Source organism: Gossypium hirsutum, chromosome D09 (genome assembly GCF_007990345.1).
Source record: "Gossypium hirsutum isolate 1008001.06 chromosome D09, Gossypium_hirsutum_v2.1, whole genome shotgun sequence".
In the NCBI taxonomy this organism is placed as follows: Eukaryota; Viridiplantae; Streptophyta; class Magnoliopsida; order Malvales; family Malvaceae; genus Gossypium; species Gossypium hirsutum.
Window position 1 is genome coordinate 27,177,271 of NC_053445.1, and position 60,948 is coordinate 27,238,218.

Consider the following 60,948-nt stretch of genomic DNA (forward strand, 5'->3'; position numbering starts at 1 on the left):
GGTTTAGTGTTTTTAAGAAAATTAATTAAATTAGGGTTTAGTTTTTTTTAAATTAATATTGTGTTTAGGTTTAGGGTTTAGGGAAAATTATATTGACAATAAGGATTTTGTTTTTTTCTACAGTAGTTCCTGAAAAAATAATTTTGAGAATACGGTTCTGAACAAATAGTGTGAAAAAGGCTTCAAGCAGGATCCACTGTCAGCAAAATTACTAAAAAAATCTTACACGTAGACGTTCTTTTTCTACAATAGTTCCTGAAAAAATAATTTTGAGAAAACGTTTCTAAAAAAATAGTGTCAAAAACGCTTCAAGCAAGATGCACTGTCAGCAAAATTACTGAAAAAAGCTCCCACGTGGACGCTCTTTTTCTACAGTAGTTCATGTTTGGCCTTAAGCTATAAATGAGCCAAATTTCATTCTCAGGTTGCATAAGTTACAACAAGAAAAATTAGAGACACTAAGCAGAATAGAAATTGAAGATGAGTGAACATATTAGTGTTGTTATTTACTATGATGGTGAGGTCCGTGACACTGAGAACGGCGTTGTTTTTTTATCAAAGAACACAACACGACTGGTTTTTAACCAGACTATAGATTTCATAGAATTTAGTAAAAGAATTAGGCACAAAATCTTCAGAATAACGCCAATGAAGGTTTTTTCTATTAAGTACCGATTTTTTGCTTTGATTAATCCCGTGACATATGACTCATTTGATATCAAAGGTGGTTGTAGCTTTGAGGCAATGGTGCAGACTCATCTCGCTAGTGGATCACCCTATCTTGAGTTATATGTACAATTTTCATCGCCAAATGAAACATTTGTGACTTCAACATCTACTGCTGTTCGAGAGGAATACACTACCCCTACCCCTACCCGACACTCCATTAGTGGGAGGTAGAACATGGAAGCGCCCGTATTTGGTGGCAGTATGGAAAACAAAACTCCTACACGACACTCGGTTAGTGGATGGGACATGCACATCGGTGGGTCGATGTTTGATGCTGGAAATACGTATTGAAGAATGACATCAACTTCTATTGGTTGGCAATCCACATCTGATTAGGGACGTGGATCCAACTCAAGAGTCTGGCCCTGATGGTGCAGAAGTTGCATTTTTTTTAAACCGATGCCTATTCTATCCAAACCTGAAGACGTTGAAGGGGGTTCAGATGAAGAAGAAGAAGAAGATTCGCGATTCAGGGCGTACTCGCCTCCAGCCTACATGCATAATGTTGATATATCGGCAGATGATACATTGGAGTTTCTAGATCTACCACACAGTAGGCGTGACCATACAAGTTTGTCATTGGATTCGGGTAAATTGGAAGTTGGTAAGGAGTTTTCCAGTAAGGATAGTTTTCTTGGTGCATTGAAACAACATAGCATCAATCATGGGGTTAACTATAATATGGTTAAATCCAAATCCGAGAGGTTCGAGACCAAGTGTACAGTGCAAAACAGTACATGTTCATGGAAAATCATGGCTTCTTTTAGGAAAAAGACAGGCTTGTGGGAGATAAAAAAAGTACAAACGTCTATATACCTGTGTTGCCAGTACAGTATCACTAAATGTTTAGGGTTTTTAAATAATAATGTTATTACTTAATGTTGCATTACTTAACGTACTTCGTTTATAGATGTTTCACAAGATCATCCCAAGATGGATTCAGGTATGATAGCTAGCTTAATACTACCGATGTTGAAGGCGGATCCCAAGACTTCTATGTCGGTCTTAATTGCCAAGATTTGTAGCCAATTGAGGCACATGCCCTCTTACCACAAGACTTGGATAGCTAAGCAGAAGGAGTTGAAAAAGATGCATTGTGGATGGGACGCATTATATAATGAGGTGTGGCAGTGGTGTCAGGTGCTGAAGAGGTACGTCCCAAGTTGCATAATAGACCTTGAAACGGTCCCTGCATACTACAACGACCAGTTACTCAGTGGATGCCAAGTGTTCAAGCGTCTGTTTTGGAGCTTTAAGTAATGTCAGGACGCATTTATGTAATGCAAGTCATTGGTACAAATTGATGGTACCTTTATATATGGTAGATATACTCATCGACTATTGCTAGTTGTGGCACAGGATGGCTGTGGGAGAATCATTCCAATTGCGATTGGAATAACATCGGGGGAGTCAAATGATGACTGGGATTTCTTTCTTTCTAGGTTAAGAAGGCATGTATGCCCCCAACCTGATATCTGTGTTATATAGGATCAGGGCACTAGAATACTAGCCACAATTGAGCGACAGGAAAGCCTATGGGATCGCACAAACCATCGGTATTATCTAAGGCACATTACATTCAACTACTACGGGTAATATCGGTCTACCACTGAATGACGAAAAGTGACCAACATGGGTATTTAATCTCTATTAATATAATTTCGTTGGTAATATTCAATTTATTCTGAATGGAATAGTGGTATGTAATTTTCGCTATCAACATATATTGGCAGGGTACGAGATCAATAAGGATCCTTTTCATAAGATGTTGGGGATTTTGTGTCCAGTTAATGATTAAGGCGCATACTCCCTCTGTAACATACCTTTCAACCAGTTGACACAAGCATACAACAACGGCCTAAGATATAGTCATATGATCACACACCTGGCTGAATGCATAAATTCTGTTTTAAAAGGAACACGTCATTTGCTGATAACCTCGGTTGTGCGATAGACATATTTTTATTTGGCGGCACTATTTCCAAAGCCAACAGCGAGTTATAAAAAGAAAATACAGGGAGACAATGTATGGTTCCCAAATGTATTTCAAGAAATTAAAAAGGCAAAGGCGCGGGCCAACACCATGCACATAGTGTTTCACGATTGCAACAACCTATGGTTTCGTGTAACGGAGTTTGACAGGCTGAACCTATGGTTTCGTGTGATGGAGTTTGACAGACTGAACCAATGTAATACTGGCGGGAAATATCGTGTACACCTGAGAAATAAGACTTGCAACTGTGGGACATTTGACGCACTTCGTTATCTATGCACTCATGCAATTGCAGCTTGTCAGAATCTCCGTTTGGATCCCACCATATGTCGACGAAGTGTACAAAATAGAATATATGTACAATGTGTGGAGACATGTATTCCTACCGGTCCCAGATGAATGTAAGTGGTCGTCTGTATCGCTTGCTCCATTTAAGTTATTACCGGATAGAGAATTACGTCGCAAACCAAAAGGTCGACCTTGCTCGAGTAGAATACGTAATAATATGGATATCCAGGACAGAACGAACCAACAGAAGTTGTGCAGATGGTGTAGGAACCTAGGTCATACCATTCTATCATGTCTAAATCGAAATAGTTGATAATTGTTGTAATGAAACTATGTTACATTATTTCTATTGCCTTATTCAAAAGAACTTCTATTTTATTAAAAATATAAAAATAATTTACTATTAAAATATTAAAAATAACTTTTATTTTATTAAATGAAAAAATATAAAAATAGTTTGTACAAATATATTAAAAAATCAATATATGTGCTGGTCAGAATCAGTGCCACATGGAGGTGGTCGACGATTACGCGTTGGATTCCTCTTTGGTTCAGCTTTCGGCGGGGATTATGGTTGCTCCGGTTGTGGATGTTGAAAGTATGACCCACCTTGATAGAATAAAGAATGTGGAGGTGTTTGCATCACCCATGGCAGAGGTGTTTGAATCCTATAAAGTGATGGGGATTGGTAATGAGATGGGCTCCTCGACAGTGCCTCGTGCGATCCCTCCGGTGACGATGGCCTATATATCTCCAGTTGAGTTAGAGTTATCGGGAAAGGATATGCAAAAGAACTTATATTTTATTAAAAATATAAAAATAATTTACTATTAAAATATTAAAAACAACTTTTATTTTATTAAATGAAACAATATAAAAATAGTTTGTACAAATATATTAAAAAAATCAATGTATATGTCGGTCAGAATCAGTGCCACATGGGGGTGGTCGATGATTACGCACTAAATTCCTCTTTGGTTCAGCTTTCGGCGGGTGTTGTGGTTGTTCCGGTTATAGGTGTTGAAAGGATGACCCATCTTGATAGAATAAAGAATGTTGAGGTGTTTGCATCACCCATGGTAGAGGTGTTTGAATCCCATAAGGTGATGGGGATTGGTAATGAGATAGCTCCCAGATGGTGTCTAGTGCGATCCCTCTGGCGACGATGGCCTATATATCATCGGTTGAGTCAGAATTATCGGGAAAGGAGATGCACCGGGCCATGCTTTCCAACCTGGAATAGGACTGGGAAAAGGAAACATATAAGGGTTAGGATATGCACCTGGCATAATCTGAAACGGCTATGGTGTGGGTGTCATCAGTTGAGGCATTGGGCCTGGTGATTGTATGGGCTCTGTTGATGGGTCCGTGCCGTCATCCCTTCTCCTTAGATTTAAAGGGCCCGTCGTTCCCTTTCGACATAGATTTTTTGACGCCTCTGCTCTTTCGACAGCAAATTTTTCTTGTCATGGATTCTAAACCATGGCATGTAATCTGGCACCCATGCTAACTCTGGAACGATGATCGGTTCACGATTAGGTATATGATCATACTAATTTTCTCAAATTTCGATATATTTCAAGCAAAATACCGACCAATTCGTATTCATTTTCTGTAAGTCAATTTTGTGCTCTTTATCGAGTACATCAGGTGCCTCGGGAATTGGTTGTTGGAATCCAAATTACCGTAACACTCTATCCATCTGGTGCATCTCGACAGTAGCATAGTTGACCAATGGGACCTTAACATGTCAAATGTTCAGATTTTGAAAGAACTCATCTGGAATTACTGCCCGAATTGTCGGATCCTCATATGGTGTACATTGAAATTATATGAACATTATAAAAATATTAGTTATATACATAATACTAAATATTAAATATGAAACGACTATTTTATGTACATATATATTTTATTTAATACTTACTTGCGCTTCCTACCGTTGGTCTAATAGAAGCCGTATATCTTCAAGAGTGGTAGGTATTCCAACATAACTCGTCGGATGGTTCCACCTAATTAAATAAATTTTTAGCATACAATTTTATTTTAAATCTATGTAATAATTGTAAAATCAAAAAAAAATTTACCTCGTTATGAGTGGAAATGTATATGGGTGGTTCACTCGAGGAAGTAAAAATGGAAAGCAAAATCGAGCCCATGATTGTAGTAGTGATAGGCAACCTCTGATTTTGGCTTTATTTGGTGGCGTCGCCCCGTACATCTCTCGGTACAATGTTGCCAACATGGCAGACCCCCAACTAATTATGCCAGTTGCTCTAAAATCAACTAGTTTCAGTAGCTACCTCATATGTACGAGGTTTCGTGACAAGTCCGACATTAAATAACGTCCAATCATCTCAAGGATGTATGCCCGAGCATATTGTATTCTTTCTACTTCAATCGAATCATTCCTTGGCTCCGGGAATGTGTCTTGTAACCAACCCATCTCGATTTGACCTTCGTAAATATTATCCAGCGTCGCACCCAAAAGATCGTAGCACATGGCTCCCCAATCAGTAGATTGAACAGACCTGGTGAGTGCGAACCCATCCACCGACAATCCTAATTGTAACTGCACGTCCTCCAAAGTGATAGTACACTCTCCGCATGGAAGATGGAATGTGTGCGTCTCAGGTCTCCACCTCTCTATTAATGCGCTGATGAGTTTCGGGTCCAACTTGCACCCTCGGCCTATAGTGGCCACGTGCCAAAAATTCGCTTCCCTCAAGTAATTTTCTATCATCGGCGATGGAGAATCAGACATATTACGAATATAACATTGTAACACCCGATCTACAGACTGTTATAAAAAATTATAAAATACAAATTAATTACAATTACATAAATGAAGAAAATATATAATAATATTCAAAAATTAAAATGAACCCTTACCATTTTCATTTGCTCGACAGAGATATGTTTATGATCAAGACGAATTAATTCCTCAGCCATTGCTAACATGACAAATATTTTTGAAATTATAAAAAAATAATACTAATTTAGAAAAAAATTAAAAGGAAAAAATTAATTAAAGAGAGCTTTGAGAAATTTAATGAGAAATTTGAGAGCTTTAAGAAATTTAGGGAGAAATTTGAGAGTTTTTTGCCAAATTTTGAAGAAATATTGTGTGAAATAATATGAGGGGGTTTTATACTCTCTCTTTTTACTGTTGGTCCCCCCAATGGTCAAAAGATAAAATAGTCGTTAGGGAAAAAAACACGGAGCAAAATGCGCTCCTAGGGGAACGATTTTGCCACGTCAACAAAGCACGTCCACGTCAGTGCATTTTCTGCTAACATGGCAAAATCGCTCCCCCAAGGACGCGTTTTACTGAAATTTAACCCTAAAACGCTCCTACATGGACGTGTTTTGGAAAATTCTGCCCTTTCCGATAAATAATACAGAAATTGGCCCATTTCCATAAATATACCTGGAAATGGGCCTTTGTAGGTAAATTAGTCCAATATGAGTGAGATTTTCTCAATTTCTCATATTTTTCATTTATTTCAATTTATTCACTCTACAATCCATTGGCTTTTAATCATTTTATACTTTTATCGCACTCGCTTGGCTTTTAACCTCACAATGCTTTTGTTCGCTCATTCATTTTCATTTTTAAGCACATACTTGTAAGGTTTTTATACTTATTATACTATATAGTTTCAATAACCTTGGCTTCAATTAATTGAGTTATAAAATTCAAACAACCTATAATTCAAACAAACATCTATGCCTACCTGTGTATACATTTATCATTCGGTATATTTAACTCATTTTCCCTATTCACGGTATAACAAATTGAACTAACTAGTCTAAATGCAAACAACCTAAAATCATTTATTCTTAGGCTAGATTTATATTTTAAACAAACAACCTATTCACATGCTCCTAACCAATCATTTGTATTTCTATAAGCTTAAGCACAAACAAGCACACAAGAAAACAAAAGAAAAATTCAGCTAAAAATTACAAATAAAAGAACAAATAATAATAACAAATTTTTAAAATTTTCTATGTCACCTCCCCCCCCACACACATTATTTGACACATTGTCCCTAATGTGCACTAAAAAAAATTAAGAGAAGAGACTACCCGTTTCGGTGTAACAACTCCACAATGTTTATTGGGTTCCTCCCCCTTGCTTGTTCAACTCCAAAATGTAGTGTCGTCCAAAGCGTGGAGTTCCTACACAAAAATAAGCAAATTTTTTTAATTAGCAATAATAAAAAAATCTAGCTAAAGCAAAATTAAGAAAAAAATCATCCAAGTTTTAAAATAACAATCCCAAAAATAAAAATAAAAAGAGTTCAAATTCAGTAGGAGTCTTGTTTTGACGTCTCGTCCTTTTCTTCTTCGAGATCTTCCTCCTCTTATAGGTCATCCTCATCAATTTTTATGTTGACTGGTCTCGAGTTGTATTTGAAAAATGGGAATTATGGCATTTGCAAGTCGTGTCTCCGTGCATAATCCTCGCAAATCATCCCTGTCTCTTGCATCCATCGAATTATCCATTATGAGTCAGGAATGTTACCTTCGTTTAGACTTTGTTGGGCTTCGAAATCCTTTTTTTTGTTTCTGAAGCTCTACAAATTGTCTTGCATTGAACTCTTTTATGGGATTCTTTGATGACTGCAAAAATAATCCTGACCTGCCCATAGGAACCTTCACCTATTTGCATAAGGCTGTCACAAGATGTGAGAAGAGTAACCCTACTTTCGTGTTACGAACACAACGGATCACACTTCGGTATATCCATGTTCCAATACAAATTATTTCCTTCTGTAATGTGGCATAAAGCATAGTGGCTACGAAAGTATTAATGTTAGACACATTTATCACATGATGTATTCGAGTGAAAATAAATTGTAACCACATCTTAGCCGTATAGGATAGTCTAATATGTGAATATGATATTGGAAAATCAGTTCTTAACTAATGTTTCCATTCACCTTTCCCTCCAATAAAGTAGTTTATGATGATGTCCATGTTTATGTTTTGGAAAAAAATTTAAATCAAATCTTTGTAGAAAATCATACATGTAGAATGGAACATCATAATATCTACAAATTTCTAGGGGTGATATTGATATTTCTATGCCCCTAACAGTGACGTGTGACCATTGCTTGCCCAATGGTCGCTTGGCCTCTGTTTCTTTTAATGATGCATAAAATTCTTGTAAAATGGGAATGTAAGCCAGTTTTTTCAAGTTTAACAGAAACTATCCCACCTATGGTACTGAACTAAATCCCTTATCTTGCTAACTAATGTCATTAAGGACTCGAATCCCCTTTCTTGAAGAGGTGTTTTTCTTTGAATTTCAGTAAGGTAGGTATCAACTTCCTTCTCTCTAAGTATTTTGAAATTATCCGCCCCTAATGACTCATTATCCGAGATTGTACTATTATGCACATATGATATTAATTGTACTTACAATAGTCTCAACATACTATAAGTTGAAAATTCAAATGTCTAATCAAAATTGTAACACCCCTCACCCGGTCCATCGCCGAACTCGAGCAATAAGATTCTACAACTAAATACCAAACAATTATAAACAAATTAAATTTTAAAATCTCAATTAAATATCAAAAAATCATAATTAATTAAATTAACATGTGTTTCAGTCAATTACGGGTTAATATCGAGCTTCCGGAAGGTTAAAACTAAGTAAGCAATCATTTTGGATCAATTTGAAACAAATTTAAAAAGATAGGAAATTTTTAAAAACAGGGGTCACACGGCCATGTGGCCAGGCCGTGTGAAGGAGATCAGCCCATGTGGCCTCAAGCAAGGTCGTGTGGCTACTCCACACTCATGTGTTCTCAAACCGTGTACAGTTCGAATATAGGGTCATATGGATGTGTCACCAGGCCTTGTAACTCCCTATAACCATGTGGACAAACCTGTACCAAAATTAAATACTCCACATGGTCATGTGGTAGACTGTGTGCACCTAAAATAACTTCAAATTCAAGCCATTTCACCTACCATTGCTTAAGTATCAAGCCACACCATTTGAATCTATAAATACTCATTTCAAAACACACCAAATCATGACAAAATATACCACATACCAGTCAACCTAGATGCCTAACCACTATGCCTACAATGGAACCTCAATTTATCAATTCAAACCTAGTTAAACATATATAAGAAAAACCATTCAAACATTTCACAATTGATCTTCTTATTAGCTTAATGACCTAGATGCAAAAATAATCAAAACATCCCAGTAAAGCATAGACATAGATATCAAACATACCAAAACATTTCTAAGACCTAGCCTAAACATACAAATCCCAAGCATCAACCAAAAGCATATTGCATAACATTCCATTTTTCTCAACTATAAGGATACTAAGATACAATTTAGGGTCTGTTTGTTTCACTAAAAATGACTTCCAGAAAATTATTTCTGGAAAAGTAAATATTTTCTGGTGTTTTGATGAATCTGTGTAAAATATTTTCTATTGTTTAACAGATTTCTTAAAAATATTTCATAAAAACTACTTTTAATGAAACAAACATACATTTGATATTTTCTTATCTTTTCATTGTTTAATTGAGTTTATTTTATATCTATAAATTTATATTTTACATTGTTTTTGTATATATTAAAAATATTTAGTTAAATTCAGGTTCATTACTATTTAGTTAAATTCAGGTTCATTACAACATCATTTTTTAATTACATGACTACCAAGTGAGTATTTTTTTATTTAAAAATGTGACATCAACAAAATTGACAAAAAAATTAATAATGTCAACAATTGGGCTTGATTTTCAAATCTGAAAAGTAAAGGGATTAAATTCTTAAAAATAAAAATACAGAGACTAAATTGTAAATTTGTGAAGAGTACATAGGCTTCTGACATATTTTAACCTTTATGCTACAAAATATTTATTATTAATATATTTATAATTGTAATAAATCTTTATTATTAAAATATTAATATTGAATATTTTCAATAATATGTGAAACATATTATTTAAAATTATTGTTTTAAAATTTTATTATTAAAATAAAATTAAAATATTAAATAATTTATTATATGACTAAATATAAATAATTAAATATTTATGTTTAATCTCCCAGCAAAACACTTCTACAAAAAATTGTGGAGCTTTAATCTCCCAGCAAAATAAAAAATTACAACTTGAAAAGTCTCTTGGAACTTTCTGCCTACCCTAGTTAATCTACATTACAGACGACTTAGGTCGAGTACAATCTGCCAAAGGTGTGGTGTAGGTGTGTAAACTACTGCACATGTATTTCGGGAATGCCCTGTTTCAACAGAAGTATGGACTCATTTAAATCTAGCATGGGTGATATCTAAACCCAATTTGGGGAATTGGGAGTGGCTCACCTAGGTCATTGAAGATGGGTCGAATAGCCAGTGTCAAATGTTCTGTTACACACTTTGGGTTATCTGGAACGAGAGAAACAAAAAAAAATACATGAGGGCCAAAAAAATTTTCGGAAGGAAGTGGCGGACAAAATCATCAGATATGTGCAGGAGAATGATGCTTTAATCAACAGGAGCCTTACCAAACACCTTTCTGCTCTTGAATAGAGACCCCCAGAGAACCAAATCGTTCGCATAAATTTTGATGCGGCTTTTAGCCAACGACATTTCAGATCTGCTTTGAGGTTGGTGGCTAGAAATGATAGGGGGAAAGTTTTAGTCTCCAAATCAATTTTAGAGAATCGGATAGCCTCTCCGTTTGCCGCGGAGGCTTGTGCATGTTCTCAAGCAGTTAGGTTGGGGATTGGCATGGGTGTGGATGAAGTTCAAATTGAAGGAGATGCGTTAACGATTATTAAAAAATGCCAGTCCAATGTTGAAGACAATTCAAAAATAGCAGCTTCTATTAGAGAGATATACACCATAACAAGAATTGACTTCCCAAGATTCGATTTAGGCATATTTCAAGACGGGCAAACCAAACGACCCACATAATCGCCACAAAAAGCTTAAAGAGGGAAGATGAGATTTGCCTGGAACGGGTTGTACCGCCTTACGCCGTTGTTTCATTGGGATCGGGAAGGCAACAGGAGCAGGAACCCAACTAAGAGATTTAGAGTATTTCAAGTAACTGGAGAAAATGCTAGATGGTGTTTCTGCGTAGCATCAATGATCTCCGGAGAACTCTAACCGACAGGAAAATAGTGTGTTTTTGGGAAGTGGTGGGTGGCAGTTCATTAATTTGACTGGACGAAGAAATGAAAAATATGCAACAAATAAGATAAGGATTTATAGTGGTTTGGCTCCAATTGCCTACTCCACCTTAGCTTAACACAACTAATGATTTTTTTAAATTTACTAATTTGGAAACCTTTGAGGACAAGGTTTAATCTTATAATCTCTCTTAAGATTTATGCTTCAAAATCTTAAGATACAGCTCCCTTAATGATTTTACCCAAACCTTAAAAATTAATCCTTTCTTAAAAAGAAACAAATAAGCAAACAAAGAAACAATCTTTACAAGATTAGGATGTTTTCCAATTAAGCACAAATACAAAGAAGAACACTTGAGCTAAATGAATACAATGAAAGCTCACAAGTATTTACAAGAAAAGGTATAAAAGAATAAATCTCTGGATTGTTTTGATTGATCTTTAAGCTTTGCACATGTTTCTTGTTATTGTTAAACCTTTGAAAGATTATATTTATACCCTCTACTTGATTTCCAACCATTTTGGTTGTTGTAGAAGCGAATGTAGCCGTTGGGGATAAAATATCAGGTCATTAACTTCACCTGCAATAACGAGTATCGATACCTGCAAAAAATGTATCAATATTTTTTGTAATTAATGTTGATTTCAATGACCGTTGTAGCAGCAATATCGATACCTTAGGAAATATATCAATACCTTAAGAAAAATATTTATACTGGATTAATACCTACCAAGGTTTGAAAATGGCAGAGTGTCAATTTGGTATTGATTATCAGAGGGGTGTCGATATCTTGTAAAATATCGATACTTAGACAAAAAGTATCAATACTTTTTACCCTGGAGCAATTCTAACTTTTTTGAAAATGATTAAAACATAATAGAAAATGTTTGACTCAATTGAAACCATTTCAACTTGATTTTTATGAAATTGCTCAACTTTATTTTTATTTAAAAAAATTTTAATTTGTTATATTAAAACATATTATCCAATAAAGCTTAATTTAACAGTTTTCTTTTTTTCATTTTTTTATTTATGTTGTTTCAATTCTACTTGGTAGGCCACGTTGCTGGGCTTTCCGGTTTTGAACTTGCCTTAGTTTTGTTTTTGGGCTATATTCACTATACCAGAATAGGTTTTTAGCGGCATTTTTTTAGGCCTTTAGCGGCGCTTTTTAACGCCACTAAAGGCATTTGCGACGCTTGAAGAAGCGCCACAAAAAATGCCGCTAACGACAACGTCGCTAACTTTTGCGGCGCTTATAGAAAAAAACGCCGCTAAAGATCATGTTCTTTAGCGGCACTAAGGAAATAAACGCCGCTAAAGATCATGTTCTTTAGCGGCGCTTATGAAAAAACGCCGCTACAGATCATGTTCTTTAGCGGCGCTTAGGAAAAAACGCTGCTAAAGATCATGTTCTTTAGCGGCGCTTAGGAAGAAAATGCTGCTAAAAGTAATGTTCTATAGCGGCGCTTGGTCAAAAACGCCGCTAACAGTAGTGTTCTTTAGCGGTGCTTATTTCACAAACGCCACTATTTGATATGACTTTTAGCGGCGCTTCTTTGAAAAACGCCACTAATTTTGGGATTTTTTTAAAATAAAATTTTCTGTTTTTTTCAGCCCTCCTGCAACAACAAATCAAAAGCAACCAGATCTAAACTAACCAAAAACAATAAATTTATATAATATTTCAAATTAAATGACTAAAATAATATTAATTGATATAAATAAAAGTGAATTCATACTTTTCTTTTCAAAAACGTTAAAAGTTAAAATGATAAAAATATTTATGCAATATACACTATGACGGCGAAAGTTGCGACTACTGAAACATCTTCATCATAATCTGAAGCTGTTGTTGAAGTTCGTCGTACTTTTTGCTCTGCTCTGCTTCTCTCGATGCCGCATCTTTTTGAAGTCGTAGCTGTAGTTCTTCATATTTCTTTTGAACCTCTGCTTCTATCGCTGCTTCTGTCGCTGCGGCCTCTGCTTCTCTCGCTGTAGCCTCTGCTTCCCTCGCTGCCGCCCCTACTTTAAGTTGTTGCTGAAGTTCTTCATATTTCCTTTGAACCTCAAATGTGGTCGCTTGCATCTGAGCCATCTGGTCTTTTAACCTCTGAACTTCAACTTGAGATTGACTCCCCGAAGCCATGTATTGGTGCGAGCTGGATCCAAAATATTGGGTTGGACTGATAAAAGATCCTTGAAATCAAACCCGACCATGTATCCGGTTATCAATGTCTTCAAGATGAATAGAACTATCACTAGAAGCAATCGCTTCGTACTCCGTCTTTTTTTCTTTTAGTTTTTCCTAATAAATAAATCACATAGTTAGGAACGAAATATATATTAAAAAAACAAATGCAATATAACAATAGTCGCATTACAAGCAATGAATTAAACCATTAGAAAATAAACACTATAAATAACTAAAACAAGTCAAATCGTATTAAGTAAACGTACCATAATTTCACCAGCTGCAGGAGTCATAGCAAATCCATCTTTCTTCTTATGTGTAATTTCAAAAAGTTGAAGGCGTCCAACTTTTTGACCGGGCGACCGTTCCTACAATATAGTAGTAAAGATATTATTTAATAGAAATTTATACATATTTGAGAATATTAAAAAATTAAAAATACCTCTGCCTCAGCTACACATGCAAAACTTCTCGACCCGGTTGTGTGAGTGAATTTTTGTTGCTGCCGGCTGCTTTTTCCAACTCGTTCACGATCCTACGTTATAAAATTTTTAGTACGTAAATAGTAAATACTATAAACCAAAATAATTACAATAGTTTGGAAGTACGTCGTACCTCGCCTTTCTGAGAATGCCAAAATCTAACCGCATCTTCCCATTGGTACCTCAACATACCCGGCGGGACATTTTGCAATTTCTCATCGAGGGTTGTTTTTGTCTTATAATAATTTTTCTTCAAAGTACTTTTATTGTCTCTCCATCTTTTTCCCAATGCCTTCTTTACATAAGCATCCAAGGCCTCTAAAGCAAACCTCGCCTACAAAAAACACAAGTTAATAAAGTAAATATAAATGAAACTATTTCTCAAGCATTACAGATGACATTAATAAAATTTGTTACCTTAATATTATCGAGGGCTTGGTTTTTGTTGCTATCGGGCATTTGACGCCATGACTCGTAGTTGATAGGCAACATATTCGCATTTCGTGCTAAAATGCCCATGTATCCTGCTAAAAGTCGAGCTTCTGATCCAACAGGCTGACCAAAACTGTTTCTGCATGCCTTGACACGCTTGACTGGATCTAACTCGTATAACTCTCTAAGTAGCGTACGTCCTTGACCTCTGCGCGTTCCACCATTTTCAGCTACAAATGGTATATTATAATATAAGAATTTGAAAAATAAATCAATTATAAGTCAACACGCATGTAAATTAAATGTAAAATTACTTTGAACTTCCGTAGGATCCTCAGGTGTAATCGGAACATTCGAAGATCCAATTGCTGTCCGTTGTTCAGTACTATTTGTTTCTGTCGAGTTTGGATCATTTTGAACAATGCTTTCCCTTATAATTTTTCTTCTAGGCATTTTATCTGCAATACACATAAAATGTAATTAAACTTAATAACTAATTACAACAATAACAACACATATAAAATAGTTGAAATATATAATAAGACCAAGATTTAATACTAATGTAAGTTACATATAATTAAACAATCGTAAAATCTTACTACATCATTATTCGTAAATATCTTCATCTGTATCCTGACGAACCCATTGAAATTGTGCACTAGTACTAGGGATATTATCGTTTAAGTTTTGTTTTGGAAATGGCAAAGTTTCTGATCTGTCGTCGATGTTATCTCTACTTCCACTACCCATGTCAAACAAGTCTCTAGGGATGTTACGGAGTACAATGTACCAACCCTCATCAGTTGGATCTTTTGAGTAAAAAACTTGTTTGACTTGAGATGAGAATACATACGGCTCATCTATCAGTTGTTGTCTTGTGTGAATCAATCGGTCAAAGTTCACCATTGTAAAACCAAATTGATCTTACTTGATTCCACGAGCTGTATTAACATCGGCCCAATCACCTCGAAATAAGATAACTTTCCATTTGCCGTAGTAATCCAACTCAATTATGTCAGTAAGATGTCTGAAATATTCAACATTTCCCGCGACAAGATTATTGTCCCTAGCACTAGCATAACTTGTAATTGCAGAATTAACAACTATTCTACAATTTTGCGTTCTCCTCAACCTCTCGCGATATTTTGTATGAAATCTGAATCCGTTGATGAGGAACGCACTATATCTTTTAACCACTCGATTTGGACCTTGGGAGAGCCATTTAACTTCGCCGTCTACGTTCTTCCCACTCCAAACCTACTGAATGGAAAGTAAACTGAGTAATTAAAAATGTTATGAGAAAACATTATTATTTGTAAGCGGAAGCTCCAATTGCATACCGTTTGGCTTAACCATTCATAAAAAGATTCTGTAAACAACTTATTGATATCTCGATGTTGTGTTCTTCGGGAGCGCGAACGATATCTCAATATTTATTTGTACTCACTGTGTTAAAAAATGTTCACTTTGTTAGAAGATAAACAATTATTAGTTTGATAAATATTTATCAAATTTGTAGAACTTACTTCTGTAAAGGTTCCAATGATTCGTGGTGAAAAAGAACATATCGATGTGCTTGTACCCACGATAAATGATCTAATTCTGCAATTTCAACTTTGCCGATTGGTTCTCCAAAACTTTGGAACAAATAAGTATCGGCTAAGTTATAGTCGGCGAGTCCAGCATTCCTATTTGGTCTGTTCAACCTTGTTTCAACATCTTCCAAATATCTTAAGCAGAAGGTCATACATTCATCTGCCAAGTAGCCTTCAGCAATCGATCCTTCTGGATATCGCTTGTTGCGGCAGTAAGACTTTAATTTGGATAGGAACCTAAACACAATATACAACATTATCAAAAGTTGTAACTAAAGGCATAGAGGTGAATGAAGGAAAATTTTAAAAATTTTAATTAACACCTTTCTATGGGATACATCCATCGATAGAAAACGGGTCCGTCAATAATTGCTTCGTGCAGGAGATGGATTATCAAGTGAACCATAATGGTGAAGAAGGAAGGTGGGAAGATTTTCTCCATGTTGCATAAAGTCAAAGCGGCTTGATCTTATACCTTCTGAAGTTCTTGAACATCCAAAACTTTGCCACAAATGGCTTTCATTATATTGGATAGTTCAATTATACAAGACGCCACCTTCTTGGACATACAAGATCGTAGAGCAACTAGTAGTAAATTTTGCATCAAGATGTGATAGTCATGTGATTTTAGCGAATATAATCTCCGATCTTTAACACTAACACATCGAGATATATTTGAAGCATACGCATCTGAAACCTTTATATCCTTCAACACCATGCAAAACAGTTCTTTCTCCGTCTTGGACATTGAGAAAATAGAAGGCAACAACCGATATTTCCCATTCGGAAGTGGATTGGGATGAAGATCAGACCGAATTCCCATTTGGACTAAATCAAGTCAACTCTGAAGATTGTCTTTTGATTTTCCGTCGATATTCAAAATTGTACCCACAATGTTCTCGCAAACATTTTTCTCAATGTGCATAACATCAAGATTGTGTTGTAAAAGGTGATGCTCCCAATAAGGCAACTCAAAAAAAATACTTCTTTTTTTCCACAAGTCCGCCTCATTAGGATCATCCTCTTCATCAGAGTCATCATCAGCTTCATCATTTGATCTTCTATTTCTTTGCGTGCTTGGCGGTTGGTTCATCTTCCCATAAATAAAATTCATATCTTCCAACATGAACAAGATTTCAGAGCCACTGGTCTGCGAAGGAGCTTCTCTGAACTCTTCAGTACCGTCAAATACGGAACTCTGAAATCTAAATCTATGATTTTTCGGTAACCACCAACGATGCCCCATATAAGATAACTTCTTCCCATTGTACAACCATTGCGAACATGTTTGTGCAGCACAACAAGGACACGCATAACGACCCTTGGTACTCCAACTAGATAAATTGGCATAAGCGGGAAAGTCATTAATGGTCCACATCAAAGCTGCACGTAAATTAAAGTTCTCCTTTCTCAGCATATCATATGTCTCGACACCAGCCCATAATTATTTTAACTCTTCAATAAGTGGCTGTAAATAAATGTCGATATCTTTCCCGGGCCCTTTCTCTCCAGGGATAATCATAGATAAGATAAGGTAAGATTGCTTCATGCAAATCCACGGAGGAAAATTGTAAGGAACAAGCACTACTGGCCAAGTACTGTACGCAGTGCTCATGATCTTGAAAGGATTAAATCCATCAGATGCTAGCCCAAGCCTCATACTCCTAGGATCGCTTGCAAAGCCTGGAAATTTATTGTCAAATGATTTCCAAGCTAAAGAATCTGACGGATGCCTTAGTAATCCATCATCGGTTCGTCCATCATGGTGTCACGTCATTGACTCCGCTGTCTTCGATGACATGAAAAGCCTTTGAAGCCTTGGTATCAGGGGAAAATACCGTAAAATCTTGACTGGCTTCTTTCTCCACTGTGCATCATTTTCATCGTCGTTCCCATCTTCTGTGTTTCTACTAATCCAACGGGATTGGCCGCATACATGACAGCACTGTTTGTTTTTTCGATCGCCCCAATACAACATGCAGTCATTTGGGCAACTATGGATTTTGTTGTACCCAAGGCCTAAATCTTTTATCATTTTCTTCATATCTTTGCATGATTGAGGGATTTTTGCAAACGGAAACATTTCTCTCAAAAACTCTGACAGCATTGTCAACGAGTTTCCGGTCCACCCTCCCAAACATTTTAACTGAAAAAGACGAACACAGAATGACATTTTTGAAAATTTTGATCCCTCCTACAGTTCTTCGTTCATGTCATTAAGTAGCGCGTAGAACTTCGCCGCTTCTCCACTCGGCTCTTCATGAGGTACACTACTGCCCGGTTCGGTAAATGTAATTCCACCAATATTACAATCATCAGATGCCACAAAATCCGCTGGGAACGACTGCACACCATGATTGTGCATATTAAATGCATCCCGCAACATACCTTCCATGTCATCCCCTTTTTCAGACTGATGGTAATTAGCAGTACCAGGATAAGATACATCCATCCTTGAAGAGGAAGTACTAGGCGGACATTCTTCATGAAAAAACCATTGCTTATAACCTCGAACAAACCCATCAACAATTAGATGCTCGTATACAACCTCACGATAATGCCAGTTTATGTTGACACACTTCTTACACGGGCAAAGAATCATGTTCTCTTGGCTTGCATATTGAAATGCAAAATTTAGAAAACTTTGCACTCCATTTCGATAACCGTTGCTTACCCTTGACAAATTCATCCAAGAACGGTCCATTTCTTAATTCTTGAAGTCTGACATTGACAATAAATTGCACGGGTTTAGGATTTAGGAATAAGTTATACATTGTGTAAGTTATGTAAGTTGCGTAAGTTGTGTATTATGAAACTTATGTAAGTTATGTCTTATGTAAGTTATGCAAATTATGTATTATGTAACTTATGTAAGTTGTGTATTATATAAGTTATGTAAGTTGTGTATTATGTAAGTTATGTAAGTTTTTGTTTTTGTGTATTATGTAACTTATTTAATTTATGTAGGGTATGTATTATTATGTAACTTATTTAATTTATGTAGGGTATGTAAGTTATGTAAGTTGTGTATTATTTACACATGTAAGTTGTGTATTATGTAAGTTATGCAAGTTATGTATTAAGTAGGTTATGTAAGTTACGTATTATGTAAATTAATATATGTATAATATTAAAAATATAGTAATACTTATTTAAGTTATCAATTTATTATTAATAAAATTTAAATATAGCTTACATAAGCAATCTTTTCTTTTAAACTAATCTTCCACTGAATTATGGGTGGAGAGGTATATGTGTTACTGATTTGACAACAAAATATGTTTAAATATTATTAATAAAATTTAAATATAGCTTACATACGTAAATTAATATATGTATAATATTAAAAATATAGTAATACTTATTTAAGTTATCAATTTATTATTAATAAAATTTAAATATAGCTTACATAAGCAATCTTTGCTTTTAAACTAATCTTCCACTGAATTATGGGTAGTGAATATACATACAAAATTAGGGTAACTAGATGACTTAGATACAAGTTGACTCTTTGAATCATATGTAAATAAATTAAAATAATCTTAAAGTGAGCACAGTCTGCATTCAATTTGATGCACCATTTTACTTTGACTTATTTAAAGTATTAAAATAACAGTTTAAAGAATTTCTCCAAATTATATGAATAAGTGACTTGACATTTTGAAAAACGAGCATTTTGAACTTATGATTTCATGTTTTAAGTAAAGCAATTGTGAAGATTTATATACATCATAAAAAGGAGTATTTTGTAATATTTAAAAAAAAGGTGAATCACATGAAGAAATATTAAAAAGATGAAGACAATACTAATGCCACTGTCAAAGTGCATTTCGAGTTTTGACTGGAAAATAGAAGCTGAAGACAGCTTGGTTTCACACTTAAGTTTTCTTAAGCGATTTCCAGGCAAACTAGGTCAAAATTTTCCTACATTCAAACCATTTTATCCTTTGTTTCTAGGGCAAATTTTCCTACATATATATTTGCACATCAAATCCTTTGCTAAAAGCACAGTAGCAGATGATTCCACCGACAGCAGAACGATGCAGAAAACAGAAATTTTCCTACATATATATTTGCACATCAAATTTTCCTACATATATATTTGTACCTTCAGAACGATGCAGAAAACTAAAATGAACGCAATGAAATGGAATGGACTGAAACCCTATAAAAAAGCAGTATTAACATCAGTTTGTAAGCAATGAAACCATTCCGAAAATAAACTCACATTCGAAGCATTACAGTACCTTCAAGACGATCCACAAAAAATGAAGAGGAAGACCGAATACCCTATAAACAGAGAATACAATTTTTTTTAATTTCAGGATCAACAAACAATAACAAACCAAGAATAAAATTAACAAGTAAGAGAAAACCCAATGTATACGGAGGCAGAATGGGGAAAGTGAACCTTGAATACTTATTCCCCCGACGACCGATTCCGACAATGCTTCGCGACGTTCTCCGTCAACTATCTGTGTTGACCGAATGTACGAACCGGAGATTTTAATCTTTTGCAAGAAATGGAAACACCCAAACAATGAAACACGGTACAGATGAAGAATTGCTTCTTAGAAATGGTTGATAGGAAAAAACCTTAGGGATTTCGGTGAAACACTTAGGGATTTCAGAGAGAAATTAGAATTGGGGCTGGGAGCGGGGATATACCCCAAAATTGATCTAGTCATTAAAACGACGCCGTTTCATTAAAATACATTTGTGGCGCTAATAAAAAATGCACCTAATCTTATATCTTTTACGGCATTTTGAGAAAACACGCCACTACAAATTAAATTCGTCAACGAAACAGCGCTGTTTTGTTTAAATTTTAATTGGATCCTTGCGGCGTTTTGCATAGAAACGCCACTAATAATTCACTTCTTATAATTTTTTATTTCTTTTTATTTATAATTTTAATTTTTAATATATTTCTGATTTAATACATTATTTTTAAATGATAAAAGTTAAAATTTTTTAAATTTTTATACAGTATGAATAATGTATATATTAGCAACATTAAAATTTATAAATAATTGAAATTATTAAAAAATATATTTTTCAATTTTAAATTTTAATCAGTAAAACCTAAAATTTAATTTAATGCTTTTGCGGCGTTTTCTAATACTGGTAAACATCATCAAAGTGACGTCGTTTTGGTGAACTTTTCGACCAGAGCAGAACACTAAACGATGTCGTATTACAGAAATATTTGCGGCATTTTAGGAAAAACCGCCGCTAAATCCCCAAGCCATTGCGGTGTTTATTAATAAGCGCCACTAAAGGAATGTGCTGAATGAAAACGAAGTCGTTTTGGTTTAATTTTTTGCGGCGTTTTTACAATAAACGCCGCAAATTCGACTTTATAGCGGCGTGTTCTGTGAAAACGCCGCTAATTATTCAATTTTTAAAAATGTTTTATTTCTCTTTATTTATAAGTTTAATGATTTTTAATAGATTTTTTATTTTGATAATTGTTATGACATTATTATAAATTGACACATTAATATGATTGTTATGTAACTAACACAATATTAATATATATGTTTCATAATATATAACATATATATATCGTTGCATATATATCTTTTTCTATAACCCTAATTATATTTAATTATAATTCTACTAATGACATATATAATAAGAAGTAAAAAACACAAAGAATTTACATTTTTTTGGCTTTTGTTTTAGATGAGTAATTAAACCCTAAAACCCAAAGCTATTAATCCCTATAACCCGTAAATTTTAAAATTAAATTATAAACCCTAACTCGTATTCTTCATGCAAATCCGAAACGCAAAAACCATGCATTGTAACATTCAAATCATTAACGCTAAACCATAAACCATAAACATCAAGCCCTAAAACAGTAAATTTGATCATTATCTTATAAGCCGTAAACACTGACCTCACATTAACACTAACATGTAAACTGAAACTCTAAACCTTAAACCCCAATCCCCAAGCCATAAACCTAAACCCAAAACCCTGAACTTAATACTGTAAACCTAAAATAATGAACATTATGTAATGAACCCTAAAACCCCAAACCGTACACGACAAAACTTAAATATTAATCCCAAAACCCTAAAATATAATTTATTTCCTTTGCGGCGTTTTTATAAAAAACGCCGCTAATATCAATAAACAGTATAAAAACGATGTCGTTTTGTCTAACTTTCAACCAAATAATAAAAGTAAACAACGTCGTATTACAGAAATTTTTGCGGCATTTATGTAAAACCGCCGCTAATACCGGTAAACATCATCAAAGCGACGTCGTTTTGTCGAACTTTTCGACCAGAGCAGAACACTAAACGATGTCGTATTAAAGAAATATTTGCGGCGTTTTAGGAAAAACCGCCGCTAAATCCCCAAGCCATTGCGGCGTTTATTAAGAAGCGCCACTAAAGGAATGTGCTGAATGAAAACGAAGTCGTTTTGGTTTAATTTTTTGCGGCGTTTTTACAATAAACGCCGCAAATTTGGCTCTATAGTGGCGTGTTCTGTGGAAACGTCGCTAATTATTCAATTTTTAAAAATGTTTTATTTCTCTTTATTTATAAGTTTAATGATTTTTAATAGATTTTTAATTTTGATAACTGTTATGACGTTATTATAAATTGATTCATTAATATGAAATTATTAAATTTTTTAAATTTCGATGCAGTAATATGTATAATTTAAATATAATCAACATTATAAATTATAAATTATTCAAATTATTCAAATAATGTATAACAAATTTAATTTATATATATTCTATTTTTAAGCTAACAAACGAATGTAACTAATACAATATTAATATATTTATATGTTTCATAATATATAACATATATATATCGTTGCATATATATCTTTTTCTATAACCAATTATACTTAATTATAATCCTACTAATGAAACATATATATAATAAGAAGTAAAAAACACAAAAGAATTTCAATTTTTTTTTTTTTGCTTTTGTTTTAGATAAGTAATTAAACCCTAAAACCCAAAGCTATTAATCCCTATAACCCGTAAATTTTAAAATTAAAGCCTAAACTCTAACTCGTATTCTTCATGCAACTCCGGAAACGCAAAAATCATGCATTAATTAAGTAACATTCAAATCATTAACGCTAAACCATAAACCATAAACATCAAGCCCTAAAACAGTAAATTTGATCATTATCTTGTAAGCCGTAAACACTGACCTCACATTAACACTAAAATGTAAACTTAATTAGCTATTAATTTCTAGTGGGTACGTATTAGACCAAGTAACAACCTCATTTGTCCCTTTTCATTCATTTTTAGTTCTTATTGATATTGAGTACGTACTATATATAAAATTATTATTGGTACGTAACAAATTATCAATATATAATATTATTTATCACGATATTTGGTGTTTTATATATATAATTACTTTCTTTGATTTATTTAGTACTCTAACTATATATATCAAAATTAATTTATTATTCTTATAAATTTTTATTCTATTTTTTATTCTTTACAACACAACAATTTAAGTTTTATGATATTTTATTTTACTCATAATTTAATATATTTTTCTACTAAAGTATTTTAATTAAATAAATTGTGATTGAAAAATAATAATATATAGGACTTCTCTTTAATAAAAACAATTTGTAATATTTCTAAACAATATTGTTTGTTATCATTTTAAATGTAAATTTGACCAATATATAATAAATACAACTTTTTCAACCTATAATATAAAAATGTAATTCAAACATTACTTGAGAATATATCAAAGAATGAGATAATTGAAATGGTTTTAGATTTTATTATTAGCGGCGCTTTTACAAAAAACGCCGCTAAAAGAACGAACAATAGCGGCATTTTTAAACAAGCACCGCTAAATGACACAATATTACCGGTGCTTTTCCAAAAACGCCGCTAATGACCAGATCATTAGTGGCGCTTATTAAAAAACACCGCTAAAGGCCAGAGCATTAGCGGCGCTTATAAGAAAACGCCGCTAAAGGCTAGAGCATTAGCGGCGCTTTACGAAAATCGCCGCTAAAAGGTTGGAGAATTAGCGGCGATTTGTCAAAAACGCCGCTAAAGGCCCAAAAAATATGAAAACAGCATCGTTCGGCTTAGTTTATCTGCGACGCTTTTTGGAAAATGCCGCTAATGCTTATTTTTAGCGGCGTTTTCCGGGATGTGCCGCTAAAGCTTAATTTTTAGTGGCGTTTGTTATCCAAACACCGCGAAAAATGCCGCTAAAAGCCTGTTTTGGTGTAGTGATTGTCTTGTGTTTTGATTTATTTTTTAAATAAAGTTCAGTCTTATTACTTCAAATATATATATGTATGTTTAATAATATTGAAAAATATAATATTTTATATTAATATTTTTAAATATTTTAAAAATAAAAATATAATTTATTATCAATATAATAATATTAAGTTTGAGTTAAGTTAATTTTTATATAAAAATAAAATTACCTATAGAGGGGCTCGTTTCTAGAAAATGACTTAAGCTTTTCAAAAGGGTAAGTCATTTTACAGGAAAAATGGCTTATTTTACGATGACCTGTAAGTCATTTTCCATTAACCAAGTTATTTTCTATTAAACAAATACAGAAAAATGTAGAAAATACTTTCCATAAAACATTTTACATGTAAACCAACGGACTCTTAATCAACCTAACAAGTCATCAACAAAATACCATTACCATCTCATATATATATATATATATGTGTACACTTATAAACATAATAACCAAGGCCATAAAATACAAAATGAACATTATCACCAAAAGACTTCCTAGGTACCTACCAAAATCAAATTGATCATATCACCAACATTTGAGTTCGAGATTATCACTGGATGCTGAGTTGACGATCGAACCGATAAGTACCTAACCTATGCATGGAAAACAAAATCGTACTCTAAGTATAACTTAGTAGTATTTCTATAATTCGAACATTAAAATAATATACAATGCATTTAAATGCTAAGTTAAAACTAAACGATGCTATGCAATTATCATATCATATGTGCAAGTTTACATATATGCATTATTTTATCAAATACATTTTACTAATACTAATACATGGCAAATTCAATTAACATGACATATGGTACCCAAATCTAATTTCATATATACAATAATTATATAAATCATAGTTCAATTCATTTAATACATAATCAACACCATTCTTTATTCATATATCCATTCACTACTTTAGTCTCCATTTCACATTATATTCCATTCTATAATATTTGCTAATTCAATAGAATTACCATTTCAAAGTCATTATCTCGAGTTTATTTTTTACTTCCCCTATTAACACGACTCAGACTCGGACAGATACATGGATCCAACGAACACACCAGTTTGGCACTGAGTGCCTCATCGAATAAATTTGAAGTAAGTGGTTGCGCCCAGTGCTATAAATAAATTTGACACCCAGTATCTCATCGGTTAAACCGAAACAAATTGGCACCTTGTGCCTCATTGACTCGTAGTTGAAGTAACACTAAACTCTTCATATCCTATGGCATGCCACTTATATCCGACTTTACCCGAACGGTTAATAGGGATTCCATTTCACAATTCACTAGAATCAAATACTTCATTTCACCTTCATTTTCATCATAAACATAAAAGTTACATATATCAACATTTTATCATCATATTACATACTCAATTTCACATTTACACAATATATATACATTTTTCATAATTATTCAATTTAATCCTCAGATATATCAATCAATTCATTTCAGCTCAAATCATTTCATTATCACAATTAACTCACCTTGTATTCTTACCATTCACAAACAGTTCATAATGCAGCAATTTACAAAGAGTTCAGATTACATAAACACAAACCGTAAACTCTAAGCTATTTGTCGACGATTTTGTCTTTTCCTTTCTTTTTTGAAGACTCTGAGTCGATGTTTGCTATGGATTAAAACAAATAGAATAAATTAACAATAAACAGCCAAATTCGCATTCAATTTCTAAATCATACAACTTTTGCAAATTATTCAATTTAGTCCCTAAAACTAGGAATAACATAATTTTCACATTTAGCCCTTCCAAACCTAATGCCAGATTTTCTAGAGTCCTTATAGGACTTCCTATTTCTCAATTACACCCCAAATTTTAAATTTTGCATAATTTAATCCTTATTATACAAAATCATCAATGGACTTTACAAATTAGTTTTATTTCACTTCTAACCTTAAAATCTATCAAAATAACACCTTAGAATTCAATTATTTAACAATGGAAACATTTCCAATCTTAAACAATAACGAAAAATACTATATGGGTTAGCTAGCTCGTATTACCGGGGTTCCAAAAACATAAAAATAAAAAAAAATGACTAAATTAAACTAACCAAATTGAGCTTCATAAATATAAACCCTTGTGTTGTGTGTTCTCTCCCTATTTCTCTTAGTTTCGAAATGTGAAAATGGAAAGAGATAATATGTTTTCTCTTTCCATTCACTAAGTTTTCATCTTTCTTTAATTTTTATTTTATAATTTTAATTTGTTTAATGCTTTATAATATAATATATCTATATAGAAATAAACTTCATTAATTGTCCATAGGTTAGTAACTTAGTGTATAATTGCTATTTTAACCCCTTGATTCAAGTTCTAATTATAATTCCTTAGTGAATTGCACTTTTACCACATACACAATTTAGTCCATGTACTAAAATTAAGCACTAATTCAATGAAATTACCTATCCGAAATTCAATTCGCTTCTAATATAACTTCGTAAATATTTTTATAATATTTACGAGTCTAGTTTACAGAATCAGGGTTCTGAAACCATATTTTTTGACACCACCAACTTTTGGATCGTTACAAAAATAAAAAAAATATGATCACAAATTTGGAATGCCTGACCACTTTTCTTGATGTTGCTCGAGTTTGTTAAACAAGCCCGTTGTTTCAGTTGCAATAGATTGTACATACAACGGATAGAAACGAGACAAACCACAATGTATCGATGGACAAAGAAGAAGCAATGATACTTTCAAAACACTAAGGATTGTGTTCTCGATGTTGCTTAGTAGCTACAACTAAAGTTTGGAGGACTAGGTGGCTATTAAGGATGATTTAAAGAGAGTTTTAGGGCTCCTTTGATGTGATTTTCACACAAAATCCCGGTAAATTTTGTGGAGATTAGAAAAGGAAAGTTGTAGATTTCGATACGTTGTTGCGACTCAAAGGGCGTGTCACGACACGAAGCCAAAAAATTCTAGGTCTTTTTGTTCGTAGTTTCATATCGCGACATAGGCTATGCGTGTTGCGGCACAGTCCTTGAATTTTTCAATATTGTTGCTTCGAAGTTCCATGTCACAACCTTAGGGTCTGTGTCGGACACGACCTTTGATTTTTCATTTTTCTGGGCTTTGGAGCTCTGTGTGGGAACACGGCCTATAAATTTCAAGAAATCATCTTTTCGGGGCATGCCGGACTCCTCGATTATGCCTAATCACCTTAATCCACCTCTAAACCCATTTTTGCTCCCTAAAACTTTACTCATATCCTAACTAAGTCAAATTCAAATACTAGAAATTCTAAAATCTAAAACACAAATAATTTTACATTATTTACAAAAATATTAATAAAGTTTGATGGTCAATTTTTAAGTGTGGCTACTGGATTCGTCTGGCAAATCGTTAATTTCTATCATCGACTTTTTGTTTCTCTATTGATCATCTTGATCCATCCAACAAATGCTTACCCATCCCAAATCTTTCCATTTATCTCTCTCCCTTGAGTCGTATGTTCCTACACACATGAGACTACAAAGATACCTTCGATAAAGGTTGTTAGGGGTGAACCAGTATAATGTAAAACAATCTTCCCCTAATTATTTTTCTAGTCCCACCTTTTAGTAATCGTGGTCGCATTTGAACACTTCTATTTCACCATCAATTTTCATAAATAATTCATTTTTTTCATGATCGATGGTTGATCTAGAAGTGGCAAAAAATAGCCTACCCAACAAAATGGTGATCTCTTAATCCTCCTCAAAGTCGAGGACTACAAAATCCACAATGATTATAAAACTTTTTAGTTTAACTAATACTTCCTCAAGTACTCATTTTAGGCATACTAAGGACATATCATCTAATTGTAGTGTTATAGATGTGTTCTGTAATTCCCCCAATCAAGGTTTCATGTAGGTCGATAAGGGCATTAAATTAATACTAGCTCCTAAATCATAAAGGGACTTACTAAAATATTTATCCCCTATTTCTACAGGAATTGTAAAACTACCCGGATCTTAATTTGGGGGGTATCTTTTTAGAAATTATAGCACTGCAAGAAGCATCAACATTAATTTGCTCATTTTTTAACGTTTTATGCCTTAACATTATTCTTTTAAATACTTAGCATATTTTGGATATCATTTAGCTCCAAGAGTCGCAAATTAACGTTGAAGGACTTAAATAAGTTAAGAAAACTTAGGAAGTCAACTTCGTCCCATCTCTATTTTTCCTCTAGCCTCAATGGGAATGGTATCTTTGTCGTGCTAGGATTTGAAATTACCCACTCAGCTATCGGTTTGGCTACCTTTTCGGCTGGCTCCTTAAGCTCGTTTTCATCTAGGGCTTCCTCTACAGACTTTTGTACATCCTCATCTTTTTGGATGGGTGCACTAAGGTTATCAAGTGTTTTACCTGATCACAGGTCAATAGCATTCACGTGATCATTCCCATCCTTCTGAGGATTATTCTTTGTATTACCAGGGATGCCTTGGCCACTTTGCTTTTGTAAAAAACTCATCATTTGACTCATTTGGTTATGGAGACTATCCATTTAGGACTCGAGTCAATTGCACGTAGAATGGACTTATTGAAGCTCCGTTTTCATTGTTTGTATCTCCCTGTCTAGTCTGTCTAACCTTTGGCCACATACAATATGGCCATTCCTCTTAGATTTGTCCTAAGATCTCTACACATGTCGAGATTGGTAAGGAGGATTCGGTCGATTCCATCATGGATTTCAGAATGTGGCCCATAGCTCCAAGTCAGCTCCATCATGGATGGTTTAACGACGATTTCCAAAAGGTTCAACTTTTCCAGAATTTTTTTATACTTATCCTCCTCGCGGATAGCTTTTACCTTTGGTGGTTTTGGATTGTAGGCGAACCTCTCGCTATGCCACATATATGAGCTCATAGTCATATCATCAATTAACTAACAGACTCGTTTGTATGTGTGGTTCATAAGGGCCCCTTCGGCTACTCCATCCAAATTGGACCTTAAATTATCATCCAAACCATTATAGAAAATTTTCATTTGGAGCCACTCTTGCATCCTATGATGGAGACACTTCCTCAGCAGCAACTTAAATTTCTTTCATACCTCATACAGAGTTTGGCCCTCAATCTGCTTGAAATTTCAATATCACATCTGAGCTCAAAGGTTCTGCTGATAGGAAATTTTTTGTGTAAAAATCTTTCCGCTAGATCGTCCCATGTAGTTATGGAACCTGGTTCCAACCAATCAGTTGCGTTATCACATAAGGAAAAGGGAAACAACCGAAGATGAACAACGTCATCAGTTACCCCGTTATGTTTGAATGTATCGCGGAGTTGAAGGAATCGCTTCAAGTGTTGATTCGGGTCCTCCATCATATTCTCTCAGAACTGCAAGGTGTTATGAATCATCTAAATTGTAGCCATTTTGATCTCAAAATTATTGGCATCAATCGTCAGTCTCTCAATATTGCCTCGCACGACACCTATAATTGGTAGTACATAATCGCGCAATGTCCTTTGAGCCATCAATAGCTCTCACTGAATGTGTTTGTGGTTCAGATAGATCGTCAAATAATGGATTTTCCCAAGGTAAATCAACTACCACAGGTGGATCATTTTGCACCAGTTGACAGTTGCGCCTACAAAATCGCTTTGGATCATAATGTGACTCAATTGGAATGTTTTCACATCGAGTCATACACTGAAATCAAAGAAAAAGAATAAAAATTAGCAAATAAAAGTTAAAAGTAAAAACAACAAAAATAAAGATAAAAATCATATCTAAAATTTTCTATTTTTCTATTTATCCTACTAATTGTAGAAAATTAAATGAAATGTCGAAACCTCCCCGACAACGGTGCCAACAACTTAACTGTTGCCAAACATGCAAACATTTGGGCTAATACTACAACAAAAAGATATATAATAAAGCAATGGTATCCGCAATTATACAGGTCAAATTGTAATATAGTATTGTACAACAGGGTACAGGAAGTACTCCAAGGATTGTACCTAATGGATGATGGATTAAACTTAGTATTATCTTTTACAAGAACAGGTCTAAACAATAATCATTGAAAATTATATTACGAGAATTAATAATAAAAATTAATGACATAAAATAAAATAAAATTACTAAAAAGAAATTGACAAACAAAGAAATCTCAATTAACAGACAGAAGATTAACTCACTTCAATGGGTGTAATCAATTTCGAAACTCAGGTTTTAATGAATTAGATAATAACTAACCAATTATTATCTCTCCACCTATAACTGATTAATTCATCGATAAAAGCCACTTATATCTCAACCTTGCAGTTTAAACTGAGATAAATTATGAGGTGCTCGGCAAACTTATCCTCTCGGCCTATCTACCTAGATTACTTCCTAAGGTTGTCAATCCTAAGGTTTAAGCATGCATAATTTAAACCAACTAATTCTAAGGTAAACCCTTATTTTCCCATTAATTACTTCCACATTCGCTCGTTAATCCTCTTAAAAGAATTACTCGTTAATCCTCTTAAAAGAATTAACTACTCATGAATCCAAATGTCATTTTCCTTAGAATTAATTTAATCATGCAAAACACACAAATTAAGCTAAAACAAAAGGAAGATAGAAATTTTTTAATTAATTGTAGGAAGTGTTTGGAAAGCCACCTAGTATTTGGATTTGAGTGTAATTACTTGTAATTATATAAGGGTGACATGTTTGGATAACCATTTAATTGGTGGATCCCATTAAATTGGGTGTAATTGATGTACCCCAATTATACTTTCTGATTCTTAAAGAAGGGAAGGGTGAGAATTTGAGTAATTACATAGGTAATTATACTCAAATCCAATTTTAAAAAATTATTTATATACAAGTTATAAAAATTATATTACAAGCATAAATAGGTATGAGTGTTTGAGATGATTATGGTTAAAAAATTTCTTATATTATAAATTCTAAAAAATTATATTATAAAAATAATTTATGTATTTTTTAAATTTATAATAAAAATTATATTATTTTCAAAAATATATTTTTTTATCTTACAAAATTTCTAAATTTATGATAAAAAGTTTATTATAAAAAATAATTTGTATGTTATAAAAGTGTTAAAATATGTTTGTGTAAAAAAGTTATGACTAAGAAGTATGCATATAACTTATTTATGTGTTCATGCTATATATTATAAAAATAATATACTTATTCAATAAAAATTGTTATAGTTTTTTTTTATCATAACTAATTTATAAAAAAAATAACATTTTAAAGTTATGACAAAAAATTATATTATTTTTATAAGAAGTGTTATGAAAGTTTTGGACAATTTATAAGACATTTTTTTATAAATGATATATATTATAATTTTAATATTATTTTTTACTCAATTTATGTATTATAAAAAATGATATAACCTAAGACGTTTTTTTTTATAAATGATATATATTATAATTTTCATATTATTTTTTACTCAATTTATGTATTATAAAAAAGGGATATAACCTGACATAAGTCTTTCTCCAAATTAAGTTTATATAAGCTTTTATAATTAAAGTTATAGACTATTTGGATTGTGAATTAAATATTATATGGTTAATGCTAATTATACAAATAGAAAATATTTTCTTGCACCATATTGTGGGATATGATACTATATAAGAGAATGGTGTCAAACACAAGCATTATAGATAGCTCGTGAACTCTTTAATTTGATATATTTAAGGCTTCAAAATGTAGTTGAGAAGACAATCGTTGTTTTTTTTTTAAAAAATTCTCCTATTAACATCACCTTAGTATAGAATAAAAAAATAAGGTTGGATTGTACTAACATTTGCATATTTCATAACTTCAATCATATGTGGAATTGAGATGATTCATACTTTGAATAGTACATAGAAGAAGAAGATTTTGATAACATTAATGATACAAATTCATATTCAGATGATCATAAACTCGATTAATAACCAATAAATAATGATAAGGAGAATATGTTAAATATTAAAAAAGGAATAACCCACCAAATATAGACTAGAACAATTAGATAAAATTGCATATAATGTTTATTTTTCTTATTTTTTCTATTAATAATCATATTATTAACTACTTTTTAAGACTAACATAATACATAATTTGATTTTAATTTTAGTTACTTGTTAAAAATTATTTTTATCATAATAATAAATTTTATAGTAATTAATATTTTTTACAAATAAATTCTGTAACTATATAATTACAATTTGTACTACCAAACATAACATAAAAAATTACAACATAATTACACTCTATCAACCAAACACGTTTAGAAAATTACAATTCTTGTAATTACCACCTTAATTATTACTTTCATTTAATTATCTTATTTTGTCCAAACATACCCTTAATAAATTAACAACTTATTTAAAAATGTTAATTCATATTTAATTTTATTTTTCCATATACTTCATATTCATATTATGTTGTTGCATCTAAAGTTAATAATCTAAGTACAGTTTGATCAATTCCAAACTCATGTACGAGACAAGATCTTAAAATACGAGAAAACATCTAAGTGAAACAAATCATCCTGTTTCTAATTGCTCTTTTAACTTTCTTTTTCTTTTTTTCTTTTAAATACCAAAAAGATGTACAAGAAAAGAGACTGTTTTTCCATATATATATATATATATATAAGCACACTTGTAAGAAATGTTGTCATTATATAGTTTTGGAATTTGAAGGGCAAATAATATCAGTGCGTTCAATATTGTACATGAAATTAGCAGCTGCTGAGTGCTGGACAAGACATGGAGATTCATTATAGCAAAAAATCGCGCATTCGAACCGGCCTCTTCACGGCATTGGTAAAACCCTGCATGTAAAAGGAAAGCAAAAAACAACACAGTATTGCATCATTTTCTAGTTTGATACCAATTGCACAGCCAGAAGATGAAACTGGGAATTTGAAGTCATTAAAGCAAGCCATCAGTGACATATCACCAAATTCCAGGAGGTAGCTGAAAATACGTAATCTCCACATATGTTACTTCAACTATTTACTTTAAGTAAACATGTACGATACAAATTCGAATGTAAGTACGGGAAAATGATCCTTCAAATATGTGGAAATACTTTCAGCAAAACCTTTGGGTTTCATTTTAACATAACATTCATGGCATGACCAAGCAACCAGGTTTTCTATTAGTCATTAACTCGTTATGTACTAAAATTCAGCTTTGATAAAATGAAGCTAAACGATAGGAATTTACCTCATTAAATTTAAATAACAGAGGCCGCAAATCTCTTTCCAACGTCACTTCCTTCACTACTGCAATTTCAGAATCCAGAGAACCTCTGCTGCTTGGTTTTCTAAACCTGGATAGTTGACAAAATCTCAGCAAATATAATGTATATACAGTTATATAAACTATAGTCAATATATTCTGGTATGGTCCACTGATTATTTTTATAAATCAGAAGAGATTTCATCTAGAACTGGCACTAAACCTTCATTTGCTACAGTTGACTTATAATCCAAGGCAACATAGTTGATTACTCTAAGAGAATGCCATGCTCACTTAACAGACAGACACTAATGGCTGTATACAGCAGCAAGAGAAAGGATCAGGTGAAGACAGCTAAAGAAGCCAAAGATTTACCAAGTGTTTAGAACAGGTGTTCTAAAGCTGAAATGAAAAGGTGAGAACAAGATCAACCAGAGTAACCTTCAACCAGATTGACTTCGGCTTAACCCAAATACTTAATCATCTAAAAAACAAATGTATGGGAAGTCTATCGGAAATAAAGCATGTGTCATAGTTCATACGGCCATCAAACATAGCAAAGAAATAGGAAGGGTATGAAGTTGACTTGCCGGGAGGAATTGTCACTTACATTAGCCACATTTTTATTCTCAAACTTTTACAAAGTTTAGCATAACAATAACAAGAAGAATAAAGAAGGAAAAACTTATTATAAATCAAAATAAACGGAAAGAAGTCAAAAAGATCACCTTTCAAAGAAATCAAAACCACTACGTGCCTTCCTGACATCTGAAGTGGATTTTTGCTTTGCTTCCACGGTGGCACTTCTGCTAGAAACCAAAGATGATGAAACTGTGGTGGTACTAAGATTACCTTGCCTTGTATTTGATATATTCTTTTCATTTTCAAAGGTCTTTGTGCCTGCACCAGCATTCTCACCAATAGTTTTAGCAGATTTGGCTACACTGGCCCCTTTCCCTACAACGCCCTGGTCTCCATTGCAGCATCCATCTGTTCTCTGCGCAGATTTCCCAGTGCTTACTTGCAAAATCTTTTGCTTCTCAACCTGAAATCAGAATAAATTCCAAAAGCCTTCACAAGTAAGAACACTGTATAAAAGCTTTTACTTTTAATTGAAATTCCTTTTCTGAAAATAAAATGTTGAAGTCTGTAACTCGACAGACAGAAGAGATTTCAATCTAAGGAAGAACACGATGTTAAAAAGTTTATGCTAAACGCTGCTACAAGCTTAAAATCCACCAAGCACAAAGATGATACTTAAAAGAACTTTAAATTAAGAGGATAGGGATATTAAACTCCTATCTAGACTAAATTGATTAATTTAATATTTCTCATAGTGGTTTCAGAAGAAAGAAAAATTGTAACTCATGGCAGGTCTAGAGTGGAAGTAGGTATCTGGGAAAATGCACCCAAATAATGAAGATTAAATCCATGAAAATGACACCTAACAATATTTCCAAGTTTTAAAATCTAATTATGAATTGCTTGAGTTTGCATGCCACTAAACCTACAAAACTTCAAAAGTAACAAAACTGCAATATCACTATTCTGTCAAATAAATGTCTTTACAACACACATTTGTTCATCTGGCTAGGAAAAATAGATATGTTGAGCCATGTCTATCCTATGATCTATCATCAATTCTTTTGAGATATCAAATAAAACCTTGAAACCGTTTAAAGAAATATTTGGAAACAGCAATGCCATCAAGAACTTTAGAAATAAGTTTCATGGCACCAAAATAAAATAACTTTTTTACTGTATATGTTCTCTTATTTTATTGCTTCTTTTAGAATCCCTTTTACTCGCAATAAATGTCTCACCAAGAACAGAACAAAAAGGGTTATCCTATAGCTCACATATGAGGATCACTCCCCCTATTTACATGATACTTCCCAAAAAATAGCAACCACAAATTTGTTGGATTATTTCCAGTTATATAAAAGATTACAGAGATTAAAAAGGGATAGTAAATAGTCAGAATCCGGTGAGTACTAAAGTAATCTATTTCAATTTTGTCTGTCTAAAGCAACTTCAGCACCAATAACAATCATCAAGCTATATGCCAACAGAGACAGGCATCAGCCAACATCAAACTAGCATATCTTAAAAAAGAAGTAGACAAAAATACAGAATATTGTCCAGTAACTACATTACATACCTCATGCAATAAAACCTGCTTCATAGCTAAGGGAAGTACATGAGGATCTGATCTGTAATCCTGCTTATATCAGAGAGAGAAATTCAGGTCAAAATCATGAAATTTTGAATAAAGTTGCATGCCATTAAACATAAAGCACAGCTAGAAACCTTGTAAGCAATAAACTCGCCAATGGGGGGCTCAAAAGAGAGTGCTGATGCATCTGAAACTGCTTCATGTCCCATGTTACTGGACAGTGAATCAGACTTCATTTTCTTATAGGTTATAGAATAGGATACCATCACATTTACTAATTGAGTCAAATTATTCTTCTCAGTTTCTGATAATAAGTGCAATGCCACCTGTTGAAGGCACAAGAAAAGCCACAGAAATGAGATGGAAGAACTGCTATATTCTTTTTCTTTCTTTCTTTCTTTTTTTTTTGAAAGAAACTGCTGCATTCTTTTAATAAGAGAATAACATGAAAATAGAAAAGGAACATTCTAGATACATGAGAGAGATGAGGGGACACCAAAAATAGTAACAGTAGGCACCCTATATAATGATCAAAGAATTAATATCAAGCAAATCAACATTAAACAATTAATATTGTATATTACTATGTATCTAAATGTGCAGGAGTAGCGTCAAGCATTATGTGCACAACTAGAAACACTAGTAAGCAACCGAATGACTAATACTAACTATCTTTACAAAACTCGATAGCATAACTAGCACAAAGAGCCCAGCATCTAAACAAAAATGTGGCAACATTGTCCATAACGTCATCCCTTGGAATTAAATTTACCTTTCCTGATACAAATCCATGGATAGATTTTAAGGGTCAAAATTTAATTGGAACTCTTGAAGATCCTTTGTTAGATTATAGTTTGCTTAGAACAAATAAAACTTACATGGGGATTGCATACTAAACCTTAGGGACACTACCTTTCCAAAAGTCAGCACCTATTTGATTGCATCTAGCCTAGCCCAATGTTAAACTTCTTGTTTACGTTGTCAATAATTCACCTTCCAAGCATTCTTTAATAACAATAGGAAAATATTTAACAGCGTATATTTAAAATTGCAAACAAGATAAAGTTATTTGTTTATACAGTTCAATCAAAATGCATATGCAAATTCCACTGCAGAACACAATTAATTGTAACTGTGCAAAATACTTTTCCAGTAATAATGAAAAACCAATCTCCAATTAACAAATAGTGGTCCAGCTAACACATTAAAAAACGAATACATGTTTTGCAGTAAAAAAAGACACAAACCATGAGATGCAAGACACATTATGTTTGCATGCTTCAAGAACTTGCTTAATTTACCTAAATAAACAAAAGAAAGAAAGAAATTGAGGCCAGAAAAGGTCAAAGAATTAAGTAAATTCAAATCAATTACCGGCCTAAAGTTTGGTGGTGACAAGATATGCAACAAAGGAGATATCAAGTCCTCTATGCAGGACTTTGTTGATAAATGTCTAGACATGTACGGTGGAATTTTCTGGTGCCAAGCCCTTAAAATATCTGTCTTTTCCATCAGCATAGTACGGTATCTGAAGCATTGCACCAAATACAGTATTATCGACTGTTAGTCCTCCATGTTTGGCATTGGGTTCTTCAGAACTTGGGCATGGAGTAGAGATTACCTTTGAAATGACTTTGGCCACTCAAGAGTTGGCTTTTGGATTTGGGCAACTATCCGATGCAAAGTAATTGCAACAGAAGGCTGGTAAACTGCAGTGAAAGATAAAATCAGATTAGTGTTTAGTGGCCATAAACATGCCAGGGATTTGAATTTGGTACTGCATACGTTCACCTTGAAGGGACATTTGCTGTGTCCGCATAACATACTGTTGCATTACATCAGAGATGCCAAGAGAATTCAAGCATTTGACCTTGAAATATCATGAGTACATGGTAAAGATTTCATTGTGGAAAGAGACAAGGTGAACAATATTGTATTTCCATATGAATAGGCCATCTACAAATACTTCAGATAAGTTGAATAGGTCATCTACAAATACTTCAGATAGGCAAGCCTTACTGTCTTATGCATCACTGGATCATGATACCGGAGCTGCAAAATGTTTTCATGGATCCCATCCAAAATTACATCATAATCGCCACTGCACAGTCATTCATAACTTAAGGTTAGAAGCAAAGGAATTAAATCACAAAAAAAAAAAAAAGAAGAAGCAAAAGGCTTGCTGGTCCACTACAAGGATCATCACACCTTTTGGAGGGAAACATGAAGTGAAAAATAATAATGTTCAAACAGAATTGGAATAAAAGACATTGAGAGGCATCTAATATCTACCGGTTAGATATGAGGGCATGCAGAAAGTCAAATTCACCATAGCTGCTCCCAGAACTAGTGTTAGATTTCCTGTCCCGCTTTGTTCTTTTATGAAAAATCTGAAGGACAGCAGCCTCAAGTAAAAAAATGCTTCAAAGTATAAATAACTAAAACAATTCCAAAAGAAGTCACTGCCATACCTCTCTCCATATGTCAAAAGCACTTTTTGAGACATCCTTCCGCCCAACTACTTGTGAACTGATGTCCATCTAGAAAGAGGAAACCATGCTAATCATTACTCATTGCCCTAAATAAAATGCCCAAGCTTTAAAATGTTGAAAATGGAAAAAGAAAAAAATGAATTAGACTCAAAAATAAACAATTGCAATCATTGACAACGATGATTAAAGAATAAAGGGAAGAAGGGAACAAAGTGTAAAAATTGTTAAGTTACTTGTCACAATTGATTAAACGCCAAATATAACCTATTAGATTAAATCAATGAAAGCAGTTCAAAAATTATCTAAACTACCAAAAGGGTATAACGTCTAAGATTATCAAGCAAACTTGCATAGGAAAGAGATACCACATTTCATTCATCTAAAAATGTATACATCAAAAGAAAGAAAAGAAGGTTAGAGTTACAGTAAAGCTACGGTAAAAGATATCCAAGTGCTGATGTAGCCATTAGAAATGACTAACAATTCAAATGAAACAAATTATAGATTATACTAATCCATAAACTTCATCTTACAGATACCAACATATATGAATTCTAGACTTCAATGGATAGCTGGTCAATTAATAGCCTCCTATGAAACAAAATTTAAAGTTGAGGTTTAAAATTATTTAGTTTTGGTGTTAGTTATAACTATTATACACTTACCAGGCATCACATTACACTTGAAACTAAAACATTTTAAATTGGCGCAGCAAAAAATTCTATTTTCCTGACTCTTCCCATAAGGAAAGTCTGAAAGGACAATTCTATCTTAGCGGACAGTATCATTCATTGAATCTTAAACCTTTAACTTCTTTCTGAAATTAGTAAGATTAAACAAAACCTTCCAGCAACAGTGCTAGATTTCTTAATGAATGCATTCAAAACCATAAGATGACATAAAAGTCTTACCACATTGAGGGTTTCGTTCTTCTTGTGGAGAAACTGGAGAGTGTTCAAACATGACCGTATATCACATTCTGAAACATTTTAACCAAAGGGAATAAAGATAAGTACATTAGAAAAAAAAAGGCAGGAAGAAACACAACTAAAATAGTTCATATTATTAAGGCCCAAATATAAAAATGATATCTTGAGATTAGACTAGAAAAACAAAGGCCTAAATAGAACCAGAACCAGTATAAATGAGAGAAAAAACAATTCGCAACTAAAGAAGCTTTAGTAATAATATGAATATCTTCACTAATGGAAGTAAAAGAACATCCTCGACAACAAGCAACAAAACTCACCGGTGAACTCTGCTAGTGCAGTAAGGGCAATGGAACTTGTTTTCATTCCCTCCCTGTTACAAATATACTTGAGCCTGTAAAAGAAACATAATTAGAAAATCAGGCTCACTAATTAATTGTTCTTCCTAGTTATGAATATATTTTCCATCACACAATCAAGTTGTATTGGAAACTAATAATAGCTAATATAAATATGTTAATTTCCTTTTTTAAGGACAATTATGCAATAAAAACACCGGGAGCAACTTGAAGCATCATAACCATTAAGTAATAATATTGCAGATGAATTACCTGCTTACTACACGACTCACTGTTGGCTGGACAAATATATGAACCCTGGAAAAAATATTTGGTATTGTCAGGATAATAATTTTAAGCACCTCAAAACTCCGCTAAGGAGGGAAAAAAGAGGAAATTTCCAGGTATAACAAACAAACAATGAAAAGGAGTTCTAAAAGCTGGCAATCATTAGTACTACCATTAAACAAGAGGTCAAAAGGCATTTCATCTACACTAGTTATGTGCCTAATGCAGCAGAAATCAATGCACCTTTTAATTCAAATACTCTTTCCTTCAGGAGCAGAAATGCCAACAAAAAGGAATAAAGAGATTATCAAAAGAGTTCCTTCTTATAAATTCAGGCAAAAGAAACAAAGAGCTAGTAACACTTGCCAAGTGATCATTCAAATAACAAATACCATGAGCACCAGGTCAAAATCACCAACATGCTTACTACTGTTGACAGCTAAAGAACTTACTTTGCTATCTGACGCAATGGTCTTAAAGCAGGTGCATAGAGGTCATTACATATGCAAATCACCTACATAGATGGCCCAAAAACTTAGTGTCACCTACAAAATATTACCAAACAGCGCACATATGGCATTTCAAACTCACAGGTCTTGTTAGGGATGCAGTTTTACTTCCTTTTTTCTTAGCATTATTTTCCTTCCCAAAATCATGCTTCCTTTCAGCAGACACCTGCATCGAGTGATTGTATGATTTCATGAACTGTACAGAAAAACTACAACACCCAAATAAATGAAGTAACTGAATCGGAATCCCAATTTGAAATGATTTTATAACTTCTCAACTTATAGAAGGAAATCTATTAACATGAAGGAAAGGAAATGTCTCAACCAAGACAGATTTCCTTTCCTTCGTGTAAATAGATTACCCTCAAAATACAGTTAATTATAGAAAACGTTTAAAAAGAACCAAAGAAACTGATCAACATCAAAAGAATAAAGGAATAGAATCAAGCAAACATATGACTCACTGTCCTATTGACCAATAGAATTGTAGTGATGCACTTTTTAGCACGCTAATTTAACAAAGATTATCCTGTGGCTTTTGCTAACTTAGACAGTACTAACAAAGTATAAAAATTTTGGAAATTCTTAAGAGAATGTTTTGGCATTTCTTTTGAGTAACTGAAAGTAACTTTTTAGTTGAGCCGAGCCAAGCTCAAGTCATAAGAAACTCAAGCCCAACACAATATTTGAGGCTCAAACCTTGGCTCAAGCTCAAAGGAGTTTCATTTTTAAAGCTCAAACTTGAGTCAATATAAAGATCAAACTATTTGAGCTCACTCAATTATATTCATTTACCTAGCAAAATTTGAGTTTCATTCACATGCTTGGCTTGAAGCTTATTTATTTGCACCCAAGTTCGTGTTCAAGTTCAAGTTTGACTTGAAAATTTCCATTCCTAACTAAAAAATATATTAGAAATAGAAAAACTCAATTAGACTTGCAAGCTACTTAAGTCAAGCATTAAGTCACCCAAATTTGACTCACTTGATAGCTAAAGATGCTTGAGCTCAGCTCAACAATAATTGAGCCAATTTAGTTTTTTTGTTTTGTTTTATGAGCCAAACCTGAGTATCTTGCAAGCAAAGATAATGTCTTGTTTACACCCCTAGTTTTTATAAATTGATAATAATTAAGCTTTCTTACTCCACACAACCTTTTAAAGTTTTAACCACCATGCAGAAAAAAATAACTATAAAGAGAACACCAAAATGCCGACTAAAAGAGAGAATATACAATCAAAGTAGATATTGAAGACCGATTGAGCATGCCGTAACTAGATGCATGATTGGAATATGCTTCACAAAAACCACAGGACATCAACAATCAGAACCGTGCCATACCATCTTCAAAATAACCTCCACAGCACCCTTCCCATCACCAAGAGCTCCATCTATTTCATCAATCACCTACAAACAACTCGAAAAGCTTTTGTTTGAGTATCATCTTGCATAAACAAATAAATTAAATTAAACTATGAGACTTTCGAAAAGAAATAATTAATGACCAACCAGACATTTGGGTCTTGCATCAGCCATGACGGAGTTCATCTGAACAACATCAAGGATTTTTGCTTCAATTGTTGATGTTGATCGATCATCGCTAGCATTAACCTACACAGGACTCTTATCAAATACTTAAAAAGATTAATGCAGAATACAAATGTTAAACAAAAAAATTGTCACAAAAATATGCAAGAAGTAACAGAACATTCTAGACATATCAATTGAGAAATATAATGCTTGTGAAAATTAACAAGACATCCATGACTCTATAAAATCATTTTTAGCCAATTAAATCCTCTCTGTCAAAGTAAATCTTATTTAATACATAAAGAGAGGCAACCAGAAACAGCTTAATGCAATGGTTGAATGCCAATATCCTGCAATGTTGATGAACCTATGGGACCTTGCATGAGTAAAAGGTAAACACAAAAGACCTCCACAACACGGTATCCACAATGCTTTGCAGCTACATGCGCTAGTGTAGTCTTTCCAAGCCCTGGGGAACTGCAGAGTAGAAGAATCTGCAATTTTCATAAGATTCAATTAATGATGGATTTCAATCTTAGAAGTTGATGATTAGCACTAAAATATGATGAAGCAAATTAACACTTTCTAGTCTACTAGAAATGCGTTGTGTTATTTAAGAGCACCAAACAAGATAAGAAATTGATGATTTCTCAACTAAGGAGTCTGTTAAAAACCGGATTACATTTATTGTGATGCATATAACATATCAAAGAATTCAAACAAAACCAGCTGCTAAATTGAAAAACTAAAATTTCTTTCAACTGACACCAAGAGATATTGAAGTATAGTAAACACAGAAGTAAACCAGAGCTACTAGGAACAGATCAATTTGGTTTTCCGAACAGGTACTTAAAACCGTACACTGCTCCTTCTAGAACGTGATGTCATAGAGCAGCCTTCTCTTGTGATATTTCTTTTTGGTGCCAATTTGAAATGATTTTATAACTCCTCAACTTATTGAAGGAAATCTATTAACAGGAAGGAAAGGAAATGTCTCAACCATGACAGATCTCTCTCAAATATACCATTGCTTACCTTCTGTTCTGGTGGACCAGTGAGCCTTGAGTTTTTGTTCCAAAAGTCCTGCATACCTTTTAAATTATTGGTCCCATGATCCACATTATCAATGTGGTTGTTATTTCCGTTAATCCATCTATGTCCTCTATTCTTTCTTGAAAAATCCGAATCAAAAGATTTTTTATGTTGAGTAGAAGAAAGTCGTCTGAGAGCTGACAAAACTTCATCTGAGGTACTCCTAATTTCGGATCCAAAAACACAGGAATCCCATTGTTTTAACCACAATAGGACCTGCAGTAAGATCACCATCAGAACTTGATAACTAAAGATATATATATACATACATACATAAAACTTAAAACAATTATCGTCTCCATGAACTACGTATGTAAATAACTAGTATGTACCTCACGATTTGTTTGTTCATCACTAAGGAGCTCAGTGAATGAACTTGGAGCATATTTCTCGACCCAAAGTTGTTCATGGACCATAGTTGTCTCGGGAATAGTTATATCATTCTGATGTTTAGAACTTGCTTCCAAGGCCTTCAACACCCGATAAATGAATTACAAGAACCATTCTTTCCATAGCAAAATTATATGACCACTAGAACTGCTAATTAATAAAGCCAAGGGCAAATTTCAATTTAGTTGAGCACAACATAGATCAAAGAAAAAGATTCAAAACTATTACTATCTAGACACTAGCGTGACATGAAAAGAAATTATGGCTGACTGTTAAATCTTCTATAATTTCCCCTAGTTTTGACTTTCATATTTGATAATATTGTACAAGAATGTAATCTTCACTTTGTTTGCTACAACTCCTCTTTCACATTAGAAAGATTGAAATATAAGGAAACAATTTTGTATAGCAGACTCCAATTCCACAAATACTATAACATGTAGACACAAACAAATGAACATTTTCAAAACCACTTTAACATGTTAGTGAATTTATTCAAGATTTGCAGCATTAAAGAGAAAGGGGGAGAAACCCTTCAATTTTTGTAAATGGCAATGTACCTTGGCAAAAGCTTGTTGTTCCACTCTTTGCAATAGAACATTGACTGGTTCAGGAAGAAGGCCTGCAAAGAAATTAAACATTAATTCAAATAAACATAAAAATCATATATTATAGTTGAGAATTTTCATTTTTTTTTCTAATTATCCTAAATTTTGCATAAGCTACCTTTAGATCGTTCTTTGCAATTCAATTTCTCCAATCCTTCATCCCTCTGCGCACCGCTAATCTTCGCATAAACTCTTTCGCCACCACTTGGCGCGGTGACAGGAATGCAATCGCCATTAATTGCCGACATAAACCTTGACAAATAAACTTCCTCATCCTTTTCAACTGCAACCTCAACGTTAGTTTCCTCTGGCGGAGCGTACCGTAGCCAATCTTCCTCCTCCTCCTCCTCCTCCTCCTCAATATCAATTCTTTTGGTTCTCTTGTTCTCCTCGGGTTGAGATTCGATTGCGTCGGAGTTTCGAGGGCGTTTTGAGCCGTCGATTTCAAGGTTTTTCAAGGGCGGTGATTGTGGAGGAGAGGGATCGGACGGGGGAGAATCTATGTAGGGTTCTTCATAAAAATGGGAGTTGGCTTCCAGTAACTCGAGCTCTTCAGGGAGCGGAATGTCCATGTCCATGTCCATGTCCATAGGAAGGAGCAAAGTGAAAGTGCCGGTGACTGTGAGAGGGAAAAAAAGAAGGGAATGATTTGGGAGCTTTTTTTTCTTCTGTATTTTTGGCGGGAAATTGAAGGAAAAAAAAAGCGGCAAGATTTGTTACGTAATTCCGAATATGCCCTTTATGCCCGTCCCTATTTTCATAGTTCGTACCCTTGGGAGGCCGGCCTTGGGACAGTAAAATGTAGCCCATTCCCATAAGGCAGAGGACCTGACAATTTTGAAAATCATAATAAAATATTTTAAAAAAGTATTTTTCATATTCTAATTTTACGTTTTAATATTAATTCAGGTGGCACTTTTCTTACTACGATATTTAGTTTGAGCGCCCAACTTATTATACATTAATTAAGAGTTGTAAATAAAATATATTTATCAATTAATTTAAATAAAAATAATTTTTTATTCAAAACTTGAATATTTTTTTAAATATTATTTAATAAAATTTTAAAGTATTTTTCATAAATATTTCAAAAATTATTTAAATAATAATTATTTTTTAATTTAAATAAATAAATAAGATTGAAACCCCAGCGTAGCGGGGATGAAATGCTAGTGCATCTTGAAAAAAAACCAACAATTCCCTCTATTTCAATATAAGCGCAATAATTCGAAATGCAATTTAATTATATAATATAACAAAGAATAAATTAAAATTATTAATACATCAATATTTATATGTTTTAAATATATAAGTAGAACGTAATGCAAAAAGTAACTATAACAGACACAAATAATTATGAGAAAATTACTTCTCCCTTTTAGTCGCCTAGCTCCTCTCCTTGATCTGAATAAATATTATACATAAATATAATTCCATTTAGCATAAATGTAGCATTTCTTCATTTTCCTATTTTCTTCTCCGATCCCATAATCCCTCAGCTGCTATCTTATTTTTTCCCTTCCATTTTTTTTTTTGTAACAATTGAATTTTTGGTTGAGAAAATTTTAGGGTTAGGGTTTTGAGAGATGGGACAACAGTCGTTGATCTACAGCTTTGTGGCTCGAGGCACGGTGATCCTCGCCGAGTACACCGAGTTCTCCGGTAATTTCAACACCATCGCCGCTCAATGTCTCCAGAAGCTCCCTGCCTCCAGCAACAGGTTTACTTATAATTGCGATGGCCACACCTTCAATTACCTCGTTGACAATGGATTCAGTAAGAATTCTTTTTTCCCCTTTGGCAACGATTTGGGATCTGAATCTTCGTTTATATTGATCGGTTTGCTTTCAAAAATAATAATAAATTGGAATGAACCTATTCTACGGATTGATTTTATTAATGATTTAATGATTTAAATACGTTTGCTGATTCCCGATCCTTTTTGTTGTTTGGCATTTGTTGACCGGCTGACTGTATCGCCACGTGTTTATTCTGGGCTTAGTTTTGATTTAGAGGGTGCTTTTGTTTGGGTTTGTTGATCCTATTCTGAATTTGAGCTTTTGATTCTATTTTTTTATGAGATTTGGTATTGACTGCCTTCATTTTCACGTATTGCGTTTGTGCATTTACCTGTTTGATCTGTCTTTGTTGGAATGCATCAATGAAAAGAAGGAAAGATAGATTAATTGGAATCATTGAATATGTTCATCAATGTTCAATTTAAAGAATTTAATTATAGCTCTTGGGCCATAATGGTTAAATAGACATGATGCTGTATTTTGATATATCTTAATAAAGAATACATACTTTAATTTTTAAATATTAAAAAATCTTTTTATTTTTGTTTATTTAGAAATCTTTATTTTGATATATCTTAATAAAGAATACATACTTTAATTTTTAAATATTAAAAATTTTTGTTTATTTAAATATTAAAGAATACATAGGCATTATTGTTAATGCAGTAAGATGTAAGTTTAAGTACATTAAAATCTATTATCCTCTTATTTACAAATTAGGGAAGAATTATGGATAGTTTTAAGTATTGTCTCAAAAAAATATATATGATTAGGACTTACAATAAAATTGTTAGAAAAAAATCTTAATTCCCATCCAATTCCCATAACAAGTGGTAACAATAAAAAAGATATAATAACTTTTTAGCTTCCAGAGTTTTACGGTTTATTTTACTTTTAAAAGTACATAAAAAAATATTTATTTTGTATTTCCAATAAAAATTTTAAAATTATAATTTAAAAAAAAGAATAAAAACTTTTTAAATTTTAAAGTAAAATTATTTTAAATTTTTAAAAAATTATAAAAAAAAATCATAACAAAACTTTCAAGAATTCAAAGATTACATTATTTACTCCATCAATGGTAAAGGCCTATCTAAAGTTTGATTTATTTATTCAGTCAATATTAAAAAAAATTGAATAAATAGTTTTTAATTTAATTTGAATTAATTATATATTAAAATATTTTTATTTAATTTTATTTATAAATCTATATATAGCATATTAGTATGAAAATTCTTAAATATTGATACAAACTTTGAATCGATTCAAGTAAAAAAAAGATTTATTCAGTCAATATTAAAAAAAATTGAATAAATAGTTTTTAATTTAATTTGAATTAATTATATATTAAAATATTTTTGTTTAATTTTATTTATAAATCTATATATAGCATATTAGTATAAAAAATTCTTAAATATTGATACAAACTTTGAATCGATTCAAGTAAAAAAATACTTATTCAAAACTAATTTAATATAGATGGAATGAATAACTCACACATTGATGAAATCTTATTACCATTCAAGTAGTAAATGGAATGAACCTTGTTTGTTGACTTGATGGCAAGGGTATTCACTGTTCCAAGTGTGGCTTGGGTTTGAGTTGCTTTAATCGCGTTGTTGTTAGGGCTTTGCCTTCCCCTTGTATTTCACCAAAAAAATTTTAATTTTGAAAGTTTTATATTTTTAAAATTTTAAATAAATATTTTTTTTAAAAAGTTATTTTCTTAACTTTTGGATTTTTTTAAAAAAGAATTTGCAATTTTTTAAGATTTTATTGAAAATATGATTTTTTATATATATACATTTTAAAGGGTAAGGATCAAAATAGCATAAAATTGTAAATGTGAAAGGACTAAAAAAATTATATTACCTTTTTTTTAGTTGTCATGTCCATAATGCCAACAAATGGGATCAAAATTTTTAAATAAAAAAAATACAATAACTTCAAAACTTGTTCATAAATCAGGTTATTCGTCTAAATCCGAAGGTCTGACTGAAATTTAGGAAGGTTTGAACAAAAGTATTAGACTTGAAAAATGTGTGTTTAAAATATAGGTTGGCCTCAGATTTAAACATTCAATGTTCGAGTCTAGCCTAACTCATTTTTAAGTCTATATTATTTTATGTTGTTATTTTACATATTATGTAATTTATAACACGTAAAAATTAAATCTATAGTAGTATATAATATTAATACTATGATCTAAACATTAAAAATTGTTAAGGTGACTATATGTAAAATTTTAATAAATAAAAAAATATATAAAATTATTAAATATTAAATTAAAAATAATATAGGTGAGTATAAAATGGGTTCAGGTTAGCTATTTATAGATATGAATAGATTTGGACAAAATTTTAGGCTCATATATCAAGTTGAATCGAATTTAGGTAAATATAAAATATGTTAATATCATCATAAATCAACTCAAACTCAACCGTATATCTAAACACAATTACCTTTGCAATATTTGCAATATTTAAATTGAAAATGCACTTACCTAGTAGTTTGAAAAATAAATACTTGTCCGCTTTGATAAGAATATATTAATATCCCAAGCTTTATTTACTTGATGAATTATAAATGAAAATATAAATTTACCTATTATTCATTCAATTTTTTATTCATAATTTTTAATTACGGGTCATCTAACTATTTTTGAAATTATTCTTTGTTAAATTAAATGATAATTAAATATTATTCTAATAATATATATTACAAAGTTTAAGACCCTCAACTGATGCAAAGACTTTTTTTTATTTTACACATCGTATATTTATTTTGTTGACATGTGACATTCTTATATAACATATTTTTAATCTCACATCGATTAGAGAATATTTTCATAACTTACATTTGCCTTATAAGTATATGTAAATTTCATCAATATTTTCATAAGCTCTCTATAGTTTCTTCCTTTGAAGAAATTTATAAGAAATAATTCATAGTTTAAAAATATTTATATTATTTATAATTTATAACTATATATATTTGAAAGAGGGAAATAATAATAATTCTATTGATTCGGAAATAACCTAAAACTATCATTTATGTTTTATTTTATTTTTCAATCTAAAAACTTTTTTATAAACATGCTCAATAGAACTTTTACATACTTTTAGCTATAATTTAAGAAATTAAAAAGTCTCTCATTTACTTTATAAATAAGTGACAATTTTTTTATGTTTCATCAAAAAGTTAATTTTAATCTCATATTGATAAGAGAATACTCTCATGTACACTTATTCATTATTTTTATTAAAAAGTTAATTTTAATCATATATTAACTAGAGAATACTTCTATGCCTTACTTCTTCACTAATTTCATTAAAAATTAATTTAGTTCTTTTAAAAAGTTAATTTTAATCACATATTGAGTAGAGAACAATCTCATGCTCATGCTTATCCTATAAAAAAGTGTCAATTTCTTTATTTTCATTAAAAAGTTAATTTTAATCTCACATTACCTATAAAACATTCACATTTATCTTATAAATAAGTGATAATTTCTTCATATTTTCATTAAAAAGTTAATTTTAATCCCACATTAATTAGAAAACACTCTCATATCTGACATTTACCTCATAAATAAGTGACAATTTGTTTACTAATTTCATTAAAAAGTTAATCTTTGTACCTAATTGATTAGAGAATATTTTATAGCTCATTTCTTCACTATTTTTATTAAAAATTACTTTTAATCCCTTAAAAATTTAATTTTAATCCCACATTGACTAGAGAACCATTTCATTCTTACACTTGTCCTATAAATAAGTGTCAATTTATAATTGTCCCATATCTCATATTTACCTTATAAATAAGTGATAGTTTTTTCACTATTTTCATTAAAAAGTTAATTTTAATCCTACATTGATGGGAAAATACTCTCATAACTCACTTCACTTCTTTTTATTCCGACGTTGTTTAGAGAACACTCTCATGCTTAAAGGTACCCGACAAATAAGTGGTAGTTTCTTTACTATTTTAATTAGAAAGTTAATTTTAACCCCACATTAGCTAGTGTCACTCACTTATATCACATTTACTTTGTAAATAAGTGACAATTTGTTCACTATTTTCATTAAAAAGTTAATTTTAGTACCTCATTGACTAGAGAATATTTTCATAACTCATTTCTTCACAAATTTTATTAAAAATTTATTTTAATCCCTTAAAAATTTATTTTTCATCCCACATCATTTAATTAATTTAAACCCCAGATTGGCTAAATAACACTCTCGTGCTTACACTTACCCTATAAATAAGTGTCAATTTCTTCACTATTTTCAAATTAATTTTAATTGCACATTGATTAGAGAACACCCCATATCTCACATTTACCTTATAAATAAATGATAAATTCTTTACTATTTTCATTAAAAAGTTAATTTTAATCGCACATTTATTAGAGAACACTCTTATAGTTCACTTCATTTTTTTTATTAAAAAGTTAATTTTAATTCCATATTAACTAGAAAATACTATTATAGCTCATTTATTTCATTAGTTTTACTAAAATTAATTTTAATCCCTTCAAAAGTTAATTTTAAAATTAATTTTAATCCTATATTGGCTAGAGTACACTCTCATGCTCATACTTACCCTATAAATAAGTGTCAAATTCTTCACTATTTTCAAGTTAATTCTAATCATACATTAACTAGAGAACACCTCATATCTCACATTTACCTTATAAAATAAGTGATAATTTGCCAGTGTGGCTGATCATCTTCGCGGACTAGCTACTGATCATCATCTTGGTAAGCTATTGCCTCACCAACTAGCTAATCAGACACAAGCCCATCCTTGGGCAGATTCCTCCTTTTGCTCCTCAACCTACAGGGTATTAGCAACCATTTCTAGCTGTTCCCCTCCCATTCACTATTTTCATTAAAAAGTTTATTTTAATCCCGCATTGACTAGTGAATACTTTTATAACTCACTTATTTATTATTTTCATTAAAGTTATTTTCAATTTCATATTAACTAGGAAATACTCTCATATCTCTTTTCTTTCACTATTTCCACTAAAAATTAATTTAATCCTATATTGGTTAGAGAACACTCCCATGCTCACACTTATCCTATAAATAAGTGTCAATTTATTCACTATTTTTATTAAAAAGTTAATTTTAATATCACATTGACTAGAGAATACTCACATGTGTTACATTTACATTAAATAGTTAATTTTAATCTTACATTAACTCTATTTATAAACATGAAAGGTTAAATGGTGGTGATTCCAATATTGTGATACATGCACTATGTAACACCCTCACCCGACCTAATCACTGGATCTGGAAATATTAAAAATAAAGTTAACCGTCTGAACCCCGAACTCTAAGCGATTTAAGTAATTACAATATAGCCGCCCCATGGAGAAACTCCTAAAGGTACCCCCTTCCTATATACATGACATGATACTATGGTGCGCCTTAAATCTATACGGTCTGGCTTAGTCCCTCATTGAGTTCCTTATCCTGCGGATCTTGCAACCACAAGTCAAAACCTTTGTAAGTTCGTAAGAACTTAGTGAGTCTCTTAACTAGAATACGCATGCTTAAACCCCGCCTCGCTAGGATAGTAAAAGGAATGAAACTTAGTGTAAATAACTTTTTGTTTATGTGGAAAATTTCCTCTTAACATGACATATCGAACTCTAACTTATTCTCGATCCTATCCGCATGACGGATAGATCGTTGGGCCATTTCCTTCTAGTCATCCTATCAGCCTTCAACTAACCTTGACAGGTCCTTAGAATTTCGCCAACTTCGCGTTCCCTGTCATTTCCTTACTTATATTCTTTCTTCCCTTTATTCCCAATGGGGACTCTTCTTTCCACCATGTACTTATAAAGTAGTTTCTTAGGCCTACCCTCCTAGAGGACTTTGGGTAATTTCCCTTGGAGCTTCATTCCAAATCTATTTATCCCATAACGAACTCCTTACCTCACATTTTTCTTGAATGTCTTGCTGAGTTTTCACTTGGTTGATATAATTAATGAGGTCTCTCGCCACTCTGGAAGACTATTTCCCTCTTAAGGAAAATCGAGATCAATTTACATCCTTGTAACCTGCCTTGTCGTCGATACCTTGCTTATTTAATGCAACATGTCTTTTTGTTATGGTCTGGCTAACTTATAATACTCAGCGGACTATTACCTGGGTGGTTGTCCGAGTTCTTGATTTCTCTTACATATCGATTCTATACAAAACTAGCTATATAACTGGTTCTTTCTTACTAATTTCCACTTAGAAAGGAACAGTCTCGACAGACATATCTGTCTCTTGATGTATCCCTTCGTGTAACCCTCTCTCGATCTATGGGTTCTAGCTACACCTTTTTACCTCACGAACTAATCATCGAGCCTATGCTCAATCTTTATCAAAATAGGTTTCTTTGTCTATGCTTAATGGTGGATCCCTGATTGTGATCATTGGTTGAACCATCTTTCGCTTGCCTATACACCTGTCACTTACTGGCGAATCATTTCCCATTACCGTTTCATGTTGGATTACCACCCAGTTATTGTATTGACTTTAATGGTTATTGTTTCGACAATATATTTCTCTTACTTTACCCGATGGATTTATCAAACCCACTCACTAATGCTTGCATTTTTCCTTAAACGCGACTTTCCATAATTATCGTCTTAACGTTCCACGCCTAAACATGGTCTTATACCTCATGGTCCCCGCGTTTACTATCCCAGTGGACTTCCCCGTGTTTAGTATTTCGGCGGATTATCTATGATGCCATGACATCTTTCAGCTATGATCTTACACAAAAAAGCCATATGTTTACTGTCCCCATAGACTATCAAATGATGCCATAACGTCTTTTAGTCATGGTCTTAGTCCTATTTAGCCATTTTGATGTGCTTTTACATGATGCCATAACATCTTTCAATTATGGTCTTACTTATTTTATCTTGATGCCATAGCATCTTTCAGTTGTGGTCTTACTCATCTTTATCATGATGCCATAGCATCTTTTAGCTATGGTCTTACTCATATTGACATATAGCCTCCAATTGGACCCATGACCTAGCCATGGTCTTTCTTACGTACCCTTCCCATTGCATTTCTTCCATTCCCCCAATCCATTGTTCCTAACCTTGATGCTCGAACACCGCAGTGTCCCCTCCATAAGGTCTGGAGCTTCGCACATCACGGTTTGCACTTAGCAAGATCGTATGATGATATCTAACAAAATTACTTTTTGTTCCCAAATCCTATCTTTGACTATACCCCTTGATAATTTCCCTTTCCATATTCCATATGCAATGCACACATTTTATAAATAAAACATTATGGGAACATGCATACTAGACTAGAATAGAGGATATTCATATATCTAAGCAATCCTAGCATACTTAACCTTTACAGGGTTGAGGTGTAGAAACTCACCTAATGCTTCTTCACCTTATCAGCTTAGCTTTTTCGATCGCTAGAGCTTCCATTCTCCTGGCAACTAAGCATGATAGTCAAATCATAGGTTAAACTTAGTGTTTTTACTTTAAACCTTAATCTTTCAGAAACATGCAAAACCCTTAAAATGGTTCTGAAAACTCTTAACTTAGTTTTTTTAAATCTTACATACACCGAAGGACTTAGAACCTTACCAGCCTCTCGAATTTTCTACTTTTCTGACTAATTCCTCACGATTGTCGTTCCATGTACCATGTAGGGCTTTCCATGACATCGCTTCCTCAGAGTAGCCATGGAAGATGAAGAAAAATGAGACAAAGGGGAGAAGAAGTCTCTTGGGAAGTCATTTCTTAGCTATTTATAGCCATTTCCGTACGACCTTTAACTGTGCAACATTCACTCGTTCACAATCATTTTATCCCCAACTAAGGAACTGGCTGGCTCTAACCTAACCAAACTGAAAATGGATTCCAACCATGTCCAATTTTGTTTCTACCTTTTCTTGACTTCCCAATATAGGCCACCAACTTTTGGCTTTTTCCAAATGTATCCCTCAATTGTCTATTAATTTTCGGACTTTGTGGAATCTGGGTGTGACACACTAAATTATAATGTGTAAATATGTTACATATAAAAATTGAATTAATTAAATTTATATTTTAATTTCAATACAATAAACCCACACATCGTACATCTATATAAGTTCTAATTGACATTATTATTAATTAAATGCACATTTATTTTTTATAATTATGATCAATATGCACTTATTAAATTATTTAAATTTACTTATTAAATAATTTATTATTAAATTTAAATTTTGAAAAATTTTTATGGTTCTCAATATTATAACTAATTTATGCACCATGTAAGCCTAATATAAATATATGTTGATGTAAAGTATTTTTCAAGTTAATAATATACGCAAGCTTGTTTTTAATAAAATTTCAGGAATGCTAATTAATTATATTTTTTTTTTCTTGTCTTTTTCTTTTTGCCTCTTTTTAAGAAAAATTCGTGCAAAAATTTTAAATTTAGTTTTAATTCCATTATATAAACGTCGAGAATAATTTCCAAATTTATTTAATTTTAAATAAAATAATTAAATCTCTATAAAAGTTTAATTATAAAAAATTAATTTCAGTTGCAATAAGGACAATAAATACAATTAAATTTTAATAATTACAGTAAATTTTGAACAAATATTAAGTTTATTTTCAATAAACTTTCATCGGTAATTATTACATTTTCCTCTCTCTCTTTTTTTTTATTTCTTCCATTATTTCGTTACTTTTATTTAATCAATTTCTTTACCATGAAAACTTGATATGATTTTGTAACTAAAACAGTGAGAAAATAATACAAATAAAGACACAAGGTTACTAATAAAAGGGTATAATAGTCTTTTTATTTAAAATTTATTTAGTAAATAAATTCCAGTGACTTATTTGGTTATCATCAAACTTTGGGAGGTAAATGAGTATTTTTGGAAAGTACTGATCAAAGAGTCTCTTTGGAGTGTAGATGTTCCCTTGTAACTGATTGCAACTTTGTAGTTTTATTAGGGAAAGGGATAGACGAGCAATGTTTTGCTTAACAAAATGCACTATTTATGGGTGAAGTCTAGCTTACTATACATGATACATAAGTTTTGTGCTTTATTTTGGTGCCTTGGGTCTCGGGTGATATAGCTTTGACTGCGCATCTTTACCATGGGGGCAGTACTGATTTTGGTAACTCCTAGATTCTTTAATCTCTCTGTTTCACATATTCATTTTGCCAAATAAATTTGGTGGTGCAGCCTACTGTGTAGTTGCAACGGAATCCGCGGGCAGGCAAATTCCAATTGCATTTCTAGAAAGAGTTAAGGAAGACTTCTCGAAGAGATATGGGGGAGGGAAGGCTGCAAATGCTAAAGCCAAGAGTCTTAATAGAGAATTTGGGTATCAATGCCTCTCCCATTTACTCTTATACTTCTTCTTCTTCACATGCTTAGCTCTTTATATTGAATAGGTCCAAATTGAAGGCTCATATGAAGTACTGTGCGGAACATCCTGAAGAGATCAGTAAACTTGCCAAAGTGAAGGCTCAAGTTTCTGAAGTCAAGGGTGTTATGATGGAAAATATTGAGAAGGTAATAGCAGTTGCTCTTTCTGAATCTCTTATAAAAGTAGGAATGCATAGCCACCATGGGTTTTAGTGTAGATAAAATGTTAATGGTACTTCAGATATATTATTACACACAGCATGTTGTTAACATTTTTCTTTGTCCAGGTCCTTGACCGTGGTGAGAAGATTGAGGTACTGGTTGATAAAACTGAGAACCTTCGCTCACAGGTTAGTCCTATCTAAACTGCATTTTTATGGATGATTGAAATTATGACTCTATTCTGCTCTACTGAAGGTTCTAGAAATTATGAATCGTTTTTGCAGTCATTTATGTTGGCTCATATCTGATATTTGTATTGAGTGCATGTCTAAATACTCGTGTGGGGGATATGTCCCTTCATTTCTATAGAAAAACTTAGAAAAAATGAACATACTGGTGGTGCAGAACATACATTTGACTTGATATTTGGATTCCAGGCACAAGATTTTAGGCAGCAAGGAACTAAAATAAAAAGAAAGATGTGGATTGAGAATATGAAGATGAAATTGATTGTATTCGGTATTGTTGCTGTGATTATTATTGTGATTATTATCTCAGTCTGCCGTAACCTCAACTGTTAATCTGTCTTGGATTTACCACCTACTGCTGTTTTGCTGCCCTTGCTAACCGGGGTTATCCGGATAGATTTGCTTCATTCTTTCATAGCTTATTTTATATATATATATATATTTCTCCCTTGCTGGCCGATTAGGATAGTGAAAGAAAGCCTTTGTATAGGGGTTACACTTTGGACCTTTTTTAAGGGTAAATAAATATTTCTATAAAGGTCTTTCTTTATATTGTAACAATGCTTGGATGCTTGCATATTCTATTTGCCCTTTTTAATTATTATTAATTAATTTGTCTTTTCTTTTTATTCCTCTTATCCTTTTCAATTGAATATTAATGAGATAATCCCTTATATTATAAACTCTCGACACTAATTATAATTATCATATTTTCAACTCAAAAGACAATCAAACATCTGATAGAATATTACATTGATGCCGAGAAGCCCCAATGGGTTAGCATTTACTTAACATAAGAGAGAACTGAAAAAATGGTTTGAACCATGGTAAGTAGAAGGAGAAGAACAGCTGCAAGAACAGAAACAAGTGCCCATGGACTGTTAAAATAGTTGTGCTTCAAGTTTGCTATCCATTTGTTCCATTGTTTACTACAATACCTGTTCACATTGCTGAAAACTTCAGAGTAAAAGGAGTACCTAGATATGCTCACTGAATCACCCAGCCGATTAAACATGGTGGCGACCACTTCGTCGTTGCCTAACCAATTTTTAATTATCCCTCGTCGTCGAAGTAATTCCACGTCTTTCGACGAGTTTATAAGGCAGTCCATGAAGTTCATATAATCAGTCACATGATTCAAGCTTCTCCCTGGGAAAAACTGTTCAAAGGCAATCACATTGCGGAAGAAACATTCTGTATGATCATCGATTTTTAATTTTGGTATCTTCATTGTCCCGTTTTCGAACTTTATATCGAAAATGCTACTTCCATCAGCCTTTTCAAATCGGATTCCATCCTCTTGGAGCTCAGTAGCACAATGCATGAAGCTCCACTCGATTGGTTTAGTCTTTTTCCTATAGGCTACCATTTCTGATTCAGAAGGTTGCCAGCAATCGTTTACCAAGCCGAGCAGATGCTTGATCTCCATGATCGATTTTAAGCTATCTCGATTACACCCTTTACCCGGCAATATTATGGCGAAGAAATTCATGGTAATGTATCGGAATATGTCTGGATTCGGAATCTCTATCATACCAAACAACTTCCAAAGAATGAATAACGGAAATTGATTCTCCACCAACAACAAATCACGGCATAAGAGGTTATGGAAACCGCCTATCTTGAAAAAAGGATCATCCATCACCGTCGTCATCGCAAACTTGCGGATTAGTTGAATTATAAAGCAAGCATCAATGAGCATCATTTCGACGAAATCATTGGTGTCGAGACCAATCTGTTCTGCATAACATTTCCTAGCTCTATCTTCTAAGCCTCTCATTACCATTACATAGTTGGTGACATCCTGCTTCATTTCATTGAGCAGCATTCTGAGAAACCGGAATTTATGTTCCTCCATTGGTTTTAAATGATGTTTACCATGGTGGTAAGGACCGATTGCGACTACCTCGGGTTCGTATGCCTTTTCGTTTACCTTCCGAAGATAATTCGGTACTTTGAAAATGCAACAGTTTGATGATATTGGGGAAATTGCCTTGAGCTTTTTATCTATACGAATAGCAACCGGGTCATCTTTTTCATCCGCCATTTAAGTTCTTCTACATCAATAACACCTATAACAGCAGTCGACACTAAGTTGCAAAGATTATTGAACTCGGATACGGATGTTACAATCACTCTTCACCGTCGATATTTATTTTGCAATTGACCACAATAGCATTACAACGTAGATTTAAATCAATGCAAGAGTAGTATTAAGAGCAAGTAATAGATGCCAAAATTAATACTAAATGCTGAAGTGTTTTCTCTAATTTCATTCATCATAAAATAGACATGTATTTCACTTGACATCTACTAAAAAAGTGTGTATTGGTTACCTGTTTGGGTTATTTGAGATGTGAATCGATCCGGTACGAGGGACGGAAATTCAAATGCAAATCGGTATTCATGCGAAGCTCAAACATCCTAGTTTTGTTTCACACAATGGTTTCATATGGAAGGTTTATGGGCGACTCAATTTGCAGCAGGAAGAAGAAGCAATGGTTGAGTAAAGTTTCTTTCCTTTTGATAATTGAGATTTGTCAAAGCTGGCTGGCTGGTAGGGACATTGATTTGGACATTAAAACTAAGGGTTTCCAGTGACTTATTCCAATTTTTTATACTTTCCCCCCTCTTGTGTATCACTTGAGAGCGCGTTATTACATATTTATAATATAAGGATAATGTTGGTATTTTAAAAAATCAAGATTAAACTTATAAGTATTGATTCATTTCAAGCAAATATAAACAAGAGATAATATTTATTATCTATGTTCTTACTTCTTAGAGCTATCTATAATATATAACATTTTGATAAAAAAAAGTTATATTCTAATTTTCTTATCCATGCACGAGTTTGTTTTATGTATGAATTAAAAAATATTTTTCTTTTACTTTTTTTTAAATTAAGTAATATTGCGAAAAAAATTTATATTATTTATAAAAGATATTTTTTATTTTATAAAATTTTAATTTTTAAATAATATTTTTACATACAGTAAACATATTATAAAAATATTGTATGAATAGTGTATAATTTTTAAAAATTGTTTGAGTTGTATGACGCAAATTCCTGTTAAAGAAATAATACAACACTAAAACAAGTAGAATACGTATAGAACTACACTTCATCTATTTGACGTTGATTAGAATAAGATTTTTCAGCCTTTAAATAGATGTAGTCAGAACTCCTCCTATATCATTCGATTTTCAACACTAGTGAATTTTCTTCTCTTCTGCCCGTGATTTTTTCCCGAAAGGGTTTCCACATAAAATCTGTGTGTTTTATTTTTCTTTCTTATTGTTTTACGATCGTTTTATATTGCCATTATTGACATTCGATTTTACAAAAACAACAATATTCTAAGGAAAAGGTCATTGTTTTCTAAAGATTGTTTAAAAATAATTTAATTCTATTGCTTAAAAATTATAATTTTTTGTATTATGTTACTACTCAAATTCTATTTTAAAATTTTAAAATTCTATTTTTTTTAACAATCTCATTATAGTTTCTGATTATATCTGTTCTTTTTGACACAATGCCTAGAACTACCGTAGCCTTTCTCCAACCCATAAATAGGAGGATAATACGTTTCAGCGCACTCAAACCTATGTCCTCTTGCATTGACAATAATTCTCATACCAATCGAGTTAAGACTCAATCGACAAAAAACGTATTTAATATGTAAAAAAATCTTGTATCATAATTAATTACCCAAATAAGAACACGTTTAATATGTGAAAAATTGCTAACTAAATCTTAGTTCGGATAAGAATGAAAGGTTAAAGATACTGGCTGCCTGGAAATAGAGAAAAAATTATGTTGATTTCATCAAAAATATAACACCCATAACTCATTTTCGTCGCTGAAATAGGGTTACAGAGTATTATTGTACATCTCAGAACTTTTCATATCAATTGGCATCAATTATCAAATAAATTTCATAAATACATATATGGTTCAAAATGAAATAGAACATATATTTATGAACTTAAATCGAGCCTTCGAAGCCCTAAAAATAGGTTAAGAACATTTAGGGACCAAATGAGAACAAATCAGAACATTTAGGGAAAAATTGAAATTTTTCACTATAGGGGTCACACGGCCGTGTGGCTATCCCACACGCCCGTGTGTCTACCCTACATGTCTGTGTGCTCAACCGTGTGCTCACCCGTATAATTCACTGACTTAGGCGACACGCTCGTGTGGGTTGCCCATGTGTGACACACGACCATATGACAGCCCATGTCCCAAGCCGTATGTGTGTAAAAGTGACCAAATCCAAGCCTATTCTTCATGCAATTGTATAGGTATATATACCAACTCATTTCACATATTCACAAGTCTATAAACACACTTTAAATTAACCAAAACATACCATTTCCATTCATCTAAAACCAACCAAAGTATCATGTACCAAACACATTATAATGTTCATGCTACTCATTATCAAACAACTATCTATAAGCCATAATATATACCAACTAACACATTCCAAACACATCATTCCAACTTAATATGACACTTACAATCTTGACCACCTACTCAAGTTTACTTAAGGTTAATAAACATACCACAAAGATTACGATTCATTCATCACGTACAAAACATCACACGGAGCCATGAATTATAGCATAATAACCATTTGCCCTACTACATGCCATATAAGCCAAATGTTTACAAAATCTACCAAAAGATTCCTCAGGATAGTGTGGTTTTGCGAGTTGATTTGATCTCTGGATCACAAAATGTAATATACAAAACAAAGGACAAGGCACGAGTAAGCTTACTTGAAGCTTAGTAAGTTCGCTAAATTAAACGATAAATCTTACCAAATTAACATAACATGTCAAATTATAAGATTAAATAACGAAATTCTTGTCAAACACAGCTTACAACAGGTGAGTATTACATAGTGCATTAATTCACATCATATTCTCAATCATCGTATTAATAAGATCTAATCTTAGGCAATCAGAGGGTATCACTCATTCGAATTAATTTCAGAGTTTTGACCAGCTCACGATGCTGCTCACACAAGCTACAGAGAATCCGCAAAAGGTGCAGGATCTCAAGCTACAATTTGTATGAACGGTACATAGTACCAGCTAAATAATCACCGGCTCACGATACTGCTCACACAAGCTGTAGATAATCCGCAATACATGTAGGATCTCAGCCATTGCTACGGTCTATATCACCGGCTCAAGGCCTGATGGACAACACCGGCACAAAGCCTGCTAGGCACAAAGCCCATTAGGCACAAAGCCCGATAAATACACTAGCAGCAAGCCTAATAGATAACACTGGCTTAAAGCCTGCTATTCAGAAACATAACGTGTTCACCATATTTAATTTATTATTTATTATCAAATCACTCAATAGTTAAGTTTCACGTTGGATCTAATTATAGTAAACATGTAATATAAATGGAACCATTGTAACATAAAAGAAATATTACGAACTTACCTCACTAAACTGCAGCACGATAAGGTACAATGACTCTTCTTTATGCCTCGATTTTCAACCCATACTTGATCTAGAATAATAAATTCATTCAATCAACTAATT

General features: G+C 32.6%; 3 protein-coding genes and 1 long non-coding RNA gene across 7 annotated transcripts; 1 reads left to right on the top strand and 3 right to left on the bottom strand.

Moving 5' to 3' along the window:
• Positions 1-10,077: 10,077 nt before the first annotated feature.
• LOC107891948 (uncharacterized) lies at positions 10,078-11,284 on the bottom strand. The gene is made up of 2 exons (XR_001682374.2): positions 10,560-11,284; positions 10,078-10,440 (listed from the first exon to the last, which is right to left on the bottom strand). It is a non-coding gene; the product is annotated as an uncharacterized lncRNA (long non-coding RNA).
• Positions 11,285-32,760: 21,476 nt separating this feature from the next.
• On the bottom strand, positions 32,761-44,407 carry LOC107891949 (chromosome transmission fidelity protein 18 homolog). The gene is made up of 23 exons (XM_016816878.2): positions 43,866-44,407; positions 43,700-43,761; positions 43,082-43,219; positions 42,693-42,965; positions 42,065-42,151; positions 41,637-41,738; positions 41,469-41,534; positions 40,211-40,294; positions 40,072-40,133; positions 39,605-39,649; positions 39,314-39,387; positions 38,976-39,043; positions 38,044-38,112; positions 37,865-37,962; positions 37,592-37,673; positions 37,364-37,442; positions 37,194-37,281; positions 36,947-37,100; positions 35,707-35,898; positions 35,558-35,617; positions 34,125-34,441; positions 33,382-33,487; positions 32,761-32,984 (listed from the first exon to the last, which is right to left on the bottom strand). The coding sequence occupies exons 1-23, from the start codon at positions 44,335-44,337 to the stop codon at positions 32,931-32,933; spliced, it is 2,832 nt and encodes a 943-aa protein (XP_016672367.1). The 5' UTR covers positions 44,338-44,407; the 3' UTR covers positions 32,761-32,930.
• A 532-nt stretch (positions 44,408-44,939) lies between these two features.
• LOC107891952 (putative vesicle-associated membrane protein 726) lies at positions 44,940-56,000 on the top strand. The gene is made up of 5 exons (XM_016816883.2): positions 44,940-45,523; positions 54,784-54,925; positions 54,996-55,116; positions 55,257-55,319; positions 55,569-56,000. Exons 1-5 carry the CDS (start codon positions 45,334-45,336, stop codon positions 55,710-55,712), a joined length of 660 nt encoding a protein of 219 aa, XP_016672372.2. The 5' UTR covers positions 44,940-45,333; the 3' UTR covers positions 55,713-56,000.
• Positions 56,001-56,072: 72 nt separating this feature from the next.
• Positions 56,073-57,999, bottom strand: LOC107891950 (UPF0481 protein At3g47200). 4 transcript variants are annotated; one of them, XM_016816880.2, is made up of 2 exons: positions 57,716-57,999; positions 56,073-57,516 (listed from the first exon to the last, which is right to left on the bottom strand). In XM_016816880.2, exon 2 carries the CDS (start codon positions 57,424-57,426, stop codon positions 56,164-56,166), a length of 1,263 nt encoding a protein of 420 aa, XP_016672369.1. In that variant the 5' UTR covers positions 57,427-57,516; positions 57,716-57,999; the 3' UTR covers positions 56,073-56,163. The 4 variants fall into 4 exon arrangements, with proteins under 4 accessions (XP_016672369.1, XP_016672370.1, XP_016672371.1 ...); XM_016816881.2 differs by having other exon boundaries at positions 56,073-57,469; positions 57,716-57,965; XM_016816882.2 differs by having other exon boundaries at positions 56,073-57,386; positions 57,716-57,963.
• Between the last annotated feature and the right edge of the window lie 2,949 nt (positions 58,000-60,948).

Coding starts and splice junctions, on each gene's coding strand:
- LOC107891949 (XM_016816878.2), bottom strand. CDS start 44,337: ATGGACATGGACATGGACATGGACATTCCGCTCCCTGAAGAGCTCGAG. Junction 40,295..41,468: donor TGGAGGTTATTTTGAAGATG/GTATGGCACGGT, acceptor CACTCGATGCAG/GTGTCTGCTGAAAGGAAGCA. Junction 37,674..37,864: donor CATGCCCTCATATCTAACCG/GTAGATATTAGA, acceptor ATGACTGTGCAG/TGGCGATTATGATGTAATTT.
- LOC107891952 (XM_016816883.2), top strand. CDS start 45,334: ATGGGACAACAGTCGTTGATCTACAGCTTTGTGGCTCGAGGCACGGTG. Junction 45,524..54,783: donor CCTCGTTGACAATGGATTCA/GTAAGAATTCTT, acceptor TTGGTGGTGCAG/CCTACTGTGTAGTTGCAACG. Junction 55,117..55,256: donor TGATGGAAAATATTGAGAAG/GTAATAGCAGTT, acceptor TTCTTTGTCCAG/GTCCTTGACCGTGGTGAGAA.
- LOC107891950 (XM_016816880.2), bottom strand. CDS start 57,426: ATGGCGGATGAAAAAGATGACCCGGTTGCTATTCGTATAGATAAAAAG.